Source organism: Emys orbicularis, chromosome 4 (assembly GCF_028017835.1).
Source record: "Emys orbicularis isolate rEmyOrb1 chromosome 4, rEmyOrb1.hap1, whole genome shotgun sequence".
Lineage (NCBI taxonomy): Eukaryota > Metazoa > Chordata > Testudines > Emydidae > Emys > Emys orbicularis.
Genome location: NC_088686.1, coordinates 150874576 through 150943791, shown reverse-complemented (window position 1 = coordinate 150943791; position 69216 = coordinate 150874576). Strand labels below are relative to the sequence as shown.

At 55.7% G+C, this 69216-nt stretch overlaps 3 protein-coding genes across 6 annotated transcripts; 2 read left to right on the top strand and 1 right to left on the bottom strand.

Moving 5' to 3' along the window:
* The first annotated feature begins 19207 nt into the window (after positions 1-19207).
* SLC43A3 (solute carrier family 43 member 3) lies at positions 19208-48680 on the top strand. 4 transcript variants are annotated; one of them, XM_065403112.1, is made up of 13 exons: positions 19208-19292; positions 29787-30025; positions 30566-30695; positions 33750-33796; positions 35097-35173; positions 40394-40486; positions 42257-42396; positions 43000-43145; positions 44246-44428; positions 45750-45869; positions 46214-46400; positions 46643-46766; positions 48074-48680. In XM_065403112.1, exons 2-13 carry the CDS (start codon positions 29836-29838, stop codon positions 48227-48229), a joined length of 1593 nt encoding a protein of 530 aa, XP_065259184.1. In that variant the 5' UTR covers positions 19208-19292; positions 29787-29835; the 3' UTR covers positions 48230-48680. The 4 variants fall into 4 exon arrangements, with proteins under 4 accessions (XP_065259184.1, XP_065259186.1, XP_065259185.1 ...); XM_065403114.1 differs by having other exon boundaries at positions 46195-46400; positions 48074-48160; XM_065403113.1 differs by having other exon boundaries at positions 48054-48120.
* Positions 48681-49534: 854 nt separating this feature from the next.
* LOC135877015 (bone marrow proteoglycan-like) lies at positions 49535-51934 on the bottom strand. The gene is made up of 5 exons (XM_065402340.1): positions 51880-51934; positions 51226-51401; positions 50624-50758; positions 49979-50090; positions 49535-49593 (listed from the first exon to the last, which is right to left on the bottom strand). The coding sequence occupies exons 1-5, from the start codon at positions 51932-51934 to the stop codon at positions 49535-49537; spliced, it is 537 nt and encodes a 178-aa protein (XP_065258412.1).
* A 10728-nt stretch (positions 51935-62662) lies between these two features.
* LOC135876996 (bone marrow proteoglycan-like) lies at positions 62663-67070 on the top strand. The gene is made up of 5 exons (XM_065402313.1): positions 62663-62723; positions 63212-63387; positions 65934-66068; positions 66611-66722; positions 67012-67070. Exons 1-5 carry the CDS (start codon positions 62663-62665, stop codon positions 67068-67070), a joined length of 543 nt encoding a protein of 180 aa, XP_065258385.1.
* Positions 67071-69216: the final 2146 nt, after the last annotated feature.

Here is a 69216-nt window from a genome sequence, read left to right as displayed (position 1 = left end):
GGCCGGGGGTGGGGTAAGAAAAAAACGGGGGGGGGGGGGCAAAATTGTTTCTGCTTGGGGCGGCAAAAATCCTAGAGCCGGCCCTGTCCAGAGTAGCTCCCTCTGTGTGGACTCCCCAGTCCAGAATAAAATAGACTTTGTTCAGGAAGAGGAGTAATTAATCCAGAATATTGATTCTGCAACAGAGAGTCCACAGGAGGCGCTATTCTGGAATGGTTTATCCTGCTTGGGCAATTTCCCCCTTTAGCCAGTGCCTAAATGGCACAGGGACTGCTTGACCTGACCATGTTTGCCTGGTTGGAGAACAGACAGCTCTCCGAGAGGAGAGTTTGGGCTAGTGGTTAGATCCGGGATCTCAGTGCTCTCTGGGATCTGCCGCTGACTTGCTGGCTGTTGTATGGGCATAGCTTTGCCTATACACCACGGAGGGGGAGGCTAAATGCGGTAATGTGGGCAAAGATGTCTGGGTGGAAGTGGCTAGAGAAGAGATGGGGGCGCTGCTACCCCAGAGAGCAAGATCTGTGTGGGAGATGCAGGCAGAGGTGGGGAGCTGGGCTCTTGACCCCCTAGAGGTGGGGGATCTCTGCGTGAGAGCCTGCTGATGGACAAGGCTCCAGGAGTTGGAGCACTAGAGAATTGAGAGCGCTCTCTACATGAGACCAGTAGTGCAATGACCCAGAAACATGAAACCCTAGAGCAAGGGAGATGCGTGTGGTGCCCAGACATCAAAGGGCTAATTGATAAACGAGGCATCCCAGCCAACAGCTCTGCTCTGGGCTCACAGCCCAGACAACAGCCGCTTGTTCTCATGATGTCACGCATGGAACTGAAAGAGAGTCTCAGCTGGTGTCAATTGCCCTCAGTGATCCCAATAGAGCTACTGCTGATTGACACCAGATGGGATCTGTCCCATTGACTCCAAAGGAGCTACGGCCAATTGACACCAGTTGGGGATCTGGCCCTTTGGCTCCAGTGGAGAGATTGAGTATACCAGTGCTTTGGTATTATTATGGTCACACACACACACACACACACACACACACAGACTCCTGCCTGCCTGCCCACCTGCCCCCTCTATTTGTTAATGACTCTTTGGAAGGGGCAGGTTGATTTTTGTGGGTGATTCTTTTTTGGGGTTGTGACAAGTTGTAAAAAAAAAAAAATGTGACCAATTTTCCCAGAGTGAATAAGAGTTAGCTGGTATAATCTCTTGACCCCCGCTACCACCAGCCTGTCAGACACTCCTCTAGTCCTCCACAAGGAATTCTGTCCCCATCACGACGTCCGCATAACCAGCTTAGGTTGGCATTGGGGAAGATGAAGGATTTGAGAAATAGCTTCAGCCTTAACTGTGGAGGGATTAATATCTATCTATCTATCTATCTATCTATCTATCTATCTATCTATCTATCTATCTATCTATCTATCTATCTGATTCCCACCCCCATAGTTCTGGCTGTGTGTTGTTAGTGGGTCAGTGGGCTTATCCCTGTCAATCCGTTTCAGAGCCCAGCCGTTCGGTGCTCCTCCGGGATGAGCCTGGCTGTCCATCCACCTGTCACTGTATGGACCTTGCATCCTTTCCCCAGACTGGCTCCACAAAGAGCCCAGAGCACGGGGGGCTGGAGGGAAGAAGACTGAAATCCTTGGTCTGGGATCAGGAGTGTGTGTGTGTGTGGGGGGGGGTGGGGGTGGCGGGAGGGCAGGCGGGATGGCTGGTGGCAGTAAGGTCCTGGCTGGGTGTTCGGGCTCTGCAGATTCCCAAGTGCCTGGCTAGGGAGTTCTGGACCTTTCTAGTGATGATTCATGGAATAACATGTGTGGGAAGGGATCAGGCCAGGAGACTGCAGTATTAGAGCTGATGGGACAAACATCACAATAAAGACAATGGGTTTCAAGAAGGCAGACTTTAGCAAACTCAGGGAGTTGGTAGGTAACATCCCATGGGAAGCAAGTCTAAAGGGAAAAACAATAGAAGACAGTTGGCAGTTTTTCAAAGAGACATTATTAAGGGCACAAGAGCAAACTATCCCACTGCGTAGGAAAGATAGGAAGTATGGCAAGAGACCACCCTGGCTTAACCAGGAGATCTTCAATGATCTACAACTCAAAAAAGAGTCCTACAAAAAGTGGAAACTTGGTCAAATGACAAGGGATGAATATAAACAAATAACACAAGTATGTAGGGACAAAATTAGAAAAGCCAAGGCACAACGCGAGATCAGACTAGCTAGGGACATAAAAGGAAACAAGAAAACATTCTACAAATACAAGCAAGAGGAAGACCAAGGACAGAGTAGGCCCGTTACTCAATGAGGGGGAAAGACAATAACAGAAAATGTGGAAATAGCAGAGGTTCTTAATGACTTCTTTGTTTCGGTTTTCACCAAGAAGGTTGGTGGTGATTGGACATCTAAAGTAGTGAATGCCAGTGAAAATGAGGTAAGATCAGAGTCTAAAATAGGGTAAGAACAAGTCAAAAATTACTTAGACAAGTTAGATGTCTTCAAATCACCAGGGCCTGATGAAATGCATCCTAGAATACTCAAGGAGCTGACTGAGGAGATATCTGAACCATTAGCAATTATCTTTGAAAAGTCATGGAAGACGGGAGACATTCCAGAAGACTGGAAAAGGGCAAATATAATGCCCATCTATAAAAAGGAAATAAGGACAACCCAGGGAATTACAGACCAGTCAGCTTAACTTCTGTAACCAGAAAGATAATGGAGCAAATAATTAAGCAATCAATTTGCAAACACCTAGAAGATAATAAAGTGATAAATAACAGTCAGCATGGATTTGTCAAGAACAAATTGTGTCAAACCAACCTGATAGCTTTCTTTGACAGGGTAACAAGCCTTGTGGATGGGGGGAAGCGGTAGACATGATATATCTTGACTTTAGTAAGGCTTTTGATACTGTCTCGCATGACCTTCTCATAAACAAACTAGGGAAATACAACCTAGATGGAGCTACTATAAGGTGGGTGCATAACTGGCTGGAAAATCATTCCCAGAGTAGTTATCAGTGGTTCACAGTCATGCTGGAAGGTCATAACGAGAGGGTCCCGCAGGGATTGGTTCTGGGTCCGGTTCTGTTCAATATCTTCATCAATGATTTAGATAATGGCATAGAGAGTACACTTATAAAGTTTGCAGACGATACCAAGCTGGGAGGGGTTGCAAGTGCTTTGGAGGATAGGATTAAAATTCAAAATGATCTGGACAAACTGGAGAAATAGTCTGAAGTAAATAGGATGAAATTCAATAAGGACAAATGCAAAGTACTCCACTTAGCAAGGAACAATCAGTTGCACACATACAAAATGGGAAATGACTGCCTAGGAAGGAGTACTGCGGAAAGGGATCTGGGGGTCATAGTGGATCACAACTAAATATGAGTCAACAGTGTAACACTGTTGCAAAAAAAGGAAACATCATTCTGGGATGTATTAGCAGGAGTGTTGTAAGCAAGACATGAGAAGTAATTCTTCCGCTCTACTCCGCGCTGATTAGGCCTCAACTGGGAGTATTGTGTCCAGTTCTGGGCGCCGCATTTCAGGAAAGATGTGGACAAATTGGAGAAAGTTCAGAGAAGAGCAACAAAAATGATTAAAGGTCGAGAAAACATGAAGGAAGGTTGAAAAAATTGGGTTTGTTTAGTCTGGAGAAGAAAAGACTGAGGGGGGAGATGATACCAGTTTTCAAGTACATAAAAGGTTGTTACAAGGAGGAGGGAGAAAATTTGTTCTTCTTAACCTCTGAGGATAGGACAAGAAGCAATGGGTTTAAATTGAAACAATGGCGGTTTAGAGTGGACATTAGGAAAAACTTCCTAACTGTCAGGGTGGTTAGGCACTGGAATAAATTGCCCAGGGAGGTGGTGGAATCTCCATCATTGGGGATTTTTAAGAGCAGGTTGGACAAACACCTGTCAGGGACGGTCTTGATAATATTTAGTCCTGCCTTGAGTGCAGGGGACTGGAATAGATGACCTCTTGAGGTCCCTTCCAGTTCTGTGATTCTATGAAACCATCCCTTATATCCCGACCAATATCAGGTGAGTTACCCCCAGGTAGGGTGACCAGATGTCCCGATTTTATAGGGACAGTCCCGATATTTGGGGCTTTTTTTTATATGGGCTCCTATTACCCCCCCCCCCCAGCCCCATCCCGATTTTTCACACTTGCTATCTGGTCACCCTACCCCCAGGATCAACTTGGCTTGGGAATTTCCCTCTGAAGGAGGGAAAATGATGCCATGTGACTCGATCACATCCTTCATTGTAGCCAAATCCATTACCTCAGAGCCCACGGGGTATATCTGGGCTGCAGCTGGGAGCAAACCTCCCAGCCCAAGTCAGGCATGCTAAAGCAAGCCGCACGGATGTTGTGGCACAGGCTTGCTGGATGAGCTCAGACCCTTAAAGGGGCTTGAGTCAATGCTCCCTTTCCAAGCATAATGCCTCCATCTCACTGCACTTTACAAAGCAGGTCAGTAGCATTATTCCTATTGTACAGCTGGGGAAACTGAGGCACGCAGCAAGAGGAAGTGACTCGCCCAGTGGCAGAACTATGAGCAGAGCCCCGGTCTTCTGAATCCTAGCCCAGCTCCCCATCTACTAGCCCATACTGCCACCTTTATTGCTAGTCTCTTTCTTCCTCCATAAACTTACCTCCTCGCGCCCCTAATCTCTCTCATATCCTGGGTCAAAATTACTTTCACCCAGCAGCTGGAAGCAGCTGCTGTCAGCCCAGCCTCCAGCCGGTGCCTCCATGTACCCTGCTGAGTTGTCTACAAATAGAGGGGACTGGCCCATGAGAAATAGAAGGCGTGAGGCTCCAGCCGTCTCGAAAGCTTGCGAGTTCTTGGCAGGCGTTCACGTTCGGCAGCTCCCAGCATCCCCGGGGATATAACTGTTTGGACATTTCAACCCCCTGAGATAAGGAGCCCTCGTTGAGGGTTGTTAATGGACAGAAATAAACATGGGCTAAGGTCCAAAGTCTTGCCCAGGATTTCAGCTTTCCCCTGTGGGAGGCCCCTAGTGGGGCGTGGGGCCGGGCACAGACCAGCAGCAGTGACCTGCGGGGAGAAGGGGATGGCTAGCTCATCCCGACCCGATGGGGAGCAGCGCAGCGCTGTGGAGTAGAAGTTGGCTTTGGTAAGTGCCAGCTGCCACATACAATGGGGGTGTGGGGGGGTTGTCTCATCTGAGAGGCTTGGAGCCTGGGAGAATCTGCTGGGGTGCAAGTGCTAGGGGCCGAGCTGCACAGGAGCTATAGCGAGGGGCACAGCATGGAAATGGAGCTAGGTGTGTGGGGACAGGCAGGGGGATTGTAACACTACCTAGCTCCTCTTTAGTGCTTTCCATCTGTAGACCTCAAAGTGCCTTCCAACGGTCACTATCATTATCCCCGCAGATGGGGAAACTGAGGCACGGGATGGGGGAGAGGCACAGTGACAGACGGCCCAGGTCGTGGGTGGGTGGCTGGAGGGGTGTGTATGGGGATGGATGGATGGAGAGGTCTCTATGGGGATGGATGGGTGGCTGGAGAGGTGTGGGGGGGATGGATGGGTGGCTGGAGAGGTGTGGGGGGGATGGATGGAAGGATGGGTGGCTGGAGGGGTGTGTATGGGGATGGAAGGATGGGTGGTGGGAGGGGAGTGTATGGGGATGGATGGATGGAGAGGTCTCTATGGGGATGGATGGGTGGCTGGAGAGGTGTGGGGGGGATGGATGGAAGGATGGGTGGCTGGAGGGGTGTGTATGGGGATGGAAGGATGGGTGGTGGGAGGGGAGTGTATGGGGATGGATGGATGGAGAGGTCTCTATGGGGATGGATGGGTGGCTGGAGAGGTGTGGGGGGGATGGATGGAAGGATGGGTGGCTGGAGGGGTGTGTATGGGGCTGGAGGGATGGGTATAGGGATGGAAGGATGGGTGACTGAAGGGGTGTGTATGGGGATGAATGGATGGGTGGCTGGTGGGGTATTTATGGGGATGGCGCTGTGTGTATGGGGATGGTGGGGGTAGCTGAAGGGGCGTGTATGGGGATGGAAGGAGGGGTGTGTTGGGATGGATGGACGGGTGGAGGGCTGTGTGTGTGGATGGAAGAATGGGTGGCTGGAGGGGTGTGTATGCTGATGGATGGATATGTGGATGGAGGGATGTGTACGGGGATGGATGGAAGGGTGGCTGGAGGAGTGTGTATGGCGAGGGATGGGTAGATGGAGGGGTGTGCATAGGGATGAATGGGTGGCAGGAGGGGTCTGTATATGGATGGATGGAAGGATGTGTGGCTGGAGGACTGTGTATGGGCATGAATGGGTGGATGGATGGATATGAGTCAACAGTGTGCCCTTGTTGCCAAGAAGGCTAACAGCATTTTGGGCTGTATAAGTAGGGGCATTGCCAGCAGATCGAGGGACGTGATCGTTCCCCTCTATTCGGCATTGGTGAGGCCTCACCTGGAGTACTGTGTCCAGTTTTGGGCCCCACACTACAAGAAGGATGTGGAAAAATTGGAAAGAGTCCAGCAGAGGGCAACAAAAATGATTAGGGGGCTGGAGCACATGACTTATGAGGAGAGGCTGAGGGAACTGGGATTGTTTAGTCTGCAGAAGAGAAGAATGAGGGGGGATTTGATAGCTGCTTTCAACTACCTGAAAGGGGGTTCCAAAGAGGATGGATCTAGACTGTTCCCAGTGGTACCAGAGGACAGAACAAGGAGCAATGGTCTCAAGTTGCAGTGGGGGAGGTCTAGGTTGGATATTAGGAAACACTATTTCACTAGGAGGGTGGTGAAGCACTGGAATGGGTTACATATGGAGGTGGTGGAATCTCCTTCCTTGGAGGTTTTAAAGGTCAGGCTTGACAAAGCCCTGGCTGGGATGATTTATTGGGGATTGGTCCTGCTTTGAGCAGGGGGTTGGACTAGATGACCTCCTGATGTCCCTTCCAACCCTGATATTCTATGATTCTATGATGGAGGGATGTGTATGGGGATGGATGGGTGGCTGGAGGGGTGTGTACGGGGATGGATGAATTGGTGTCTGGAGAGTTGTGTATGGTGATGGATGGATGGGTGGATGGAGGGGTTTGTATGGGGATGGAAGGATGGGTGGATAGAGGGGTGTTTATGGGGATGGGTGGGTGGATGGATGGGTGTGTACGGGGATGGAGGAGTGTGTATGAGATGGATGAGTGGCTGGAGGGGTTTTTATGGGGCTGGATGGGTGGTGGAGGGGTGTGTATGGGGATGGATAGATGGCTGAATGGAGGGCTGTATATGGGTGGCTTGTGGGGTGTGTATGGGGCTGGAGGGGTGGGGGGCTGGAGAGGTGTATATAGGGATGGATGGGTGGATGGAGGGATGTGTATTGGGATGGTTGGATGAGTGGCTGGAGGGCTGTGTATTGGTATGGATGGGTAGCTGGAGGGGCGTGTGTGGGGATGGAATAATAGGTGGAAGGAGGGGTGTGTTGCGGATGGATGGACGGGTGGAGGGCTGTGTGTGTGGACGGAAGAATGGGTGGCTGGAGGGGTATGTTGGGGAATGGAAGGATGGGTGGCTGGATTGTGTGTGTATGCTGATGGATGGATATGTGGATGGAGGGATGTGTATGGGGATGGAAGGTGGCTGTCTGTCTGTATATGGGTATGGATAGGTGGTTGGAGGGGTGTGTATGGGGATGGATGTGTGGCTGGAGGGGTGTGCATAGGGATGGAAGAATGGGTGGCTGGAGCGGTGTGTATGGCAATGGATGGGTGGCGGGAGGGGTGCGTATATGGGTGGATGGAAGGATGTGTAGCTGGCGGGGTGTGTATGGTGATAAGTGGATGGAGGGGTGTGGAGGGGAAGGATGGATGGGTGGCTGGCTGGAGGGGTGTGTATGGGGACGGATGGGTGGTGGGAGGGGTGTGTATGGGGATGGATGGATGAGTGGCTGGAGGGGTGTGTATGGGATGGGTGGGTGACTAGAGGGGTGTGTTCCTGTGCTTTTTCAGGGAGTTTCTTGAGCATATGTAGTTTCTTTTGGTAACTCTCAGTGGGATCAGAGGGTAATGGCCTGTAGAATGTGGTGTTAGAGAGCTGCCTAGCAGCCTCTCGTTCATATGGCGACCTATTCATGATGACGACAGCACCTCCTTCGTCAGCCTTTTTGATTATGATGTCAGAGTTGTTTCTGAGGCTGTGGATGGCGTTGTGTTCTGCATGGCTGAGGTTATGGGGCAAGTGATGCTGCTTTTCCACAATTTCAGCCCGTGCACGTCGGCGGAAGCACTCTATGTAGAAGTCCAGTCTGTTGTTTCGACCTTCAGGAGGAGTCCACACAGAATCCTTCCTTTTGTAGTGTTGGTAGGGAGGTTTCTGTGGATTAGTGTGCTGTTCAGAGGTGTGTTGGAAATATTCCTTGAGTCGGAGACGTTGAAAGTAGGATTCCAGGTCACCGCAGAACTGTATCATGTTCATGGGGATGGAGGGGCAGAAGGAGAGGCCCCAAGATAGGACAGACTCTTCTGCTGGGCTAAGAGTATAGCTGGAAAGATTAACAATATTGTTGGGTGAGTTAAGGGAACCACTGTTGTGGCCCCTGGTGGCATGTAGTAGTTTAGATAGTTTAGTGTCCTTTTTCCTTTGTAGAGAAGCAAAGTGTGTGTTGTAAAGGGCTTGTCTCGTTTTTGTAAAGTCCAGCCACGAGGAAGTTTGTGTGGAAGGTTGTTTTTTTATGAGAGTATCCAGTTTTGAGAGCTCATTCTTAATCTTTCCCTGTTTGCTGTATAGGATGTTGATCAGGTGGTTCCGCAGTTTCTTTGAGAGTGTGTGACACAGTCTCTCAGCATAGTCTGTGTGATATGTAGATTGTAATGGATTTTTTACCTTTAGTCCTTTTGGTATGATGTCCATCTGTTTGCATTTGGAAAGGAAGATGATGTCTGTCTGTATCTGTACGAGTTTTTTCATGAAGTTGATGGATTTCCACTTCATACGGCTAAATTCAGTGCCTTGCATGGTGACAGGTTTCAGAGTGGTAGCCATGTTAGTCTGTATCAGCAAAAAGAACGAGGAGTCCTTGTGGCACCTTAGGTTATGTCTACACTACGAAATTAGGTCGATTTTATAGAAGTTGGTTTTTAGAAATCGATTTTATACAGTTGATTGCGTATGTCCACACTAAGCGCATTAAGTCGGCGGAGTGCATTCTCACTACCGTGGCTAGCATTGACTTACGGAGCGGTGCACTGTGGGTAGCTATCCCACAGTTCCCGCAGTCTCCGCCGCCCATTGGAATTCTAGGTTAATCTCCCAATGCCTGATGGGGCAAAAACATTGTCGTGGGTGATTTTGGGTACATGTTGTCAGTCTCCCCTCCCTCCGTGAAAGCAACGGCAGACAATTGTTTCGCCCCAGACACCAGGGCAATTAGAAGAGCACAGCAAGGCGCGCTGCGCATCAGAGAGGCTTTGTAAACCAGTTTCATGACTGGCCAGGCTTCGGTGTGACAGCTGTGTGTGTTTCTCCTTGATGCAAACCCACCCCCTTAGTTGATTTAATTCCCTGTAAGCCAACCCCCCTTCAAAATAAAGTAACTATTGTTTTGAAACCATGCATTCTTTCTTTATTAATTACAAATAAAATGAGATAATGGACAAGGTAGCCCGGGTGGGGTGGGGGAAGAGGGAAGGACAAGGCCACATTGCTTATTGTAGCCACACTAAAAATCAAACTGTTTGAATGACAGCCTTCTGTTGCTTGGACCATACTCTAGAGTGGAGTGGCTGGGTGCCTGGAGCCTCCCCCTCCCACGTTCTTGGGCGTCTGGGTGAGGAGGCTATGGAACATGGGGAGGAGGGTAGGCAGTTATACAGTGGATGCAGCAGGGGTCTGTGCTCTTGTTGGCTTTCCTGCAGCTCCAACAGATGCTTCATCATGTCCGTTTGCTCCCCCAACAGATGCTTCATCATGTCCGTTTGCTCCTCCATTGGTCTCAGCATCGCGTCCTGCCTCCGCTCTTCGCGCTCACTTAATTCTTTCCTGGCCTCTGCCACTGAATGCCTTCATGCATTAAGCTGTGCCCTATCAGTGCGGGAGGACTGCATGAGCTCGGAAAACATGTCATCGCGAGTGCGGTTTTTTTGCCTTCTAATCTGCGATAACCTCAGGGACAGAGATGATAGGGGGAGCGTAGAAACGTTCTACGCTCTACGATTTGGGGGGGACTGCATGGTCACCTGTGCTGCTGAGTTCGCCACGCTGACCAAACAGGAAATGAAATTCAAAAGTTCCCGAGGCTTTTCCTGTGTACCTGGCTAGTGCATCGGAGTTCAAAGTGCTGTCCAGAGCTGTCACAATGGAGCACTCTGGGATAGCTCCTGGAGGCCAATACTGTCGATTTGCATCCGCACTACCCCAAATTCAACCCAGCAAAGTCAATTTTAGCACTACTCCTCTCGCAGGGGAGGAGTACAGAAGTCGATTTTAATAGCCCTTTAGGTTGACGGAACGGGGTTGGTTGTGTGGACGCATTCATTTTTAAATTGACCTAACGCAGCTAAATTCGACCTAATCCCGTAGTGTAGACCAGGCCTTAGAGACTAACAAATTTATCTGGGCATAAGCTTTCGTGGGCTAAAACCCACTTCATTGGATGCATGCAGTGGAAAATACAGTAGGAAGATATATATACACAGAGAACATGAAAAAATGTGTGTTGCCATACCAACTATAACGAGCCTCTCTCCTCAGGCCCTACGCTACCAGCACTCCTAGCTATCTTCGAGACACCACTGACTTCCTGAGGAAACTACAATCCATCGGTGATCTTCCAGAAAACACCATCCTGGCCACTATGGATGTAGAGTGTACACCAACATTCCACACAAAGATGAACTACAAGCCGCCAGGAACAGAATCCCCGATAACGTCACGGCAAACCTGGTGGCTGAACTTTGTGACTTTGTCCTCACCCACAACTATTTCACATTTGGGGACAATGTATACCTTCAAATCAGAGGCACTGCTATGGGTACCCGCATGGCCCCACGGTATGCCAACATTTTTATGGCTGACTTAGAACAACGCTTCCTCAGTTCTTGTCCCCTAATGTCCCTACTCTACTTGCGCTATATTGATGACATCTTCATCATCTGGACCCATGGAAAAGAAGCCCTTGAGGAATTCCACCATGATTTCAACAATTTCCATCCCACCATCAACCTCAGCCTGGACCAGTCCACACAAGAGATCCACTTCCTGGACACTACAGTGCTAATAAGCGATGGTCACATAAAGCACCACCTTATACCGGAAACCTACTGACCGCTATACTTACCTACATGCCTCCAGCTTTCATCCAGACCACATCACACGATCCATTGTCTACAGCCAAGCTCTAAGATACAACCGCATTTGCTCCAATCCTTCAGACAGAGACAAACACCTACAAGATCTCTATCAAGTGTTCTTAAAACTACAATACCCACCTGCTGAAGTGAAGAAACAGATTGACAGAGCCAGAAGAATACCCAGAAGTCATCTACTCCAGGACAGGCCCAACAAAGAAAGTAACAGAACGCCACTAGCCGTCACCTTCAGCCCCCAACTAAAACCTCTCCAGCGCATCATCAAGGATCTACAACCTATTCTGAAGGATGATCCCTCACTCTCACAGATCTTGGGAGACAGGCCAGTCCTCGCTTACAGACAGCCCCCCTGAAGCAAATACTCACTAGCAACCACACATCACACAACAAAAACACTAACCCAGGAACCTATCCTTGCAACAAAGCCCGTTGCCAATTCTGTCCACATATCTATTCAAGGAACACCATCATAGGACGTAATCACAACAGCCACACCATCAGAGGCTCGTTCACCTGCACATCTACCAATGTGATATATGCCATCATGTGCCAGCAATGCCCCTCTGCCATTGACATTGGCCAAACCGGACAGTCTCTATGAAAAAGAATAAATGGACACAAATCAGACGTCAAGAATTATAACATTCAAAAACCAATTGGAGAACACTTCAACCTCCCTGGTCACTCAATTACAGACCTAAAAGTCGCAATACTCCAACAAAAAAACTTCAAAAACAGACTCCAACGAGAAACTGCAGAATTGGAATTAATTTGCAAACTGGACACCATTACATTAGGCTTGAATAAAGACTGGGAGTGGATGGGTCATTACACAAAGTAAAAACTATTTCCCCATGCTAATTCCCCCCCCCCCCACTGTTACTTACACCTTCTTGTCAACTGTTGGAAATGGGCCATCCTGATTATCACTACAAACGTTTTTTTTCTCCTGCTGCTAATAGCCCACCTTAATTGATTAGTCTCGTTATAGTTGGTAAGGCAACACCCATTTTTCCATGTTCTCTGTATATATATCTTCCTACTGTATTTTCCACTGCATGCATCCAATGAAGTGGGTTTTAGCCCACGAAAGCTTATGCCCAAATAAATTTGTTAGTCTCTAAGGTGCCACAAGTACTCCTGTTCTTTTTGCTGATACAGACTAACACGGCTACCACTCTGAAGAACAGGATTAGCATTTATTGTGGCATTTGAGGTTGATGATTTTGGGCTGCCCTTCAGGGTTGGGCAATCTGGTCTCATGTGGCCAAGCACACCACAGTGATAGCATGTAACCTGTTTATTCTTAAGGTGAGAATTCCTACCCTCTGGACAGAGCCAGCTCCAGGCGCCAGCCGAGCAAGCTCGTGCTTGGGGCAGCAGATTCTAAGGGGCGGCATTTCGTCCAATCTTTTTTTTTTTTTTTTTTTAAATGGAGATATCCTATCTCCTAGAACTGGAAGGGACCTTGAAAGGTCATCGAGTCCAGCCCCCTGCCTTCACTAGCAGGACCAAGTACTGATGTTGCTCCAGATCCCTAAGTGGCCCCCTCAAGGATTGAACTCACAACCCTGGGTTTAACAGACCAATGCTCAAACCACTGAGCGGGGAGGGATAGCTCAAATCCCTGGGGGGAGGGATAGCTCTTAGGGCGGCACGGCTGCCCTATTTTTTTTTTTTTTTTTGCTTTGCCACTCTGGCCACCCTGCGCCCAGGGTTTTTTGTTTCTTTGTTTGTTTTTTTGCCTTGCCTCTGGGTCCGGCCACCCTGCGCCTTGGGGGGTTGGGGTTTTTTTTTTGCCTTGCCTCTGGGTCCGGCCGCCCTGCGCCCCGGGGGGTTTTGGGTTTTTTTTTTTGCCTTGCCTCTGGGTCCGGCCGCCCTGCACCTGGGGGGTTTTGGGGGTTTTTTTTGCTTTGCCTCTGGGTCCGGCCACCCTGCGCCTTGGGGGGTTGGGTTTTTTTTTTTGCCTTGCCTCTGGGTCCGGCCGCCCTGCGCCCGGGGGTTTTTTGGGTTTTTTTTTGCTTTGCCTCTGGGTCCGGCCACCCTGCGCCTTGGGGGGTTGGGTTTTTTTTTTTGCCTTGCCTCTGGGTCCGGCCACCCTGCGCCTTGGGGGGTTGGGTTTGTTTTTTTTGCCTTGCCTCTGGGTCCGGCCGCCCTGCGCCCGGGGGGTTTTGGGGTTTTTTTTGCTTTGCCTCTGGGTCCGGCCGCCCTGTGCCCTGGGGGGGTTGTGGGTTTGTTTTTTGCTTTGCCTCCGGGTCCGGCCGCCCTGCGCCCGGGGTTTTTTTTTTGTTTTTTGTTTTGTTTTTTGCTTTGCCTCCGCCTGCGCCCTGGGTTTTTTGTTTTGCTTGGGGTGGCAAAAAAGTCAGAGCCGGCCCTGCCTCTCGGCCCCCATGAGCTCCTTTATAAGAGTCAGGGCCAGGTTTACTTTTAAATCCTTCCCTCCTCTTGAACTGGGGAGAATGGTGATTAATTTCCCCCTAGTGTTTATACCCTTCCCGAGCTCTGTTTTGGGTATGGGCATCTGCAAATTCCGCAGCCTGTAGGACTGACTCAGGGTCCCTATCACACACAGCTGCTCTTATATGGTCAGGAACAATGTCCGAGAACTGTTCCAAAGTTATTAAATCCAGCTGTTTTTCAAAACTCCCATGCGCCTTTGCTCCCACAACCCACTTTTTAACAAAATCCATCAGCTTATGAGCACATTCTACAAATTTAACCCTGTAAGACTCAGGAGCAACCTTGAATCTCCTTAACACAGAATTTTTAAACAGCACATGATCTAAGGCTTCTTGTTCCCTCAATTCATTGAATACTTCCCTGGCTTTTCCAGTCAATTTGGTCAGCAGGACAGGCATACGCTGCTCAGCTGGGATCCCACGCAGAGCACATGGACGTTCAAAGGTAGATAAAAACTCCTCTATGTCTTCAGTATCTTTGTAAATGGGACAGATCCTTTCCCACTTTCTTTCGTTAGGGCGGGGATGTGGAGTACCAGGCGACGATGACTTTCTCTGCTCTTCCAATACTTGGAGCTGAAGTCTGGCCGTCTGCTGTTGCATCTTGTGAGTCTCCTTCTCTAATTCAGCATTTTTTTGCTTTTCCAGCAATCGAGTTTCTGCTCATGCTCAAGCTGCAGTGTATTTGCTGCCTTTTGCATTCTTCTAATGGCTTCTGCAGCTTCTGTAGCCTCAGGTCAGGGCTGTGCTCCTGCCTCCTGATCACTGGCCATTAGCAGATCTCTCAGTTCTTGATTTGTAGCTTTCTTTTTAAAGCTTATCCCCTTTTCTGAACACAAACCTTCCAGGGCTTTTTTGTCAAGGCCCTCATACGCTTTTTGCTCACCCATTGCAACTGCTCTTTAACCAGCCAAATTCTCAATACCAAAATTCAGATTTGGGCAGCGTGGGGTTCTGACCCAAAGCTTAATTGACCTGGTTCTGTGGATCCAAGCACAACTACGCCACTGTAACGATGCTGCCTCTGGCGGGACCCAACTGAGAGTACTAATTTAGGACAAATTCCTTAAAGCAGGGCAGTTACAGCCCAAGGATGGGGTTCCCAAAGCAAAGCAAACCAACCAAACAGAGAAGACTTTGGTTTTACCCCACTGGCTAACCACAAGTCACACAAGCAATTCCCTCAGACACTCCAGTTTCTCAGTATCACCACCAGTGCCACTCGTTATGGGGATGAATGGTTATGAAAACCAATATCCCAGTAAAAGAAAAAAGAGGTTCTCCCGATCCCAAAGGACCAAGCCCCAGACCCAGGTCAATATACAAGTTAGATCTTACCCACAAATCACGCGGTTGTCAATCCTTTAGAATCTAAAATCTAAAGGTTTATTCATAAAAAGAAAGAAATATAGATGAGAGCTAGAATTGGTTAAATGGAATCAGTTACATACAGTAATGGCAAAGTTCTTGGTTCAGGCTTGAAGCAGTGATGGAATAAATTGCAGGTTCAAATCAAGTCTCTGGAACATCCGCAGCTGGGCTGGGTCATCAGCCCTTTGTTCAGAGCTTCAGTTTGTAGCAAAGTCCCTCCAGAGGCAAGAAGCAGGATTGAAGACAAGATGGAGGAGCTGCAGCAGCCTTTTATAGTCTCTTGTCATGTGGCCTTTCTTTCTTTGTCCCAAAGACAAGCTATCCAGCACAGGGCATGAAAAAATCGTAGAGTTCTGTCCATAGGCATGTCCCTGCATGCCTTGCTGAGTCACAAGGTGTATCTGCCTTCTTTCAATGAGTCAGTTGTATAGCTGATGGTCTTTAATGGGCCATTAAGCAGGCTAGGCAGTGCTGATGTCAAACTGTCTGGGGTGTCACCCAGAAGCATAGCAGAAGTTTGAAATATAGACACTATAGAGCCAATACTTATAACTTGAAATACAAAATTGATACACACATATAGACAGCATAATCATAACCAGCAAACCATAATCTTGTCTTAGACACCTTATTTGACCCCCTTTCTACAAGATTTGGTACCACTACAGGACCTTGGTTACACCTATGATCTATAGGGTCCCAGTTCACATCAATAACGTCACACTATGAAGTCCAGTTGCATTAATGAGAGACCTGCATGTACCATGTTAACCCCTGGAAGGCCCAAGAGGGTTTGTTGATTGCCCCCTACCCCTCCGAACCAGAATTGGCACCAATAACATTAGGCTCATCTGATCCGACTCCCGTGTCAATCATACGTGATCTCAGTGGAGAGCAGCAGCAGTAGATGCGACAGCTGGTCCAATCCTTTCCAGCCATGCTATCGTCCTGCCCTGGATGCACGAACCTAACATACCATCCCACAGCCACCAGCCCAGGGCAGAGGGTCGAAGACCATCATCAGCCAATACACAAGAAGATGTGGGTAGTCATCCAAGAGGAGCCCTGGGGGTTATAGAAGAGTCTTGAAGGGAGTGGCGGAGCCCCACTGTATTTGGGTCAATGAGATTCTGCATCGACTTTCGGAAAGTTGGTGCTGTCTTGCACTTCGATGCTTACCCAATGCCCCAAGCTGCTCAGACCCCCAGGGACTTTATATCCATGCTGAACTGGACCATGGGATACTGGCAAATTCTCCTGACCCCAACATCACGGGAAAAAACAGCCTTTGCCACTCCTTTTCCAGTTTATAACCACGCTGTTCGGACTCCATGGGACCGCAGCGACCTTCCAATAGCTAACGGACCAGCTGCTGCAACCTCATAGCCAGTACACAGCAGCTTATGTTGCTGATATCGTGATTTACAGTACCAGCTGGGAAGATCATCTGTGACACCTCACCGCAGTGCTGCAAACACTCGGGGAAGCCAGGCTAACTGCGAACCCAGCTAAATGTCACCTAGGGCAAAGGGAGATGACATACCTAGGGTACATGGTGGGACGGGGTCAGTTACATCTGCTTGTGGATAAGATCCAAGTCCTGAGAGACTGCCCATGACCACGAGGCAGGTGAGGCGGTTCCTCTGGCTGACTGGCTACTACAGGCACTTTGTGCCCGAGTTCGCCACCCTAGCTGCGCCCCTTACAGATATGATGAAAAACTCCCGGCCATGAAAAGTACAGTGGTTAAAGGAGTGTGAACAGGCCTTCCAGGTCCTAAAGGGCCAGTTGAGTCAGGAACCAATCCTGTTCCATCCCAGTAGCGGATGGGGAGGCCCACCCCATACTTTACTTAAGCAGGAAGTTAGTCCCCCGTGAAACAAAATATTCTACAATTGAAAAATAGGCCCTGGCAGTCAAGCGGGCAGTTGAAGCCCTATGGTATGACCTGCTGGGGAGCCCTTTCCAACTCATCACCGGCCATGCACCCTTTGTTGCATTCACTCCACAAAGGACACCAACGCCAAGGTTATGAGGTGGTACCTCTCCCTCCAGCCCTACGAGTTCTAGGTCCTTCATCGTCTGGGTAGGGCTCATGTGAATGCTGACTTCTTCTCCTGAGTGAGAGGGGGTGACACTGGGCCCTAACTTGAGGGGGAGGATGTGCGACAGGGTGTATAAACCCAGCACTGGTCAGTAACAAATCACTTTGGGCAGAGGAGGCCACACTTCTCATCCCTGCTGCGCGTGCTCCTGGTGGAGGGAACAAATAAAAGGCAACTGGTCAGTTCAGGGGGGGCTGGCTGAGGAGAAGGATGGACATGCCGCAGGCTCCTGCTGAAGAACTGTCAGCTCTCCAGACTGCCGAGGGGGATATCCCAGACTACCCCTCAGAGGATCCACCAGCTATGGAGCCCGATGGAGACGCCAAGCCGCTGCCCAGGGAAGACAAACCTGTGGGAGGCTCAAGGGTAAGAAGTGACCCAGAGAATGCATTGGGAGCTGACACGTGAATACTTAATAAGGAGGTTACAGGACCCTCAGTCGGAACCAGTGCTTAATTTGTAATTAAAGAGGTGCTGGGGCTTAAGCAATTAGATGCCGGGGCTCAAGCAATTTTTGTACTTTCATAACTGCCACGGCAAGCCCAGAGGTGCCGGGGCTGCGGAGTGCCAAGCCCAGAGGTGCCAGGGCTGCGGAGTGCCAAGCCCAGAGGTGCCGGGGCTGCGAAGTGCCAGGCCCAGAGGTGCCGGGGCTGCGAACTGCCAAGTCCAGAGGTGCCAGGGCTGCGGAGTGCCAAGCCCAGAGGTGCCGGGGCTGTGAAGTGCCAAGCCCAGAGGTGCCGGGCTGCGAAGTGCCAAGCCCAGAGGTGCCGGGGCTGCGAACTGCCAAGTCCAGAGGTGCCGGGGCTGCGAACTGCCAAGTCCAGAGGTGCCGGGCTGCGAAGTGCCAAGCCCAGAGGTGCCGGGGCTGCGAAGTGCCAGGCCCAGAGGTGCCGGGGCTGCGAACTGCCAAGTCCAGAGGTGCCGGGCTGCGAAGTGCCAAGCCCAGAGGTGCCGGGGCTGTGAAGTGCCAGGCCCAGAGGTGCCGGGGCTGCGAAGTGCCAAGCCCAGAGGTGCCGGGCTGTGAAGTGCCAAGCCCAGAGGTGCCGGGGCTGCGAAGTGCCAGGCCCAGAGGTGCCAGGGCTGTGAACTGCCAAGCCCAGAGGTTCCGGGGCTGCGAACTGCCAAGCCCAGAGGTGCCGGGCTGCGAAGTGCCAGGCCCAGAGGTGCCGGGGCTGCAAAGTGCCAAGCCCAGATGTTCTAGGGCTGTGAAGTGCCAACCCCAGAGGTGCTGGGTCTCAGCACTGCTAAGCCCTGGCACAAATGAAGCCCTGGTCAGGATCCAGTGGATCCGGGTGGATCCGGGTTCCCCTACCCTCACCCCATGCTTGCCACTAGGCTTTACAGCCGGGGATCTTTGCTATAGACTGTTCTGCCCTGCCCAGCCTGCTATTGTCAGCCCTAGCCAGGGGGCTAAGGGCTATAAACTGGCCCCTCCAAAGGTACAGCAGGCGAACGAGGGCGGTGCTGAGGACTTGTTGACACCTGATGGCCAGGCAAGAAGAGGCAGCTAAGGGCCGTGACTGATACAATGTCATGACATGCAAAAGGGACAACCCCTGTGCCAGCCCCTGAGAGCAACTGGGCATTGGTGGTGAAGGTGGGGGTGGGGATTGCAGGGATCTGCAACAGTGTGTGTGTGTGTGTGCGTGTGTGTGTGTGAGCGCGTGTGCATGCAGCATGTATGTGCGTGTGTGTGCATGGATGAGTGGCATGTACGCGTGTACATGCTGGGTGTATGTATGTGTGTGCTGTGTGTGCGCATACAAATGTGTGTGTGCGTGCTGTGTGTGCATGTTGTGTGCATGCATGAGCATGTGTGCGTGTGAGCAGTGAGTGCTCATTCCAACGTCTGTTTCCTGGAAGGGGGGGCAGAGGCAGGGGTGGAGCTGGGGAGAGGGACAGAGCGGGGAGGAAGGAGAGGGCGTGCCCTGGAGTTTCTTGGTTGCGCTCTCATGCTGTTGATAGCCCCGCTCCTGAGCTGGTGACCCACGGTGAGTCTCCCCATCCACCTGCTCTGTGAGGGGCCCACCCCCCCTACTGAGCCTGCCAGAGATTTGCGGGAGGAGGGGCAAGAGCAGAGGAGGGGGCTGCTGGTTGTGCAGGGGTCAGGTAGGCTGTGTCCCTCTGGCACTGCTGCCCCCCTGCCATCTGCTGCCCCATTGCCTGACACCCTCCACCCCAGATCGCTCAAGTGCCCAGCCAGGCACCTGGGGCGCAACACAGGGCTGGGTGGATGCGGGGAGGGGCAGGAGTGTGGGGGGCTTTGGAAATACGTAGCTGGTGACGTGGCTCAGGCTATGTCTACACTACGGATCTTCCCGCGGCACCGCTATACCGCAGCAGCTGCGCCACGTAACGTCTGCCATGTAGCCGCTCTATGCCCGTTGGAGAGAGTCTCCTGCCGGCATAATTAAACCAATGCCAACAAGCGTCGGTAGCTATGTCCCGCCGACACAATGCTGTCCACACCAGTGCTTTTGCCGGTGAAACGTATGTCGGTCAGGGGGGTGTTTTTTCACACCCCTGAGTGACAAAGTTTTACGGACAAAAGTGCTAGTGTAGACATAGCCTAAGAGAAAACAGATGCATCGTGAGCGATGTAGGGGGAGGGGTGGGTGGCTCTGGCTGCTGTTAAGGACGAGTGACTCAGACAGTGGGGGAAGGGCATGGGGAGATAAAGGGGGAGAGACGGGGAGGCATTACTGCTCAGGAGGTTCCCAGATAAGAAAGAAAGAAAGAAAGAAAGAAAGAAAGAAAGAAAGAAAGAAAGAAAGAAAAGGGTGTGCATGAGATAGATAGATAGATAGGGTGTATGCAGATAGATTGATAGAGATATCTGCCGATAGATAGATGGGTGCATGCAGATAGTTCGATAGAGGGGTGTATGCAGATAGATATGTGTGTATGCGGATGGATGGATGGGTAGATGGGGTGTTGCAGATGGATGGGTAGATGGGTAGATGGGGTGTTGCAGAAGGATGGATAGATGGGGTTTGCGGATGGATGGATGGATAGCTGGGGTGTTGCAGATGGATGGATAGCTGGGGTGTTGCGGATGGATAGCTGGGGTGTTGCGGATGGATGGATGGGTAGATGGGATGTTGCAGAAGTATGGATAGATGGGGTGTTGCGGATGGATAGCTGGATAGCTGGGGTGTTGTGGGTGGATGGATGGATGGATAGATGGGGTGTTGCGGATGGATAGCTGGATAGCTGGGGTGTTGTGGGTGGATGGATGGATGGATAGATGGGGTTTGCGGATGGATGGATGGATGGATGGATGGATGGATGGATGGATGGATGGGGTTTGCGGATGGATGGATGGGTAGTTGGGGTGTTGCGGATGGATGGATGGATGGATGGGGTTTGCGGATGGATAGCTGGGGTGTTGCAGATGGATGGATGGATAGCTGGGGTGTTGTGGATGGATGGATGGATGGATGGGGTGTTGCGGATGGGTAGATGGGGTGTTGCAGATGGATGGATGGATAGCTGGGGTGTTGTGGATGGATGGATGGATGGATAGCTGGGGTGTTGCAGATGGGTAGATGGGGTGTTGCAGATGGATGGATAGCTGGGGTGTTGCGGATGGATAGTTGGGGTGTTGCAGATGGATGGATAGATGGGGTGTTGCGGATGGAAAGATGGATAGCTGGGGTGTTGTGGGTGGATGGATGGATGGATAGATGGGGTGTTGCGGATGGGTAGATGGGGTGTTGCAGATGGATGGATGGATGGATGGAGTGTTGTGGGTGGATGGATGTCTGGGTGGATGGATAGATGGGGTGTTGCAGATGGATGGATAGCTGGAGGGGTATGTATGGAGTTGGTAGGTGAGCAGGTAAGTGGGAGAGACACCAAGGGAGGGCTGGGTTGCAGGTGGAGCAGGGCAGCCAGGCCACTGGCCTTGGTCAGTGCCTTGGTGCCATCACCCTCCCAGCCCCCACCCCTGGGCTGCTTGCTGACCCTGTGCCCCAGCCAGGGCAGATGGGGACGGGGCAGTTGGTTGTGTCCCTGCCCCATGTGTGGGAACTCAGACTCCCTGGGAAGTGGGGAGGACGCCCCTGTCTAGCTCAGAGCATGTGCAAGGGCAGAGAGCAGTGATGCCTAGTGACCCACATAGGGAATGGGGGGTTGGCAGCCAGCTGGTCCCGACACTGCCATTCCTCCCCCAGGGCAATGCATGCTGTGTCTCTTGGGCTGTGCCAGGGCGGAGGGCTGCTCCTTGCAGGGGAAGCTGGGGGCTGCAAGTTGGGTGGGCATTCACCCTGGTGCAAAGCAGGGCCCCTGGTGGTGACAGCAAGCGAAGAATCCCGGGCGCACATGCTGCAGAGAGGTCGGGTTACACAAGCGACATGTCACACGTATGCTGCATGGGTTGGTGTCAGGCACTGTATGTGGCTGCTGTGTTACACACACAGATTCCAAAGCCAGACAGGACCGTTGTGATCATCTAGTCTGACCTGGATTACACAGGCCAGAGACCTGCACCGAAATCATTAGAAACCAGCCCCTCTGGATTGAAAAATTGTCAGTGATGGAGAATCCACCCTGACCCTTGATAGATAGGATCTATCTATCTATCTATCTATCTATCTATCTATCTATCTATCTATCTCCACACACTTTGCACAGCTGTTGTGTCACACACAGGCTGCACAGTTGTCATGTTACACATGCGTGTGACATTGCACATACACATTTCATAGGGTTGTATTGCACATACTGCAAGGGGGTATGTCACACACACTGCCTGGTTGTCATGTCACACACATCCATGTGACATGTCGCACACACACTGCACAGCTGTTGTGTCGCACACATGCTACATAGGGTCTCATTGCACATGTGTGACACCTCACACACACACTGCATGTCAGTCGTATCACACACATGTGACATCTCACATGCTGCACGGCAGTCATGTGTGACACCTGACAGGCACTGCATGGCATGCGTGTCTGACACTTGCATGACACCACACACCCACTACATGGCAGTTGTATCACACACATATAGACTCATAGACTCATAGACTCATAGACTTTAAGGTCAGAAGGGACCATTATGATCATCTAGTCTGACCTCCCGCATGATGCAGGCCACAAAAGCTGACCCACCCATTCCTGGAATAATTCTCTCCCTTGACTCAGCTGTTGAAGTCCCCAAATCATGATTTAAAGACTTCAAGTCGCAGAGAATCCTCCAGCAAGTGACATCTCACACAGGCTGCATGGCAGTTGTGTCACACATATGCATGACAACTCACACAGGGTGCATGGGGGTCAGGGCTGAGGGGAATCTGGCCTTCACTCCAGGGTGTGTAGCCTGGAGTGAGACAGCCTTTGGTTGTGCCTCAGTTTCCCCTTCGGGGAGTTGGGGAGCAGGCACATCCCCAGGGGATGTGGCTCCGTGCATGGGGGAGGGGGGAGCGCCTGGCGAGTGGCATGTGGCGCTGCCGTAGAAATGCAGATGATTATTTATAACATTTCCCACCACCCACAGCTGAGAGGAACAGGCTTCAGTAGAGCAACGTGCCATTAGTGAGTCACCCGTGCACGCCCAGTCTAGAGGCCAGAGCTGGGGAAGGCTGTCACCTAGGGGCTGGGACATCTATCTATCTATCTATCTATCTATCTATCTATCTATCTATCTATCTATCTATCTATCTATCTATCTATCTATCTATCTATCTATCTATCTAAAGAATACACCTGCCTTTTCCTACCCCCGGTGTATATACTGTGGTCAGACAGTGTGGTGATGAGCCTCATATGAAGGGAGGGAGATAGATGGGAAGAAAGAGGGGGTGTATGGGGCTGGATGGATAGACAGAGGGTGAGTACGGGACAGGTGCAGAGTGTGGGGTTGGAAGGTGCGGATGCAGTAGACGAACAGAAGGGTGGAAGGCTAGTGGGTGCATATGGGATAGATAGAGGGCGAGGCGATGGGTGGGTGGGTAACAGGGCATCCCGTGACCCCTCTCCCTGGCACTACGGAAGCACATTCCAGCCCCGCCCTGCTCCTGGTCCCTTTGAGTCCCTTTACACAGCCCAGGGGCTCTGCTGGCACTAACAGCTGGTTTCCAGATGGGCCCCGTCCTCATGGCGCTGGCGATCGCTGTGTTCGTGCCGCGTCGCTACGTCACATGAGCTCCCAAGCGGGGATCACAAACTGCACTGTGTGGGTGGCCCTGCCTGGATTCTCACCAGCCTCCTGGTCACAGCCCTGCAGACGGATCCCCGTGACTGGGGCTGATGGAAATGCTCAGAGTAAACGATTCAGTGGGAACAATTTGTTGGGCTCTGAGGGCATCCGCCGCTTGGCTGCTGTTTCTATTTCAGTAGCACGCAGAGATCAGAGTCCCATTGTGCCAGGTGCTGCCCAGACACACAGCGAGAGAGAGGCCCTGCCCCAGCTGAGATCAGGGCCCTGTTGTGCCAGGCGCTGCACAGACACAGTGAGAGTCAGGCCCTGCCCCAAAGAGCTCACACTCCAAATAGCCAAGGCAGATGGGGAAACCGAGGCACAGAGCAGGGCAGTGACTTGCCCACAGTCACCCAGCAGAGGCAGGACTAGATCCCAGTCTCCTGAGCAGCAGGCTAGTGATATAGACCCTGGGTCGTTCTGCCTCTAACCCCCAGCTCTGTCTCTACAATCCCACCGGGGTTCTGGAGTGCTGAGTCCGGGTCACCCTGCCAAGGGGCTCCAGGCCTGCAGCGCCCCGTGGGAACTGGTCCCTTGGGGATGCCATAAATCACTGCCCGTGGCCCTGTCCCCGAGTGACCCCCTGCGTCCTTCCTAGCTCAGCATTAAAATCCTGCTGAGAGGATTGTCCTTGCCAGTACCCGAAGCGCTGGCTCCCGCGCCCGGCCAGCCCCGGCCTGGCCCTTATTGTCCCCAGAGCACAGCCTGCCTAGGGTGAGGAGCTGATTCTCGGCACTGGGGGGCAGGGAGTAACCCGACGGGCTCCCCCTCAGCCTGGGCACAGTGCCAGAGCCCCCAACATAGCCCAGGCTGGGCAAAGAAGCACAGAGAGAAGGAGGGGGGAGGAGCATGGGAGATGGAGGGGGAGGCTTTTATTGGTTCCCTGGTCCATGTCCCACATTTGCCCCACCCCAGAGGTGGCTGCGCTGAGCTCAGCACGTGTCCCCTACTGAACCCCGCTCCAGCCCTGGCTCTGTGCAGGTGGCAGCTAATGCAGACGTCCCTGCCGGGGAAGTGACACTCGCTCTGACCCCCCCAGGCCGCCCACTAAATGGAGGGAGGTCTGGGATGGGGACTGGGAGAAACCCAAATGGTTCGGTAGGGGGCGCACTTCCCTCAGAGTCAGTGCAGACCTGAGCACTAGGGGGCGCTGTGCTTCAGGGAGCAGGGCAGGGTCTCACTGTCCCAGCACAGTCAGTGCTGACACCAGTGCCGCAGTGCGGTGCTAGGGGGCGCTGTGCTGCAGGGAGCGGGGCTCAGGGGCTCAGTGGGGGGTGCTGTCCTCACACAGTCTGTGCTGACCCCAATGCCCTAGTGTGGCAGTAGGGGGCGCTGTGCTGCAGGGAGCGGGTCAGGGGCTCAGTGGGGGGTGCTGTCCTCACACAGTCTGTGCTGACCCCAATGCCCTAGTGTGGCAGTAGGGGGCGCTGTGCTGCAGGGAGCGGGTCAGGGGCTCAGTGGGGGGTGCTGTCCTCACACAGTGCTAATCCCAATGCTACCAAGGTCTCCTGAACTTTCCAAGGGCATGGAGGATCCAGTGGCATTTTTCACAAGACCTCCCCCCATGCACTGGCCTGTTTCCCACAGGGTTAATTCTAATTTGCCACACTCCGTTTCCCTGTGGTTCCAGCTGGATACATCCAGCCTTCAGCTCTTGTGCGCTGTTTCAGTGCAGCTTCTGCATCCCACCCCAGAGGCAGCCGCACCGCTGCACTGGGGAAGGAACCCCTGCATAAACAGCTGCTGTACCCCACCCCAGGCGTGGTCTCCCTGCAGTGATGGGTAAAGGATCTCTGTATAAGCAGCTGCTACACCCCACTCCAGAGGTGGCTGCTTTGCAGTGCTCAGGGAGCGATCCCTGCGTGGTGATGTGGTGTGGCTGGTAAACAGCCCATAGACAGCCATATCTCAGCACTGGTCGAGAGAGTCATCTACAAATAGCTGCTACACTCCACCCCAGTGGTAGCAGCATCTCAGTGTTGGGTGGTGGATCCATCTGTAAACAGCTGCTACGCTCCATAAGAACATAAGAGCTGACACACTGGGTCAGACCATGGTCCGTATTGCCAGTGTCCTGTCTCTGACAGTGGCCCATGCCAGAGCTGCAGGGGGATTGTACAGAAAGGAGCAAAGACTGAGTGATCCACCCCTGTCTTCCACATCTAGCTTCTGGCAGTCAGAAGTTTAGGGACACCAAGAGCTGGTGTTCCTGACCATCTTGGCTAATAGCCATTGATGGATCTATCCTCTGTGAACTTAGCCATTCTTTTCGGAAGGCAGGTATACTTTTGGCCTTCACTGCATCCCACAGGTTAGTTGTGTATTGCATGAAAAGGTCCTGCCTCTTGTTTTTATTAAACCTGTTTGTGACATTCCCCTCTGGTGTTATCTGGACCGGTGATCTGCTAGGTCACTCCAATCCTTGACTCTGGGAGCCAGCCTTACCCTGCTCCGCTGTGAGAACCCCCACTCCTGGGCTGTTCACACACAGCCTCTGGCATGTAAGCTGCTTGGATTGTGCAACCAAATGACACTAGCCAATATCTCTGGTCCCAGACACAACCCTAGGAACCTCCGTCTTGCAGTGTCCAGTTATGCCCGCTGGACGCTGCAAGCTTATATGAGTTCATCAATTTAACAAAGAAATTGATATGTCCCAGGCTTGTTATCCCAAGGGGAGTCTCTGAGACACTTCAAACCAAACGCACTGCTTCCGGTAGAATAAACAGACAGATTTATTAACTATAAAGATAAATTTTAAGTGATTATAAATCAAAACATAACAAGTCAGATTTGGTCAAATGAAATAAAAGCAAAACGCATTCTAAGCTGATCTTAACACTTTCAATGCCCTTACAAACTTAGATGCTTCTCACCACAGGCTGGCTGGTTGCTCTTCAGCCAGGCTCTCTCCTTTGATCAGCGCTTCAATCGCTTGGTGTGACCTGTAGATGTAGGTGGAAGAGAGAGAGAGAGCACGGCAAATGTCTCTCCCTTTTATCATGTTCTTTCTTCCCTCTTGGCTTTCCCCCCCCCTTCAGAGTCAGGTGAGCATTACCTCATCGCAGTCCCAAACTGGCCAAAGGAAGGGGGGCGATTTACTCAAGAGTCCAACAGATTCTTTTGTTGCTGCCTAGGCCAGCGTCCTTTGTTCCCATGAGGCTGGGCTGGGTTTGTCCCATACCTGCCCTGATGAGGTGTGAACTGCCTCTCTGTTCTTGGAGAGTTTTTGCCTGGGCTTGCTTTAAGCCATGAGGACACATTTTCAGCCTTATAACTATATACATGAAATTATAACCTATAACATTACTGTAACATTACTGTAACAATTACTATAACATCACTATAATGACCATGCTCAGTGCATCATGAGCCTTTCGAAGACACTCAACATAACAAACTTTGCATTGGATACCACACAATCATTTTATAAAGATGAACATGGGGGTGTAGGGTGTTCCCTTGAGGTACAGAGTCACACTGTTGCCTAATAATTTCACTGGGTGACCCCGGTTTTTGTATGTGTGAAGGGGTAATTAACACTTCTCTGTTCACTTTATCTGCACCATTCATGATTTTATAGACCTCTCTCATATCCCCTCTGAGTCGTCTCTTCTAAGCTGAACAGCCCCCGTCTTTTTAGGCTCTCCTTGTATGGAAGCTGTTCCAGACCCTCAATCACTTTTGTTGCCCTTCTCTGTACTTTTTCCAATGTTAATATATCTTTTTTTGAGATGGGGCGACCACAACTGCATGCAGTATTCGAGGTGTGAGCACACCATGGATTTATATAGCGGCAATATGATATTTTCTGTCTTATTATCTATCCCTTTCCTAAGAGTTCCTAACATTCTGTTCGCCTTTTTGATCCTTGCTGTGCACTGAGTGGACATTTTCAGAGAACTATCCATGATGACTCCAAGATCTCTTTCTTGGGTGGTAACAGCGAATTTAGACCCCATCATGTTGTACGTATATGTGGGATTACATTTTCCAATGTGCATTACTTTGCACTTATCAACGTTGAATTTCATCTGCTATTTTGTTGTCCAGTCACCCAGTTTTGTGAGATCCCTTTGTAACTCTTCACAGTCAGTGTTGGATGGAACTATCTTGAATAATTTTGTAGCATCTGCAAACTTTGCCACTTCACTGTTCACCCCCTTTCCAGAGCATTTATGAATATGTTGAACAGAACTGGTCCCAGTGAAGACCTTTGGGGGACCCTGCTATTTACCTCTGTCCATTGTCAAAACTGCCCATTTATTTGTCCCCTTTGTTTCCTATCTATAAACCAGTTATTGATCCCTGAGGGGACCTTCCCTCTTAGTCCCAGGTTACCTTATCAAAGGTTATCTGAAAATCCACATACACTATATTGCCTGGGTCACCCTTCCCCACGTTTTTGCTGACCCCCTCAAATGATTGTAATACATTGGTGAGCCATGATTTCCCTTTACAAAAGCCATGTTGACTCTTCCCCAACAAATTGTGTTCATCTCTGTGTCTGGTAATTCTGTTCTTTACTAAAGTTTCAACCAATTACCCTGGTACTGAAGTTAGGCGTAGTGGCCTGTAATTGCCAGGATCGCCTCTGGAGCCCTTTTTAAAAATCAGTATTACATTAGCTCTCCTCCAGTGATCTGGTACCGAGGACGATTTAAGCAGTGGGTTACATACCACAGTTAGGAGTTCTGCAGTTTCATATTTACGCTCCTTCAGAACTCTTGGGTGAATCCCATCTGGTCCCGGGGCCATTACTTTTTAATGTATCAATTTGTTCCAAAACCTTCTCTATTGACATCTCAATTTGGGGCAGTTCCTCAGATTTGTCACCTAAAAAGCATGGCCCAGGTGAGGGAATCTCCCTCACATCCCCTGCAGTGAAGACTGATGCAGAGAATTCGTTTAGCTTCTCTGCAATGGCCTTGTCTTCCTTGAGTGCTCCTTGAACACTTCTGTTGTCCAGTGGCCCCACTGATTGTTTGGCAGGCTTCCTGCTTCCGGTGGACTTAAAACGTTTTACTGTTAGTTGTTGCATCTATAGCAAGTTGCTTCTTAAATCCTTTTTTGGCCCATCTTGTTAGACTTTCACATTTTATTTGCCAAAGTTTATGCTCCTTACTTTTGCCTCTAGAAGTTTCCATTACTCCGCTGTTTAGCCCTCCTGCCATCTTTGCGGAGGTGGGGGGTGCATTTTGTCTGAGCCTCTAGGATGGCGTTTGCAAATATCTCCATGTTGCTTGCAGGCGTTTTACCCTTGGTGCTGCTCTTTATAATTTCCATCTAACTACCATCCTCATTTTTCTAGTTCCCCTTTGTAAAGTTACGTATGAGTGTGGTGGGTTTTTTGGTATTTTTCCCCCCTACAAGGCTGCTAAATTTAACCACGTTATGGTCGCTCTTACCAAGTGGTTCAGCTGTATTCACCCCTGAGGTCAGATTCTGTGTGCCACTGAGGACTAAATCAAGATTCCTCTTTCCCCTTGTGGGTTCCAGGACTAGCTGCTCCAAGAAGCTGTCATTTATGGTGTCTATAAATTTATCTCTGCATCCTGTCCTGGGTGACATGTACCCAGTCAATATGGGGAAAGTTGAAATCCCCCGTTATTATTGGGTTTTCTGTTATTTTAGCCTCCCTGATGTCCCAGAGCATTTCACAGTCATATGGTCGGTATTATATCCCTACTGCTGTACTCTCATTGTTCAAGCACGGAGATTCTATCCATAGAGATTCTATAGAACTGTTTGATTCGTTTAAGATTTTCACTTTATTTGACTTGGTGCTTTCTTTCCCATACAGTGCTACTCCCATACCAGCACGACCGGCTCTCTCATTCCTGTATATTTCGTACCCTGGTATTTCTGTGTCCCATTGATTATCCTCATTCCATCGAGTTTCTGTGCTGCCTGTTACATCAATATCCTCCTTTAATGCCAGGCACTCAGGTTCACCCAGCTTAGTATTTAGATGTCTAGCATCTGTGTATAAGCACTTGTGCATGTTGTCTATACGCAGTTGCTTGCCTCCATGTGTTGTGTTTAAATGGGATGCTTACATTTGACTGTTCCTCGCCTGTACTTTACCAACTTCTTTCCTAGCCTCCATATTAGGATATAGGTTTCCCCCCGAGGCAGCTGCATCTCAGTGTTGGGTGGGGGAACCCTGTATTAATATCTGGTCCACCCCCTTCCCCAGAAGCAGCTGCATCTCAGCACCGGGCATGGGCTCTCTCTGCAAAGCGTTGACCTCCGGGAGTGTCTCTTTGTGGTTCCAGGCTCAGACAGGGACCCTCCCAGGAGCAGAAGGGAAGCGGGCAGGGCGCCATGGAGGAGCAGGGCGCGGGACTGGCCAAGCGGCTGGGCACACTGCTCTCCGGCCTGCTGGAATGCATGTGCTTTGCCGGCGTCATCTTCGGCTGGGCCTCGTTGGTGTACGTGCTCAAGGACATGCGCTACTTCGAGGAGCTGTGTGTGCCGGCGGCTAACGGCACGGGAAATGGCACGCAGGGCCTAGGTACGGCGGGGGCAGCACTAGAGTGGCAGTGGGGAGCGCTGCAGGGGAGTGGGCGGTGCTGGAGGGAGAAGGAGCAGCGAGGCAGGGGCCGGGGGGATGGGGTATGTCCCCATCTCAGGTGCTGCACCAGGGCCAGAAGGCTGACGGGGATATGCAAATAATGCGGCACCCTTATTTGCATATTCAGGACTATGCATTGTCTCATTTGCATATCCTTAAATTAAGGTTCCTTCCCTTTTTGGTTCCCGACCTTGAGCTCTCTCCCCCCCCCCCGGCCCAGTGCCACCCATTTCCCCTAGACACCCTTGGGCCGTGGGTGGGGTGAGGAGAGGGTATAGGGGCTGGGGGCCATGTGTATGGGAGGGGATGGGGTGTCAGGGCAGGGGGTCTGTGTCTGGGGGTGAATCCGTGTTGGGGTCCCGTATGGGTGTTGGGATCCAGGTGGGGGGGGTCTGTGGGGGTGTCAGAGTCCGTGAGGGGCATGTGGGAGCTGTGGGGGTGGGTTGGTCAGTTCAGTGTCTCAGGCCATGCTCTCCCCAGACTGCCGGGCGCAGGACGAGCAGCTGTCACTCGTCTTCACCGTCGGCTCCTTCATGAACAACTTCATGACCTTCCCCACCGGCTACATCTTTGACCGCTTTGGCACCGTGCCAGCCCGCTTGCTGGCCATGTGAGTGTGGGGGCGGGGGGGTCCCAGGGATCCACCCCGTGGGCCCCTCCCGCTGGGCCCCTGCCCCACCCCCACTGCGACCCTTACCCCCCTCCACTGAGACCCTCCTCTTGGATCCCTCCCCTGAACTGCATCCCCTCCACGACCCCTCCCCTAGGATCCCTGGGGACCCGGGGGTGGGGGATGGGACGCTCTCCCCCCTGGAGCCAGGCCTCATCTCCATGGGTCTGGCTAGTGTGTGTGTGTGGGATAAACCCCATGGAGTCGCGGGGAGGGGAGAAGGTCCCCCGGGACAGGATCCCCCATCCCTCCCCACTCTTTCTTTCTTTGGTTGTTTCTCTTCCTCACTCTCCCCACAATGCGGTGAAAATCAGGGACGCCAAGCAGGGACCACGCCTGGCCCAAGTTATCCAGTGAGCCCATCTGCCTCCCCCTGGCACCGCCCTGCCTGGGCCCACGGATCAGTGCCTGTAGCAGCCAGCCCCTCAGACCACACCCCCCAGCACAACCCCCCCCCTTTTCACAGGGCCAGCCCCCCCAGCACAGCCTCCCCCCCTAAGCTGGGACCGGTGGTTGCCAGCTGTCCCTTGTCCTTAGGGCTCCAGGGCACATTTCTCCTTGGCTGAGTTAGTATCTGTTAACTGGCCAGGGACTAAGTCAGCAGCTCCTGTTTGCGGATGGGCCCGGGGGCGCTGGGGCAGCTGGCTCCGGGCTAACTCCCCTGCACCCCAGAGCGTGACCAGCAGGCTACTGCTGCGGTTGCACAAGCGCCGGGAAGGAAGTGCTCGCTGCTTGCTTCCCACAAGCTGTTCCCTCACCCGCTCTGCAGCTCCAGTACCTCCCGCTCAGCTGAGCTCCCTCCCCAGGACGCCGGGGGCCAGCCCCACAGCCCATGGCCGTCAAAGCAAAGGCCTGATGCCTGGGCTGGGGAGGGGGCTCGGGCTATGGGGTGGGGGATACTGGCACTAACTGGACCCACTGGCCTCCACGCAAAAGGCTCCAACTGCCACCTGCCCCCACCAGGGCTCATCCACTCCCCCTGTGCTTGGCAGCGTTCAGCCAGCCCCTTCCTCAGGATCCGGCCCCAGCCACAGGGCTAAGGTTAGCCACCCACTGCTTGGGCCTCTGACATGTGCCTTTGCCCACCCGAGGTCTTGATCCGCGCCGAGAGGTGAAAGAATGCAGGCAGCTATCTGTCTATCCATCTCTCTATTGACATACACTCCATCCATCCATCCATCGACATACCCTCCATCCATCCATCGACATATCCTCCATCGATCCATCTACATACACCCCATCCCTCCCTCCCTCCATCCACATACACCCAATCCATCCATCCATCGACATACCCTCCATTGATTGATCGATCGATCTACATACACCCCATCCATCCATCCATCCATCCATCCACATACCCTCCATCGATCCATCTACATACACCCCATCCCTCCCTCCCTCCATCCACATACACCCAATCCATCCATCCATCCATCGACATACCCTCCATTGATTGATCGATCGATCTACATACACCCCATCCATCCATCCATCCATCCATCCATCCATCCACATACACCCCATCCATCCATCCATCCATCCATCCATCCATCCATCCATCCATCCATCGACTTACCCTCCATCGATTGATCGATCGATCTACATACACCCCTCCATCCATCCATCCATCAACATACACCCCATCCATCCATCCATCCATCCATCCATCCATCCATCCATCCATCCATCCATCATCGACTTACCCTCCATTGATTGATCGATCGATCTACATACACCCCATCCATCCATCCATCCACCCATATACACCCCAGCCATCCATCTATCCATCCATCTGCATACACCCAATCCATCCATCTATTGACATACACCCCACCCATCCATCCATCCATCCATCCACCCACATACACCCCAGCCATCCATCTATCCATCCATCCACATACACCCAATCCATCCATCCATCCATCGACATACCCTCCATCGATTGATCGATCGATCTACCTACACCCCATCCATCCATCCATCCATCCATCCATCCATCCATCCATATACACCCCAGCCATCCATCTATCCATCCATCCATCCACATACACCCAATCCATCCATCCATCCATCCATCCATCCATCCATCCATCCATCGACATAGCCTCCATTGATCGATCGATCTACATACACCCCATCCATCCATCCATCCATCTGTCTACATGCACCCCATCCATCTATCTATCCCATCCAGGAAGGGCACTAACTGAGGGCAGGTCTGCCCAGGTGTATAAACCAGTCAGGCTATACCATTCTAATCCTGGTGCTGTCTTTAGACCGGGGTAACTCCCTGGGGGACCCGGTTCTTCACTCTTTAGAGCGGTGCAGTACTGGGGTCAGTCTCCCAGTGCAGACAAGCTGGCTGGCCCGAGCCCCAGTGTCCAGGGCCATGTTGTGCCCATTTGTGCCCTGGCTGCCAACACCCACCAGTAGCCCCCTGCCTCCAACCCAGCTCTGCCCCATCCGCCATGCAGTGTCGCCTGTTCCATCCCTTCCGCCAGCGTGCCTTGCCGTGCGCCCCCAACCCGCTCTTACTGCTCCCAGCATTCCCTGGGGTGCAACCAGTGTTTGCGGCATCCGGTCTGCAGCTCCTGGTCGGCTTGGGCCCTCCTCCCAGCCCTATCTCCTGCCCTCCACCACCTTGACAGTGGGGTTACATCCTGCCTCTGTCCCCCATCCTTCACTGCCCCCTCTCCTCCTCCCCCTCCCTCCCTGACTTCCCCTGCATCCATCCCCCACCATCACCCCCTCCCCATCCTCCTCCTTCCTTCCACTCCCCCTCCCTGCCCCCCTTGCTCCCCAAGTGTCTAGCTCCCCCACTGTCTACCCCAGCGCTGCCTTCAGCTAGCCCCTCCCTTGCTCCCCCCACCCCTGGAGCTGCGATGGGAGCTGCAGCTCCCCCACGTGGGACAGAAGCCACAGTGGGGAGGGGGTGTCCGCTGCCCCCCACCCTCGGTTGCTCCCCCAGCATGGCCCTGTGTCTGTGTGTTTCAGATCCCTCTACACTGGCGGCACGCTGCTTATTGCCTTCTCCACGGCAGGTGAGGCCTCTGCCTGTGGGCGCGATGGGGAAGGTCCCCTCCTGATGGCCCGAGCTGGGGTTGGGGCACGAAGCAGGGCTGGGCTCTGCCCCTCATGGCAGCACTGGGGGGACCCAGCCCTTCCGTGCAGAAGCGCCCCCACTGGGCTGGGAACTCTGCCTCCGCTTGTGACTGGGCGCAGCTCTGCCTCCTGCTGGGCAGAGAGAGCCAGTCCTGATCCACCATGGCTTGGAGACCCCTCTGGGCGAGTGTGGCTGGGCACCTACCCCTGTGTGTGTGTGTGTGTGTGTGTGACATTCACTGGGGCTTGTTACAAGGCCCCACAGGGTGTGTGTGTGTGTGTGTGTGTGTGAGAGAGAGAGAGAGAGAGAGAGAGAGAGACTTGCTGGGGCTTGTTACAGGGCCCAACAGGGTGTGTGTGTGTGTGTGTGTGTGTGTGTGTGTGAGAGAGACATTCGCTGGGGCTTGTTACAAGGCCCCATAAGGGGTGTGTGTGTGTGTGTGTGTGTGTGTGTGTGTGTGTGTGTGTGTGAGACACTCGCTGGGGCTTGTTACAAGGCCCCACAGGGTGTGTGTGTGTGTGACACTTGCTGGGGCTTGTTACAGGGCCCAACAGGGTGTGTGTGTGTGTGTGTGTGTGTGTGTGTGTGTGTGTGTGTGTGTGTGTGTGTGTGTGTGACACTCGCTGAGGCTTGTTACAAGGCCTGACAGGTGTATCTCTGTGTGTGTGTGACATTCGCTGGGGCTTGTTACAAGGCCCCACAGGGTGTATGTGTGTGTGTGTGTGTGACACTTGCTGGGGCTTGTTACAGGGCCCAACAGGGTGTGTGTGTGTGTGTGTGACACTCACTGGGGCTTGTTATGAGGCCCAATTTTGTGTGCGTGTGACACTTGCTGGGGCTTGTTATGAGGCCTGACAGGGTGTGTTTGTGTGTAACACTCTCTGGGGCTTCTTATGAGGCCTAATTTTGTGTGTGTGCGTGTGTGTTACGCTGCATCTTTTTATGAGACCTGACTCTGTGTGTGTGTGTGTACATTCACTGGGGTTTGTTATGAGGCCGGATGGGTGTGTGTGTGCTACATTCACTAGGAATTGTTATGTCTCATGATTGTGCGTGTGTGTGTGTTACACACACTGGGGCTTGTTAAGCAGCCTGATAATGTATGTCCCTGTGTGTGTGTGTGTGTGTGTGTGTGTGTGTGTGTTGCACTCGCTGTCTATGTGCATGCCCAGTGCCTTGGCGTGTGTGGTGTCTGTGGTGTGCCGCTCCCTGACATGCGGTGCTTGTGTCCCCTGCAGCTACGGCGCTGATCCTCTTCCCGGCTATGTGTCTGCTCTCCATTGGCGGGATCCTCCTCATCCTCACCAACATGCAGGTCTGACCCTCCCACCCCCTCCGTCTGGGCTCTCCCAGGGGTGCCAGGCAATGGCTGAGTGATCTCTAGCTGGGCACTGAGGAAGGGGCCTACTGAGAGGGGGCGGGTTTGCTGCCTCCTATTGGTCCCCCTGGGGAGAGCAAGGCTGGATTGATGAGATTGGAGGCCCAGGGCTAACGGTTTTTGGAGGCAATCAACAAGTCCTGTACATGACTGAATAAGGGCTGGATGGGACATGCCCCCACCCCGATCTGGGCAAGGTTCAGGAGCTCTTCTGGCCTCAGATGCTATTGGATCGGCCCCCCCAGCTGCAGGGCCCGAGGCAGCAAGGTTAGAAGGGGAGCTTGGCACAGACGCGGCGGCAGCCAAGAGGAAAGGTAGCTTTCTCTTGCTACAGAGCGGAGAGAGGGAACAGCTGACAAGCTTCTGCTGCCCACATGGACGTAGGAAATCCAGGGTAAGCTCATCACCACAGGACACCCAGGGTCTATTAATCAGACCTTTATAAGGAGCCTCAGAGACTGAACGTCCCCTGAAGTGGGAGACCCCCACAGCAGAGAACCCAGGAAAGCTGGAGTACGGTTCCCAAGTGGGGAGAGAACTTTGGAAAAGGAGGGGACACTGAGACGGCCCCGGAGAAAAGCCCACCCGGTCGCGACACAGAAAGAAAAGCGAAGATGCTGAGCAGGGTACGTATCACCTGGATAAACATAGAACAGTGCGAGTCAAATGAAAGGCCGAACGTTTCAACTGGCATCTTGCGAGCTTGAAGTGCCGCAAAATTCAGCGATTGTACCCTCAACCGGCAGCATGCGAAATACATCCCATTCCGCTGCCACCGCAGCAAGAGTTCTGGGCTTTGCTTCTGCCATCGTTGGCGGAAGACGATTTTCTATTAAGGCGAGCTCGAGAACGCTCGCTCTGGAACGCTCGCTCGAGAACGCTCGCTCTGCTCCGCAGCTGGCAATGGGCACAGCCCAATACAGCCTCAACATGATGCAAACCGTCGGGAAGACGTTACTCAGGCCTTGGTCGTGCAAAAATGTGACGATTTCAGGAGCATACTCATCCTGCACATCACAGTATCTTACAAACGCTGAAAACTGCTCCATTTCGGGGACAAGCTAAGGTTCTAGATCGGGGTAAGCAACCTATGGCACGTGTGCCGAAGGTGGCACGCAAGCTGATTTTCAGTGGCACTCACACTGCCCGGGTCCTGGCCACCGGTCCGGGGGGCTCTGCATTTTAAATGAAGCTTCTTAAACATTTTAAAAACCTTATTTACTTTACATACAACAATAGTTTAGTTATATATTATAGACTTATAGAAAGAGACTTTCTAAAAATGTTAAAATGTATGACTGGCACGCGAAACCTTAAATTAGAGTGATTAAATGAAGACTCGGCACACCACTTCTGAAAGGTTGCCAACCCCTGTTCTAGATCATTTGGGGAAGCGTCAAGCAGTGCTGGCATGCATGACAGTTCAGCATAACATTCACTTCTTCTTTTCAGTTCCCAGCTTAGCTTGTGGAGGAGAGGAGAGGAGAAAAGCACTCCGCTTCCGATTTCCTCCGTCCTCACTTTTGCCATCTGGAAGTATTTGCGTTACAGTGCATTTGTGGTTTTCATGAAGGACTCATCACCTTCACTTCCCAATTCTTTTTGCTTGCATTGCAAAATAGTTAAACTGAGATCGGAAGCTTGTGGCGAATTCTTGCAAGGAAGGCAGCAAATGAACAGCAGTGACAAGACCCAGGCCTGGCTTTTGAATCTTTAGGCTAGTTTTGTCCAACCTTTCTAATATCCCATTCCATAGGGTACTCATAAGGTGCAGATGGTTGCGCTTCCCTTTGAGTGCCACTGTTTTCCTCAGCGTTGTCCATTGTTCTTTGAAACAACATTGAATGTCCTCCCGGTTCACTACACTGCTTTACAAGATTCAGTCTGACAGGACCAGTTCGTATCTGGCAGGGTTTTCAGGACAAGGAGAGTTACTTGGTCAGCTTCTTGCACAGACGCTGCCATCGCCTGGGCGATGCTGCAAAAAACCCAACATTTAGTTTCTGAACAAAACAGAGAAAGTTTATGGCTTCCATGCAAGCATCAATGCTACACGTCCCAACTACGTTCAGAGAATGAGCAGGGTGTGGCACGTACCAAACTAGTGGGATTAGTCTTTTGATCTGAGCTTGAAGACCTTCATACTTTCCATAATGTAATTTGCATTATCATTGGATTGACCTCTGCAGTTTTCAATAGCGGTGTTGTTTGTGTCCAATAAAGACTCCACGGGCTGGAAGCGTGACTTTGCCGTGTGGCTTTTGATGGGTATAAACCCAACAAGACGTTCATATCTGGCACCGTGTAAGCTGTATCAGAAAATGACAGATAACCGTTCAATGTGAGTGATAGCAGGAGTTGAACCTGTGATCAAAGAGTAGTATTTGGCTTCTTTGACTTCACTTACAATGAATTCCAAAACCTTACATCCCATGGGCTCAATGAACTCATCACAGATTGTTTTCAACAAGTGGGATGTTTCCATAGCATTTAACTCACTCATGTAGACACGGATCATATTTGGGCGAAAGCTTCAAGAATACCTCGATACTTTCCATTTTCAGGAGAGCCGATAATGTCCCTCTTTCCTCTAAATGCTAAACCACGTTCAGCGAGAAGCTTAATTGTCACAACAAGCCTTAAAACTTCCCTCCAGGATGCAGTTCAAAAACAGAGCCGACCTTCCTCCATACACTGCGTGCAAAACTCCTCCGTTAGCAAAGGCCATTTATCCAGATCTTCGTTTATCTTAATGGCCACTTTATCCTTCTTATCACGACTCGTCTCTCCGCCTTCTGTTCGGACAGGTGGTAGGAAAAGTGGGTCTTCTCTTTCATCATGACATTTGTCCTGGATTTCAGGACCGCTTGCCTTTTCCTTTGCCCTCTCCTGAGGGAACAAGTTCATAGCCATAGCTTCACTGTGAAGATCATTTTTGGAGCAAGCTGGTCCGGCATCTTTGGAAGCTGATTTAGAAGCCGTACTAGCAGCGCAATAGTTTTGTTCTCTCTTTCAAACTTAGCGTTCCTTCTCAAACGTGACATCCCGTTGAAGGGCGGTTCAAACAATACTAATAAAGCACTGTGCATTGCTACCATTAGCAGCCGGAAACTGGCGATTAGTGCCACCAATTCACACCCCGGTCTCCAGCAACTGAAAGTCTGAAAAAAATGAATTAAACTTGAAGTGTGAAAGCTTCAGAAATGGGAACAAAATCAGTGTCAGCAGGGGCCACAAATAATTGTTTTGTTCTTTTTTGTGTTAGCACGAATCCGTTTAAAATCCCACGTATATCTAGTGTATAGAATCAGAGCCCCCCGCAGAAAAGCAGAGAGCTGGGGGTGAGGGCATCCTCATGGGAGCAGATGCCCCAGCTCCAGCTGCCCTGCCAGAACTGCTGCCAGTTGAGTAATGGAGGCAGAGAACAGGCCCTCCTTTAGCCCGGCTCCCTAGAGACCCCAGCCCCCATCGCACCCCCAGCCTGGCTCCCTGGGGGATCTCCAACCCCACAGCACCCCTCTCAGCCCAACTCCGCAGGGACACTGTTGTCAGATGCTACCGGTGTGGTGCTTCTGCTTTCTCCTGTTGATATCACTCGGCTGCGTGCGTGTGTTCCCTCTGTGTGCTGCCCCAGCTCTGCGCAGATAGCTGACACAGCAGACCCGAAGAGAACCCCCCAATAACCACAGAGTCTAGTAAGGTACGAAGGCACCTCGGCCAGGTTTATTGCGACCCTGACACAATTGCAGTTCCCCGTAGATTACTTAGTCTACCGGGCATACTACGAGAAAGTGCCTCTTGGCAATGGACTCAGCTCAGTCAGTGGCGGGACTTTCCACTGCCCCCTCGGCTGGACAAAGACACCACCCCAGGGATACATTTTTATACACAGGTACCAACAAGTTATACATCACTCCTGACATATTGAGGTGCAACCCCTCTACGTAGCAAGGTACAACCCCTCTACGTAGTAAGGTGCCGCCTCTCACCTTGTACATGTTGGTTCGATCAAAACAACTCTATCCATCATTTTACCCTTTTGCCCCTGTCATTGGGATAGGTCGGCCTGTTCCATGTTATCTGTGGAATGTTCCAGTATAGTGTATATTCTGATATCTGGTGTCCAGTACCTGTTAGGTATGTCTCTTTTTGCAGCATCAGCCCTTTCCTTGCCAGCTTCTGTGAGCAGGGCCTGCCTTTGGCTCACAGCTTAACTTTGCTTTATGTTAGCAAAGTCTTGACCATTTCTTTAGTTCAGGCCTCAGGCCTCATACTGGGCCTTTATCAGGGCCTTCACTTACTACAGACACCATACTCCATAGTGCCACTCCCACATCCCAGCCTCCTGGGAGAAACCAGGCAACCCAGGCCACATGGTGCCACCCTCCCCCATCCACCTCCCTGTGGGTCCCAGACCCCATAGTGCTCAATCAGCCCCCATCCCGTGCTCCCCATGGCCCGGCAGGATTGGGGTGCCCTGGGCGGTGTTGATGATATGGGTCGACAGTGTGCCCTTGTTGCCAAGAAGGCTAACGACATTTTGGGCTGTATAAGTAGGGGCATTGCCAGCAGATTGAGGGATGTGATCATTCACCTCTATTCGACATTGGTGAGGCCTCATCTGGAGTACTGTGTCCAGTTTTGGGCCCCACACTACAAGAAGGATGTGGAAAAATTGGAAAGAGTCCAGCGGAGGGCAACAAAAATGATTAGGGGGCTGGAGCACGTGACTTATGAGGAGAGGCTGAGGAAACTGGGATTGTTTAGTCTGCAGAAGAGAAGAATGAGGGGGGATTTGATAGCTGCTTTCAACTACCTGAAGGGGGGCTCCAAAGAGGACGGATCTAGACTGTTCTCAGTGATAGCAGATGACAGAACAAGGAGTAATGGTCTCAAGTTGCAGTTGGGGAGGTTTAGGTTGGATATTAGGAAAAACTTTTTCACTAGGAGGGTGGTGAAGCACTGGAATGGGTTACCTAGGGAGGTGGTGGAATCTCCTTCCTTAGAGGTTTTTAAGGTCAGGCTTGACAAAGCCCTGGCTGGGATGATTTAGTTGGGGATTGGTCCTGCTTTGAGCAGGGGGTGGGACTAGATGACCTCCTGAGGTCCCTTCCATGATTCTATGATGATTGGGTGTGGGGGGTATCGTTCCTCCAGGTGGGGAACCTGTTTGGGAAGCACCGCTCGACCATCATCACCCTCTACAATGGGGCCTTCGACTCGTCCTCCGCTGTCTTCCTTGTGGTCAAGGTGAGCCCCTGGGCCCTAGCTCCGGGGGCCGGGGGGAGAGGAGGTGGCTGGAGGAGACAGCAATAGGGAGGGTGGGAAGGGTGGGGCAGACCACCTCCTGGAAACCCCAGCTCTGCTTCATGGGGGCCGAGGGCAGGGTTAAAGGTGCAAATTTGGGGTCCATTAAGGAAGGACTTCCTGAGATACAGCCACCTCCTAAACCTTGTGACATGCAAATGTTCAGGTTCTTTTCCCCCTTCCTGCATGCCCCTGGGGTTCGCACTGCATTCCGATCCCCCCCAGACTGGCCTCACCTGGGCAGGATTGAGCTCAGCCAGCGCCCAGCCCCAGCTGGCCCTCTGGGGGAGCAACATTGGGCAGCAAGTCAGCTCTAGCCCAACAGGGGCGCCAGAGAAAACCACTGGTGTGTGTGCAGCAGGACTGGGGCTGTCCACAGCCAGGGGAGTAGAAAGACAGTGTGGCCCAGTGGAGAGAGCACTGAGCTGGGCCTCAGGACACCTGGCTTCTATCTCCTGCTCTGACCTTGGGCCAGTCCCACCCCCTGTCGGTGCCTCAGTTTCCCCTCCTGCCCTTTGTCCATGTAGATGGTGTTGGCTCCCCGGGGCGGGAACTGTCTCCCTCTGGATTACAGCACCTAGCGCAGGGTGGCCCTGATCTCCATAGAGCCCTTGAGGTGCTACTGTAACCCGCACATAGTACTGGGCCTCTTGCCTGTGCTCTGCCCCAGGTGGTACATTTTTAGTGTGCTGGGTGCACCACACCAGGCCAGGTGGCCCCTATGCCGCCGAGTCCTCAGGCTCCAGTACCCCGTTTCTCTGCTGCGAGTGCAGCTGGGATCAGCTTCCTGAGAAAGGCTTTACCGGCTTAGGGTGCCCCGCACCCCATGCACATCTGCAGCCATCCCAGGCAGCCGTTTTGAAGCCAGGTGCAGCATATTGTCCACTTACTGCCTCCTGTGCGCCCCCTCATGGTCAGAGGTGCCTCTGCGGCACCCCACCCCTGCGGTCTCCTTCACAGGGCGCCCTTTGCCAACAACTCCACACAGGCCAGAGGAAAATTGAAATGTTTCCCCCTCCATTTCTTCAGTCCCTTGGTACACTCCAGCCCTCCAGGCCCCAACGCAAGGACAGCATCTCCCTCCCCTTAGCTAGGGGGTTCCCGGCCCTTGTTCCCAGACCTGGGCTGCGTCTCCAAGGGAGCCAGGCTTGCTGCTTCAAGCCAGCCACAGCGTCTCGGATTTGTGTCTCTGGCTCAGCCTGAGCATCTCCTCTCTGTCACCCCCTCATGCTGGGAGCAGCGGAAGCCCTGCTTCCTCCCAGACGGGGCCCATTCTGTAAGGGGCCGGCTTAGCCCCGGTTCTCCAGCCCATGGGCAAGCCACCCCGTGCCACGAGAGCACATAGAGTAGCTCCTGGAACGCAGCTGAGATCAGGGCCCCGTTGTGCCAGGTGCTGCCCAGACACACAGGGAGAGACAGGCAGGGCCGGCTCTAGGCACCAGCAAACCAAGCACATTCCTGGCCTTGTCACTGACACACAAGGGCGGGGAGGTTGAGTCAGTTTCCCTCTCCGTACCCCAGTTTCCTCTTATCTGTTGAGACTGTGAGTTTTTCAAGGCATGGGATGTCCCTTGCTATGAGTCTGCGTCGGGCCTGGCACAACGGGGGCCCCTATCCTGGCTGCAGCCTCTGGGAGCCATCCTAAGAACAATACAGGTCACTGAGTCTAGGTTGGCCCCGTATGCACCCGCTGACAACTTCCTTCACCCCCAGCTGCTGTACGAGCAAGGCCTGACCCTGCGAGCCATGTTCCTCTTCCTCTCAGCCTGCAGTGCCTGGCACCTGACCCGCACCTTCTTCCTGATGCCTAGGTGGCACATCCCCTACCCGCTGCCCCCAGGATACACATACGGGTGAGTCACGCTCCGCCCCCACCCTCCGCTCCCCATGGGTCCCTCCACCCCCCATCTGCCTCCCGTGGGCCCCTCTGTCTCCCATGGGTCCCCTACCCCCCATGGGTCCCTCCATCCCCCATCTGCCTCCTGTGGGGCCCTCTGCTCCCCATGGGCCCCATCACCCCTCATCTGCCTCCAATAGAGGTCTTTGCCCTGTCCATCCCCCATCTGTGTCCCATGCGCCTCTTTGTTCCCACATCTGCCTCTTGTGGACCTCTCCTTCCCCCGTTTGGGCTCTCTGCCCCCCCCCCATCTGCTTCCCATGGATGCTGCCATCACAGTCTGTCTTGTCACCCCACTGCACCCTCACTGCCCTCTCTCAGGGAACAGGCTCTGCTGGGTAAATGGGGCTCAGCCCCATGGCAGCTCCAGTGCCGGACCCCTGGGAGTGATTCTCCCCTGGCCCCCAGGCCCTGCTGCCTTGGGGCTGATCCTGTGCAGCAGGGGAGCACTGTGGGTGCTGGGGAACCTCGGCTCTTGCATGGGGGTCACTGGTCCTAGTGGTGGGCCTGGGTGGGTGCTGGGCTGTGGCGGGTGGTGATTGGCTCGCTGTGTCCACAGGCTGAGGTGCCGGAGGCAGGGGTGCTCTTACCGTACCCATGAGGAGCAGCGGCCAGGCCTGGGCGATGGAGCCCATGAGCCCAGCGACCCATGCTCAGAGCCAGGCCTGGGAGATGCTGATGCCAGCAAGGCCCCCATTGGCAAAGGTAGGGCTGGACAAGTCCCTGCACCGAATTCCTCCTCTGCCTCCCGGGACCCCACCCAGGAAACCCCCCCAAAACCCCCTCCGCCCCTGCAGCACCCATGGCTCCCAGCAAGCCCCCCAAATCACCCTCTACCCCTGCAGCACCCATGACCTCCAGTGAGCCCCCTCAAATTCTCCTCCACCCTTGAATCACCCCATGACTTCCAGTGAGCCCCCCCAATGCCCCTCCACCTCCAAAGTGCCCCATGGCCTCCAGTGAGCCCCCCACAGATCCACAGGTCTGGTGCTCTGGGACAGTCCCTGGAGGACCCCCCTTTTAGGCTCTCACTCTGTCACTGGGGTAAGCCACTCAGCTCCACTGCCTCCGGGGCGCAAACCTCAGCGCCTCCAGCACCCCTGCTGCAGGCCACGAGCTTCCTTCGGCGACTCCGCCTGAGGTGGGGGCAAGGAGAGCCTTGTGCCCCCAAAGGGAGCAGGGCAGCCCCCCCCAGCCAGCGCTGCGACAGCTGGAGAGAACGGAACGTTAAAGCAGGGGCCAGCTTGGGCAGCCCCGAGCCCTCCGACCCCGCTTTTGGCCCGGTCCAGGAGAGACTCCAGCTCCCAGCAGCCCACATTTAACCCACCACCCGCCTGACCTCCACCTCAGCCCTTTGTTCTTGTTCCCAGGCAGACACTGTCCCCCGGAGGTGCCCCCCAGCACAGGGCTGTGTCCAGGGCAGCAGAGCCACAACCCAGACTCGGGCACAGGCGCCTTGCTGGGCTCCTTGGGGTCGGCCCTGTCCTAGGCAGGCCCCTCTGAGCACAGGAGCCCGCAGGGGAGGTTGGGGGATGGTTTGTGGAGGATCCCAGGATGGACAGCCACCGCCACCTGGGCTGGGGTGGGGTGAACCAGCAGGGCTGGGAGCTGATCCCTCCTCTCCCTCCTCATTCTCTCTCCAGCCTTCACAGCCTGGGGTCACTTGCTCCCCTCAGGCCCCCTGCAGCGTCCCTGTCTCTCTGGATCGCCTAGGCACAGGCCCCCACTCTGAAACTACACCTCCCCCTCCCCCAACCGCCCTCCAGACCTAGGGCTAATCCTGAGTGCGCTGTGTCCATCCCCAGGAGAGTCGGGGGCCGGGCCGGGCCACAGAGAGCCCCCTGGCATGTCTTTCCGTGCCTGTGTCTTCTCCAAGCTCTTCTTCTGGCACCTCATGTGGCTGTCGGTGATGCAGCTGCGGCACTACCTCTTCATCGGCACCCTCAACCCCATGCTGGAGCACCTGGCTGCCGGCGACACCACGCTAGGTATGGGGCACCCAGCCTGCCACAGCTGGGGGTACGGGGGAAGGGGGAGAACGGAACAATGGGGCAGGCAGAGAGGGGAAGAGAGATGGTCTAGGGAAGGACGGAGGGAATGGAGCAGGCGGGGATGGAGAGAGATGATGGAGGGAAGAACAGGAGAATGGAGCAGGCGGGGATGGAGAGAGATGATTGAGGGAAGGACGGAGGGAATGGAACAGGTGGATATGGAGAGAGATGATCGAGGGAAGGATTGGGGGAATGGAGCAGGTGGGATGGAGAGAGATGATGGAGGGAAGGACGGAAGGGATGGAGCAGGCGGGATGGAGAGAGATGATGGAGAGAAGGACGAAGGGAGTGGAGCAGGCAGGATGGAGAGAGATGATGGAGGGAATGGAGCAGGTGGGATGGAGAGAAATGATGGAGGGAAGAACGGGAATGGAGTAGGCGGGGATGAAGAGAGATGATGGAGGGAAGGATGGACGGAAGGAAGCAGGCGGGGATGGAGAGAGATGATGGAGGGAAGGATGGAGGGTATGGAGCAGGCAGGGACGGAGAGAGATGATGGAGGGAAGGACGGAGGGAATGGAGCAGGCGGGATGGAGAGAAATGATGGAGGGAAGAACAGGAATGGAGCAGGCGGGGATGAAGAGAGATGATCGAGGGAAGGATGGACGGAAGGAAGCAGGCGGGGATGGAGAGAGATGATCGAGGGAAGGTCAGAGGGAATAGAACAGGTGGGGATGGAGAGAGATGATGGAGGGAAGGACGGAGGGAATGGAGCAGGCAGGGATGGAGAGAGATGATGGAGGGAAGGACGGAGGGAATGGAGCAGGCAGGGATGGAGAGAGATGATGGAGGGAAGGACGGAGGGAATGGAGCAGGCAGGGATGGAGAGAGATTTTGTAGGTAAAGTTGGGGGTGGGGCGGTGTTGGAGTAGGCAGAGGTGTCTTTGAGCTGGGCAGCGTTGCCCCCTGCTGTCTGATGAATGGATTGTACTTATTGGTATGGATGGAGTGAGGAGAACTGAAGGGGGGAATGGGGCAGGCTCCAGAGCAGGGGAGGGAGGCTGGAATAAGTACAAACCCTTGGCCCTTCCTGCCCAGCGTCTCGAGTGACCTGACAAGGTTGGTACTATTGTCACCCATGGGAAACTGAGGCAGGGGGAGGCACAGTAGCTTGGCCAAGGTCACCCAGGACTGGGTGCGGGACCCAGGAGTGCCTGGCCAATACAGGCCCCCCTCCCGTCCAGTGGATCAGGAAGTGAACAGGGCATGTGGGGTGAAGTCTAAAGCATTATGCCTTGCTGCCTGTCTCTGTTCCCAGTAAGCACCTACACCAATGCCTTCGCCTTCACCCAGCTCTGCGGCGTCCTGTGCGCCCCCTGGAATGGGCTCATCTTAGACCGGCACAAGCGTGGGAGGAGCAAGGATGGCAGTGCCAAAGGTAATCACCCCGTCCGTCGCCAGCTGCTGGACCCAGCTCTGCCCACTGCTGCTCCTCCCACTGCTGCGAGCTTCCCCACAGCAGTGCCCATCTGGGACCCCGCTGCTGCGAGCTTCCCCACAGCAGTGCCCATCCGGGACCCCGGTGCTGAAAGCTTCCCCACAGCAGTGCCTGTCTGGGACCCCAGTGCTGCGAGCTTCCCCACAGCAGTGCCCATCTGGGACCCTGGCACTGCAGGATTCCCTGCAGCCTATGCCCATCTGGGACCCCAGAGTGCGAGCTTCCCCGCAGCAGTGCCCCATGCCTCTCCCTTGCCTCTTGCCAGTGTCTCTCCTGTCTGTCAGGTGGCTCGGACTCCCTGGCGGACCTGCACTCCTGCGTCCTGTCGCTGGCTGTGACGGTGCTGCAGTGTGTGGCCTTCTCCGTCTGTGCCTCCGTGCCAGTGCTGCCCGTGCAGTACGCCACCTTCGTCCTGCAGGTGCTGAGCCGCTCCTTCCTGTACGGGGGCAACGCCGCCTTCCTGGCCATCGCGTGAGTCACCCGGGGGGCACGGGTTGGGGGAGGGGAGATCCTAGACATGGAGGGGGCAGGGGGCTACCAATGGGGCAGGGGGGCAGGGATGGGGTGGAGGAAATGGAGGGGAGGGCTGACAGGGCAAGGAGATGCCCTGCAATGGACAGTGGGGCAGGGTATGCCTCTGGCCTGTCTCACAGCAGTGCCCCACACATCTGTAATACCGTCCTCCTTCCCACGGCTGGGTCATCTCTCCACAGGTTCCCGCTGGAACATTTCGGGAAGCTATATGGGCTGGTGATGGGCCTGTCGGCCTTGGTGTCACTCCTCCAGTACCCCTGCTTCGCACTCATCAAGGGACCGCTCAGCGATGACCCCTTCTATGTGAGTGTCCTTGTAGATAAATCTCTGATAATTTTCATATGACTTTACATTGTGCCTGTTCATATAACCTTGTAGTGGGTCTACCCACGTGTGACCTTTGTTTTCATGAGACTTTGTATCAAGGCCTAATATAGAAACCTTGTACTGATGAGCCTTGGTATATGGAAACTTTGTATCAAAGCCTCATGTAGAAACTTTGCATTGCCTTTGGTATAATGTTATAGCCCCTAAGGATAGAATAAGATAGAAGAAAAATGTCTTTTTGCTAGCAGTAGAACAAGATCTCTCCCCCACACACACACACACTCTTAATCAATTGTCCTACTGAATGAACGAGGTGTGAATGAGAAAGGCGTGGAAGGCAGCACCTCCAAACAGCTGCAACAGTTGGAGAGAGGCTGGGAGCCAGACCCAAGGATGATAAAACGTGTCAAGTGGGCTCACTAAAGAAGATCAGACATACTGACGGCCTCGGGGGTTAGAAGGGAGCACCTTCTTTTGGAAACACCCTCTTTGCAGCATTGGGACAACCCCCAGAAGGAAGCAGCAAAAAGGCCCAATGGACACAGACACAGATTTTGAATCTGGTACAGATTTGCATGAGAGGGAAGCTGCTATAAAAGTGAGGTGTCTTGCAGAGGACCCAGGGTCTCGTCTTGTCAACATGGGAGCATCAATCCGGATCGGCAGAAGCCCGGCTTCACCCCCTCCCCCATCTAACTCACCTGGCCAGTGCAGTTAAGGGGAGCAACTAATTGGTAACAACAACAAGACGGAGCATGCTTGTGTGTGTGTATGTGAGTGCATTAGTGTATATGTATATATCTCATATGCATATGATACAGTATTAACAAATACATGTATTACTAATAAATGTGGCGTTTTGCCTTATTCCCCCTGAAAAGATCCTGTGCAGTACTTTAAGTACAACATCCTGTCCCATCTGGGGCCTGGGGAACTTCGACACCCTGCAGTGAGAGATGGGGGGTGCCCCTTACAGGGCCGGGGGGGAACTTTATTGACACCCCACAGTGAGAGATAGGGGGTGCCCCGTCTGGGGGGAGGGAGAACTTTATTGACAACCCGCAGTGAGAGACAGGGCGTGCCCCTTACAGGGCCTGGGGCGGGGGGGGGGAGAGGAACTTTATTAACATCCAGCAGTGACAGACAGGGAGTGCCCCATGTTGGGCCTGGAGAACTTTATTGACATCCTGCAGTGAGAGACAGGGGATGCCCCATACCGGACCTGGGGGAACTTTATTGACCCCCACTTTCTGTATTGTTCAGAACCTGATTTTCCCATCCAGGTGAACATTGGCCTCATCATCGTCATCCTCCTGGCCTTCGTCAGTCCGCTGGTGGTGCTGCGGGAGTACCAGCGCCGGGAGAGGGAGCAGGAAAAGCAACATGTTGACTCACCCCCCCTGACCCTGGCCAAGGCCGGTGGGGAGTCCTCCATCTGACCTCCCCAGCAGGGATCTTCAGGGGCTGCTCCCCCTCAAAAGGGAATGAGGAAAGGGAATTAGGAGTGCAGGCTGAGCCCCAGCCAATCCCCAGCTGTGTCCCTCCAGCCCAGCATTGTCATCATCAGCTCCAGCCAGGCAGGCACTCCTCTTCAGCAGCAGGGTGGTGGGTCACGATGGGTTATTTTTACAGATACTTGATTTTCTAGGTTTTTATATAGCCCGGTCGGTATAAATCCGGCCTTTCCCTCTCCCTGCACCCAGGGTGCGCGGCGGGGTGTGTGTGTGTATTATAGTTCCCCTTATCGGCAGGGTGTATTTCAATCCCCCTATTTTCTTCTCTTTTACTACAGAGATTTTATTTCTGTGCTTCTTTGTAAAAGCGAGGGAACGGGACGCCCTGGCGCCTTCCTCCCTGAAATCACATAAATGCTAACGAGAAACTAACCCAGCTCTGCACTTAGTCTTCTCCAGAGGTCACTGGAGGCCCCTGGTCCACTCTGCCCGGCTTGTGCCCATCTTGTCTGACTGCCTGACCCTCCCCCAGCACCCCCCCAGCGGCTCCAGCATGATGCATTGTCTGAGACAGGCGTCCGGTTTTCATTGGGTGCCCCCAGGCACTGGAGAACCCACCAGCCCAGGGGAAGAGGATCCTCCATGTTAAAAACATGCCCCCTGTTCCTGGTCTGAATTTGGTGCAGGCCTGTGCCCAGCCCCTGCCGGACTGAAGAGCCTCTGCTGTGAGAAATCTCCTCCCCACGATGGGGTGCGCAGACCGGGCGCAAGTCCCCCCAAAGCTGGCACTTCCTGCTGGCGCGGCCTGTGGCAGGGCTGCAGTCCTCAGCTCCGTTCTTGTTGGGCGTTTCTGAGCCCTTTGCTTGCTGGGAATGTCCCGGGGGCCGGGGGTACCCCTGAACTGGACGCAGTTCCCACTAGTGGGCTCCCTAATGCCTGGTACAGCAGTAACTCCCCCTCCCGACTCCATCCCTGGGTGGGGGTAATCCCCAGCCCCTCTCCCCCCCGGGCCACCTCTTGCCCTCCCCCTGCCCTGGTCCAGCCCCAGGGAGGGCCCTGGGTGTCCCGGGGCAGGAAGGAGCGACACCCGGGGGTGATGAGTGCAGCACTGTTTTATTGCAGGGAGTCACAGGCAATGAGCGAGGGGGGGCTGCCCCCCCGGGGAGCTGGGGCAAGGCTGGGAGCAGAGCCGAGTCCAGGGAGCAGGGGCGCCTCCAGCAGGGCAGAGTAGGGAGTTCCAGGCCAGCAGAGCGGTGGGGGCAGCGGGATCCCGTGGGGGGAGCAGCCCCCTCAGTACTCGCAGATAAAGGGCAGGCGAGTCCCGCAGCTGACGCTTCTCCATTGACCACCTGGCAGAGAGAGAGGGGTTAGTGCCCTCCCAGCTGGCACCTGGCACCCAGCCCACAGCAAACCCCAGATCCCTTGCCCCAGACCTCCATAGTACCACTAACCCCAGATCCCCTGCCCCAAACCCCTGGCGCCACCTACCCTCAGATCCCCTGCCCCACGGCCCCGCCTACCCTTGGATTCCCTGTCCCACACCCTAAAGCCCCACCTCCCCTACACCCCATGACCCCACCTACCCTCATATCTCCTGCCCCACACCCCACAGCCCCACCTACCCTCGGACCCCTGTCCCACAGATCTGCGGTTCCCCTGCCCAAGGGCTCTTGTTCCCACAAGCAGTGACTAGATCCCCATCTCCGCCCTATCCTACCCCAGGGGGCTCCTCACCTACAGGGCACATGGCGACACACGATTTCCAAAACCGCCAGGGGTTCCCTCTGGCCCAGTTGGAGTAGTTCCAGGCACTGCGGTCAACCCAGCGGGGGTACACACGCAAGATCTGTGGGGAAGGGGCTGGGGTAGGATCAGTGCTGTCCCATCTGCAGGGTGCCCCAGGAAATCCCCTCCCCTCCAGCCCCCAAGGGGCCAGGGCCATCGGTTGGGCTGGGGCAGGAGCTGCTCCTGCATTGGGGCCAGCCGGGGGCCACAGTGAGGGGCTCTGGATTTGCTGGGAAGTACCTGAGACTTGCTGGCACCAGACTCTGCCATGGCACCTCATGGGCAACCCAGGTCAGTGGGCCCCAAGGAGTCTGCCAGCCATCTGGGGGTCAGCTGGGACCCACACCTGAGCTACCCAGGCCCACCTCCCAGGGGGCAAGCAGGGGGTGGTCTGGGGCAGCCCTGAGCAGGGTCCCGGCTGGGGACACACTGAGCCGCAGTGGGGAATGGATCCCCCTGTCTGCTCTGCACTGGAGGGGAGGCCAGCCTCAGAGCTGGCAGGGCCCTGATGAGGGAGTCGGGGGTGGCGGGGTGTTCTGGGCCAGGCCCAGGCAGTGTGGGAATGGGGACAGCAGGGCCAGACACTCTCCTTACCCAGCGGGAGGTGTAGCCCCCGATCCACACCTGGCCCCGGTTGGTGCGGGCACGCGCCGTGCAGCTCAGGCGCTGGTTGGTTGCATAGTTGTGGATGGAGGCCAGGTGGCCGTGGTAGCAGCGGGCACACACTTTCTGTGGGGAGAGGGGAAGGGGGACATGGGGCAGTCAGGGCCCAGGCACAGAGTCACATCCACCCGCCACGCCCCCATGCACCATCCACTGCCCCTATGCCCCCCCATGTCACCCCTTCAACCCCTCCACTGCCCCCACGCCTCCTCCACTGCCTCCATGGGCCCCACATCACCCTTATGCCACCCCTTCAACACCCCATGCCCCCTTCACCACCCCCATGCCTTCTCCACTGCCTCCATGGGTCCCCCTGCGCCCCTATGCTACCCCTTCAACACCCCATGCCCCCTCCACCACCTCCACACCTCGACTGCATCCATGGTCCCCCCATTGCACCTACACCACCCCTCCACCGCCTCATGCCCCCTCCACTGCCCCCATGGGCCATTCACCAGCTCCATGGGCTTCTCACCCCACTTCCTGACCTATCTGCGAGTCCTCCCCACCACCTGTGCCCCTGACCCACTCACCTGGGCTCTCCAAAATGTCTGGCAATTGTTCACAACCACATAGCGACAGGTGTGGCCCCCCTGGCCAGGTACGATCACCCTGAAGCTCTCGCTCTCTGTGGGGCACGGTGGCTCCGGCTCCCCAGGCTCCTCCTCGGCCTGCTCGGCTGGTACCTCCTGCTCCGGGGCGCCCTCATCTGAGGGTGAGTGCGAGAGACACCAATTGGCCCTTCCAGCTGCAAGACGCAGCCCAGATCCCAAACAATCCTTGGAGGTGGGAGTAGATCTAGCGGCCGGGGACACAGGTGTCCGGGATAGAGGGTCAGGGTGTCACTGGGGGGTTAGCGAACCCTGGTGTCTGGGACGAAGAGGCTCAGAGGGTCATTGCGGGGCCAGGGGACCCTGGTGTCCGGGCTGCAGTGAGGCAGAAGGTTATTGGGGGCAGGGGCCCCAGGTGGCTGGAACAGAGTGGGGCTGGGGTCAGTGAGAGCACAGGTCTGGGGTAACGGAGCCCTGTACTGTGCTTGCTGGGGTCTGACCCAAGCCCATGGGGTCCATGCAGTGTCTGCTGGGGGTGGTGGTGGAGGTTCCCATTGGGGGCAGTGTCTGTGGGTCAGGCTCCCCACAGGGTGGGGGAGGGGCTGTAGCCATGGTGACTTGGACCCCAGGACTTACGGAGCTGGTGAGCAGAGACGGCCCCCAGGAGGGCAAGCAGCAGGGACAGCTTCATCTCGGGCAGATCTGGGGGGGCAGACAGCTGTGAGACAGAGACAGATTGACTCCCCCACCAAGCCCCCCCAATCACTGAGCCCAGACTAACCTCCCTGCCTAGAGTCCACCCCTTCCCTCCACTTAGCTCAGACTGACCCCCATCTAGGGACCCCCCAATCACTGAGCCGTAACCTACCACCAAGCTCCCCTGGGTTGATGACCACCCCACAACCAAGGCAGCCTTTCCCAACTAAGGTAGGGCTGGGCCAACCAAGGAGGACGGAGGGAACCCGGGGCCTTGCCTCAATATGGGAGCAGAGGGGCTTTCACTCACAAGGACAAGGGGGTACATGCACACATTGGCTATGGGCAGAAGCAGTTAGGAAAATTCTAGCATGTGCTGTTAGCCTGTGGAACACCTTTCCACAGGATACAAGGGGCCGAGAGCGCTGAGCAGTGCCAGGCCTTTCTGGGCATCACCGCAGGTTCGGGGGCCAACAGTGAGGCATCATGACCTAAGGCTCCAGGGCAGGAGCTGAACAGCCCCTGGGGTCAGGCAGGGATCTGCCCCTGCCACAGAGAGGTGAGTAATGGCAGGCACCTCCCCAAGGCAACTAGCACTGGCTGTTGTAAGAGCCAGGCCCCGACCGAGTGATCCCACTCTGGAGCAGGTCCCCATTACCCCCCCTATCCCCTGGGGTCAACCAAAGACCCCCCGCCACCTTTGTGATGGCTGTGGGTCCTCAGTGAGCTCCGACAGCTCCAGCCATCCCAGCCCCTTATGTTGGTCTGGAATAGGAAGCTGGGGATGGCGAAAGAGTCACTATCAGCTCCCAGCCCCTTGTGCTCCCCCCTCCCCCCCGCACCCCACAGCTTGCGACATCCCCACACCCAGCCTGGGCTCTGACCTATGAGCTGCCCCATGTTGCCACCTAGGGGCCATTGGCAGAGTTTATAAACGAGCTGTCTACAAAGTGCTCCCAACTCCCCATAGACCATAGAGGGTCTTGGGTTCAACCCCTGCTGATGGTAGCAGAGAACTGGGCTCCCAGCCCCTCGGGACCCACTTTAGCGAGACCCAGGATATAAGGTTGGGCTAGCATGTGCTGTGGGTCAGGAGAGAGGGGCACCGGCAGAGGGGAGCCAGTGCTGGGCAAGCAGGGGCTGTGGGTTGGGCTTGAGAAGTGCCAGGTCTCCACCCCATCCCCATCACTGCCCTGCTCTCAGGCCACATTGGCTCAGGGCGTCCCTGCAGATAAGCATCTCCCTGCCGCGCTGGGCAGGTTTCACAAGGGCATTTCACACAGTAACGGCCATGCTGGGACCCCGCATCTGGGCCGTCCTGATAACCCCGGAGCTGTTTCACCACAGGCCACAGCGCTGGGTGCCCGGCCACAGGGAACGGGGCAGCAGCCAACAGTCTAGTGCCATCTACTCCCTGAGTGCCAGTGTTGGGGTTCCCTCCCCTGCCAGCACTCCCTGGGGGGCAGCCCCTCAGAGCCAAGGACCCTCCCCACTGCCATGGGATGGTGCACAATGGGGCGGGGACTGGAGTGGGGTGATCACCCAGAGCCTGGCACATGGCCCTTCCCTCCCTGCGGTGAGCAGGGGCACTGGGACCCCAGAGCCTGGGGGTGACTGGCCAGTGCTGAGCCCTGCGGCACAAATGTGCTTCATCCACTTCCCATAGTGCTCCCCGCTCACACACAGCTGGCACTGATGCCCGCTTCCAACCGCCTGGAGAATGTGGGGGACCCCAGGTGGGAGCTGAGCGGGGGGCTCTGCCATGGAGCTGCCTTTAGTCCCAGCAGAGCTTCCTAGACTCCAAGAGCGGGCAGCCCATTGTGCCGTCTGTCTGCGCTCCTGTATCACACCGGGCACCGGCCCTGCCCAGGGGCTCCTGCGTCCCACCCCGACGGAGCCAGAGCGCAGCCTCTGGAGAGAGACCCCAGCCTGGATTGAAAGACTCTGAGTGACGGAGCATCTGCCACCGCCTGGGCGAGTTGTCCCCAGGGAGAATCCCCATCACTGTTCAAACCTGCCCCTTAGGTTTGCCCTGAATCTCTCTAGCTTCCATCTTCGGCTATCGGGTCTCACTTGGGCTTTGGCCACTGCAGCCTGGAGCCCTCTTGTCTCAGAAATCCGCTCCCATGGGACGGGGTTGGCTCACTGTCCCCCCCCCCTGCCCAGGCTGTGGGCCGTGCTCCAGCCTGTGATCTGTCTCTCTTGGAGCACCCCTGATGCTGACGAGCCCCTCAGCTTCGCTCTTTACGCACCTCCGAGACAGGCCCTCCTGCCTTTAGCTCTCCCCGTGTCTCAGCAGCATGTCCAGCTGGCTCCTGACCCCCAGGGCAGAGGCGTTGCCCCGTCAGGGAGACACGGCGGGCAGGGAGGTCCTGCAGTAACACAGCAGGGCCCTTTCCACGCATGGCAGCATGGACTGGATCAGCGGAGAGGCCTCTGTCATTGGCCGGGCAATGCCAAGCTCAGGGCAGATGCGACTGTGGGCAGAAGTAACTGCCCCAAGACCCCCGGCTCAGATGGATGTATCCCGGCTCCCTCTGCCTCTACGTCTTCGTCCTCTGTGTCAGAGCTCAGTCCTTCCTCATCCCCTGGCCTGGGTGCAGCCTCCGGAGAGGGCTCGGCGGCCTCTGCCTAGTGCACGCCCTGTTCGCCCTCAGCCCCAAGCCACTCCGCTGACAGGCTCAGCCGGCCGCCCCAGCCGGGATACGGAGCAGAGCGTCTGTCTCCCATGGAGGCAACCTCTTTTGGGCAGGGCAGAGGCCTCTCTGGGTTACCCCCAGCTCTCAGCGCCTCTCAGGCAGGGGGCCTGCTCCATTCGACCTCCCCGGCAGGTGCAGGAAGCCAGCAGGGCTTTCCCTCTGGGCAGTGCTTGGCACAGCACGCTGACGATCTCAGTTCGTGTCTGAACAGCAGCTGGCACAATGGGGCAGGCCTGCCGACGGGTCGGGGGGTGAAGGGGGCAATCACCTGGGCGGGCTGCAGGGCTCCTAGGCACGTGCGGGGTGGTACCGGCGGCGGCGAAGGCAGCCAGGCGGGCATGCGAAAGCCCTGGCCGTGCCAGAAGAGTGCGCCCAGCAGCGCGGCCGGCAGCAGCCAGTGGCAGACGCAGCACCGCTCACATGTCAGGCGGACGGCATCCACGCGGGCGCGGCTTGTGTGTGTGTGCACCAGCCGCTGCACGTGGTCTAGCTCCGTGCCCATGTGGCGACGCCACGCCGGGCCATCCCTTTCTAGGGGGCCCATTGGCCGTTCTGCCCAGGGGCCCAGAATTGCTGCCGGCAGGCCTGCAACGAGGGCCCTGATCTTGGTGGGGGTCTGTGCAGTGCCTGGCACAATGCGGGCCCTGATCTCAGTTGGGGTCTCTGAAGTGTCTGGCACAATGGGACCCCGATCTCAGTAACTGATATGTGAGAACCCAGGGCTGGGAGGAGACGAGCCTCCAGCTCGAGTTCCTGCTCCAGGGCGCGTGGGGCTGGGAGAGTTGAGTGGCTGGACACCAGCTCCTGTTGCCATGACAGTGCCTACGGCCTTTGCCTCTGAGTCAAAGACCTCGTGGGGTCTCAGCCCTCCATGTGATTCCTGGGGCTCCCTGTGACTCCTTGTGGGTGAGAGCAGCTGCGCCCCACTCCAGCTGCCCCTGAGCTGGGGGGAGCATCTGTGGCTGGGCTCCATGGGCTGGTTGGGAGCTGGCGGGGGCCCAGTGAGATGGGCTGGCAGGACACTGCTGGCTAGAGAGCTCTGGGCAGGATCCCCAAGGGACAATCTGGGGAGGGGCGCGGGTGGGAACAGGGGCTGAGGCCTGGGGCCATCTCTGGGGGAGACACCCCTGCTGGAGGGGGCTGGGCAGGGTAACACCCTGGACACCCACAGGGGGCCACTGAGGGTGTTCAGCAGCTTGTGGGTCTAAGGATGCTACTAAAACTAACCAGGCTCCCACCACGGCTGACCCACTCCCCCCACTCCCCCCCGCAGCCCTGCGTGGGACTGTCCCTTCATTCTCCATAATGGGCCAGTCCCACCGCCCCCCCAGCCCTGCGTGGGACTGTCCCCCCATCCTCCACCATGACTGGCCCCACTGCCCCCCCAGCCCTGCGTGGGACTGTCCCCCCATCCTCCACCATGGCTGGCCCCACTGCCCCCCCAGCCCTGCGTGGGACTGTCCCCCCATCCCCCACAATGGCCAGCCCCACTGCCCCCCCAGCCCTGCATGGGACCATTCCCCATCCCCCACAATGGCCAGCCCCACTGCCCCCCCAGCCCTGCGTGGGACTGTCCCCCCATCCTCCACCATGGCTGGCCCCACTGCCCCCCCCCCCCAGCCCTGCGTGGGACTGTCCCCTCATTCCCCCCACAATGGCCAGCCCCACTGCCCCCTCAGCCCTGCGTGGGACTGTCCCCCCATCCCATAGGATGGGCCCCAGGCCCTGGTCTCTGCTTGCCCCAGTTCTCACAGCTCCTCTGCGCCAGGCTAGAGCCAGGGAGGAGGGTGGGGACCAGGGCAGACACAGGGGCCTGGACAGGTTGTGGCCATGGCTGGGGAAGGCTGGCGCTGGCAGCGGTGGGAATGCACAGGACGGGGTCAGGCCAGGCCAGGTCACAGCACAATCCACAGCCTGGTCTGGGCACTGATAACAGCATTGAACAGGGCTGGTGCCAGGGTGCTGAGCAGTTCCACCCCGGGTCCGCCAGCATCTGCAGGGGCATGTTTACGGCTCCCGAGTCCCAGCCCCACTGGGCAGGGTCCCCATGGCAATGGGGGGGGGGGGGTCCCTGGCTCTGAGGGGGCCGCCCCCAGGGAGTAGGGTTGCCAATTTTGGTTGGATGAATTCCTAGAGATTTCATCACATGACATAATCTTTAATTAACAATTAATCTTTAATTCCTGGGGACTCCAGGACAACCCTGGAGGGTTGGCAATACTACCAGGGAGGGCTGGCAGGAGAGGGGAGGGGAGGGGACTCTAATGCTGACACTCAGGGGGCACTGTGGCCGGGCGCTCAGCGCTTTGGCCTGCGGTGAAACGGCCCCGGGGTTATCAGGACGGTCCAGACGCAGGGTCCCAGTGCGGCCGTTACTGTGTGAAATGCCCTTGTGAAACCTGCCCAGCGTGGCGGCGGGGAGATGCTTATCGGCAGGGACGCCCTGAGCCAGTGCGCCCCGAGAGCAGGGCAGCGATGGGGGTGGGGTGGGGGGCTGTGACTGACAGCAGTGCACCTCAGTCCCAACCTGCAGCCCCTGCTAGCCCATCCCTAGGCACACGCCCAGCTCTGCTGGTGCCCCTCAAACCCAACCCGCACACCCCAGCCCTGGGCTCCCTGGCATGGATTCACAGGGTATAGGTTATGCCCCGTCCCCGGTCTCCTGGGTCTGCCTCTTCCTGCCCAGCTCCTGCAAGGGGTCACGCTTTTCCCCACGGACAGGCCACACGGCTCCAGCCTCCAGCCCTCCTGCTTCTCCCGCTAGCGCCACCCAGTGCAGAGGCTTTTCCCCTTGGCCGGGGCACCGTGTCCTGTGTTCGCATCAGCACCGGGCAGCCTTCCCCCAAGCGGGCCAGCTTCGCTTGGCACAGAGACCGAGTTCAGCCTGGCAGCAGCCAGGGCTCCAGCTACGTCCCTTTGCCAGTCAGGCCTGGTCTACGCTTAAAACACTGGCACAGCTACGTCAGGGAACCCGGCGCAGCTGTGCTGGCACAACCCCCAGAGTGGACTCAGCTACGTCGATGGACGGGTGTTGCCGTTGGCCCAGCGAATGCCGTTCAGGGAGATGGCATCCCTACAGCAGCAGGAAAAGCTCCTCCACCGGCCTGCGCTGTGTCTACCCCGGGAGCTGTGCTGGCACAGATTGGGTAGTGTAGACACAGCCTCTGTCCCAAGCCGAGCTCCTGTGTGTCTGGGAACCTTGTCCTGATAATGCTGGTTCCTGACCCCTCCTGTCCAGGGTCCCCTGCTGTGCTCACCCAGGCCTACACCCCAAATTTAGATCCACCTAGCTACGCCACTCTGTGTGTGTGTGTGTGTGTGTGTGTGTGTGTGTGAGAAAAGCACACCCCCCCCGAGCGCCACAGCTAGGCCGACCTAACCGCCAGTGTAGACGCGGCTAGGGAGACAGAAGAAAGATTCCACCCATCTAGGTACAGTCGCCGGAAGCAGTGACGGTGTTTGTCCCGGGAGGCTCCAACAGCAACTCCAGGGCCCCTGCCAGTGAGCTCCCACATATGATACCTGCCAGGTCACACTGTACGGAGGACAGTGAGCAGGACGGAGCAGCTGATGCCAGGCGAGCCAGATCTGGCTTTCAGGGGACCTCTCGCTGCCTTGGTCCCCTCTGCGATTGCCTGGATCATAGCCATAGGCACTTGGGTTTTACACCCATTCCACCTGCTGGGGCCGCTGGCTGGTACAGTCAGTCATTGGCTTGGCCATTGTCTCCTCTCTTGGCACGTGATAGTTGCAGCCAGCTCCTCATGGCATATTCTTACCACCCCAGCCAGCTACCGTCCCAAAGGCCTTGTGACTATGGCTCTGTGACAGGAGGAGAATGAGAACCCCTTGGCACCCAGCGGGTGGCCATGCCAAGGCCAATGGGGGAATGGAGATGCCTGCTCCCGAGAAAAGTATTACAGACAATTCTCACTTTTGACACGCTCCCTCGCACACCCAGCCCTGCAGCCTTCCCTCAAACCCAACCCACGGACCCTGCATGCTCCGAGGACACAGTGCTGAGGAGCTGAGACTGGACATGCTTGCTGCATAGCACAGGCTCTGCAGCCCTGGGCCAGAAGGATGGGAACACCTGCTAACATGCAGGGAGCAGCTGAGACCTCTGCAAGCTATTGTTTCAGGCTGTTTTCATCTCCACAGGGCATTCTTCAGCTGAGAGTGTCCCATTGGGAGATGGGCCCCATTCATAGAATATCAGGGTTGGACAGGACCTCATCTAGTCCAACCCCCTGCTTAAAGCAGGACCAATCCCCAGACAGATTTTTACCCCAGTTCCCTAAATGGCCCCCTCAAGGATTGAACTCACAACCTTGGATTTAGCAGGCCAATGCTCAAACCACTGAGCGATCCCTCCCCCCATTCTGATCTTGCAGTACTGCAGAGAGCTGTGTACAGCCCCTTCAGCGCTCCTGTCAGCCTGGTGCCAGACAGGCTGTAGTTTGCGGCAGGACGCCTTTGCCAGTTAAAGGCCGACTCTGTGAGTCTTCTCAGAACTCCAAAATCCACCCGGAGCCATGGATTGGCTTGAAATGTGCCGGGTCTTATAGGCACATAGGGCAGGGCGAGCAACCCAAATTTGGCGGCGTTGGCCTGAGGGGTTGCTGAGATACAGCTCCCCCCTCCCCCCGAAAAAAGCCAGCATTTCATAAAGTTCACAGGTTCAGGCAACTCTGAAACGGGCCCTGGGCAAGACTCTGCCAGCGAGGCGGAGCCGAGTGGGGAAAAGCCGCCTCCATCCAGGGTGTGGGGTTTGGCCTCTCACTGGGATGTGAGCAGGGCAGATCAGCCAGAATGGGTGGAAACTATTTTGGAAGAGAAGCTAAATGACACGTGGGAATGCTCACGGGGTGCTAGCAGGGGCGAGAGGGTTGTGACTGCGGCGAGAGGTGGGGTATTATGGGGAGGGGTGCATGGGTGGTAGGGGAGGAAAGGGGCTCAGGTGAGGGGTGAGGATGGGAGGGGCTCTGAGAGGCTCTGTCCGTCTGCGGGTACCTGAGCCCCTCATCCCTGCCCCCCATGTGAGCTGGGATAGGGGACGGGAGGGGGAAACTGAGGGGCTCAGGAACGTCTGAAAAGCAGGAAATGGCCCATTCGGACACATACCACCCCTGTGGGAGGTGGGGGGCCAGCTGGAGTGGGGGGGAGAGGGGCCGGGTTTGGAGGAGGGGCCTGGGCTGGGGCAGCGTGGTTGCAGCAGGGGCAGGCGCCCCACCGAGGGTGGAGAGCGAAGTGGGGGCCCCACACCCTGTGCAGCTCGGGCGGCAGCGGGTGGCCCCGAAATGAGCAGCTGCCTGTGACAGGTGCACGCAGCAGCCGAGAGCAGGAGACAGCCGAGGCCACCGCTTTCGTGTTCAGGGCCTCTGCAGAGCCAGCGAATGGCGTCCTGGGCTGGGCAGGGGAGAGGTGTGGGCAAGGTTGGGGGGCTTCCTGTGGCGGGGCAGGGGGTGGAGAAGGCGAGAGACCCCCTCCCCACACACACACTTTCACAGCTGCAGTGACAACCGGGTCATCAAACTGCCACGGTTCGGGGCCAGCCGTGTGCCAGGTGCTGCACATACAACCATCAAGAGACAGCCCCTACCCGAAAGAGTTCACAGTCTGAATAGAGAAGGGTGGGGAGGGGAAACTGAGGCATGGGGCTGGGATGTGACTGGTCCATGGTCACATGACAGGTGGGTGCAAAGCCAGGTGAAGGACCCTGGTGTCCTGATTCCCACCTGCTGTCCTGCCCACTGAGCCAGCTAAGCCCCTCTTAACCTCCCCACTTAACAATTCTCCCAGGATGCACCAGGCCAAGGCCCAGCCTGACCCGGCTGCTCTCTGGGCAGGTGCCAGGAGGTGCAGGGGTAACCCCGGTGCTCATAGCCCTGGGGACAACTCGCCTGCGGGGGGAGGGGGGGCGCAGATGTTCCATCATTCGGAGTCTTTCAGTCCAGCCTCTCTCCAGAGGCTGCGCTCTGGCTCCGTCGGGGCGGGAGGCAGGAGCCCCAGGGCAGGGCCGGTGCCCGGTGTGACACAGGAGCGCAGACAGACGGCACAATGGGCTGTCGGCTCTTGGAGTCTAGGAAGCTCTGCTGGGACTAAAGGCAGCTCGTGGCAGAGCCCCCAGCTCAGCCCCCACTAGGGGCCCTCAGATTCTCCAGGGGGGTGGAAGCGGGGTTCATGGGGCCCAATGAACTCTGCAAGGGGCATCAGTGTGTGGGGGGGCACTATAGAAAGTGGGGGGAGCCCATTTGTGCCCCAGGGCTCAGCACTGGCCAGTCCCACTCCAGACTCAGGGGTCCCAACGCCCCTGCTCACCGCAGGAAGGGAAGGGCCACGCGCCAGGCTCTGGGTGATCACCCCACTCCAGTCCCAGCCAACACTGGGCAGGGTCCCATGGCAGGGGAGGGCGTCCATGGCTCTGAGGGGCTGCCCCCCAGGGAGTGCCGGCCGGGGAGGGGAGGGAACCCCAATGCTGGCACTCACGGGATAGATGGCACCAGCCCGTTGGCTGCTAGGGTGACCACACACAAGTGTGAAAAATCGGGACGGGGGTGCGGGGTAATAGGTGTCTAAATAAGACAAAGCCCCAAATATCAGGACTGTCCCTATAAAATCGGGACATCTGGTCACCCAATTGGCTGCTGCCCCATTCCCTGTGGCCGGGCACCCAGTGCTGTGGCCTGCGGTGAAACGGCCCCAGGGGTTATTGAGACAGCCCAGATGTGGGGTCCCAGCGCGGCCGTTGCTGTGTGAAATCCTCTTGTGAAACCTGCCCAGCACCTGTGGGGAGATGCTTATCTGCAGGGATGCCCTGAGCCAGTGCAGCCTGAGAGTGGGCTGGTGATGGGGGGGGGGGGGGAGGGGCTGACAGCAGCGTTCCTCAATCCCGACCCACAGCTCCTGCTAGCCCAGCCTTACAGTCAGGGTCTTCCTAAAGCGGGTCCCCGAGTGGCTGGGAGCCCAGCTCTCTGCTACCATCAGCAGGGGGCTGAATCCAGGACCCCCTATGGTCTATGGGGAGTTGGGGGAACTTTGTAGACCGCTCGTTTGTAAACTCCTCCGATGGCCCCTAGAGGGTGACATGGGGCAGCTGGTGGGTCAGAGCCCAGGCTGGGTGTGGGGATGTCGCAAGCTGTGGGGTGCGGGGGGGGAGGGGGAGAATAAGGGGCTGGGAGCTGATAGTGGCTCTTTCCACATCCCCACCCTCCTGTTCCAGAGCTATATAAGGGGCTGGGATGGCTGGAGCCGTTGGAGCTCGCTGAGGACCCACAGCCATCACAGAGGTGAGGGGGTTCTCTGGTGACCCCAGGGGCTATGGGTGGTGATGGGGAGCCGCTCCAGAGTGGGGTCACTCGGTCGGGGCCTGGCTCTTACAGCAGCCAGTGCTGGATGCCTTGGGAAAGTGACTGCCATAATTCACCTTTCTGTGGCAGGGGCAGATCCCTGCCTGACCCTGGGGGCTGCTCAGCTCCTGCCCTGTAGCCTGAGGTCATGAGGCCTCACTGTTGGCCCCCGAACCTGCGGTGATGCCCAGAAAGGCCTGGCACTGCTCAGTGCTCTCGGCCCCTTGTATCCTGTGGCAGGGAGTTCCACAGACTAACAGCACATGCTGGGTTCTCTCTGCCACCTTCTGTCCATAGTCAATGGATGCCCATAGCCCGTTGTCCCTGTGTTACAGGGCAGGTGAGTGACAGCTCACCTGTCTCCCCCCAGCTGAGCCAAGGCCCTGGGCTCTCTTCTTCAGCCTTGCTTGGCCCAGCCCTACCTTTGCTGGGAAAGGCTGCATTGGTTGGAGGGTGGTCATCAGCCCAGGGGAGTTTGGTGGTAGGTCAGGGTGCAGTGGCAGGAGGTCCCTAGGTGCGGGGCGGGGGGTCAGTTCGAGCTAAATGGAAGGAGGGGGATGGGCTCTAGGCAGGAGGGTCGGTATGGGCTCAGTGACTGGGGGGGGGGGGGGGTTGGATGGGGGGTGTCAATCTGTCTCTGTCTCACAGTGGTTTGCCACGCCAGGTCTGCCCGAGATGAAGCTGTTCCTGGTCCTGGCACTTGCCCTCCTGGGGGCCGTCTCTGCTCGCCAGCTCCGTAAGTCCCGGGGCCCAAGTCCCCATGGCTAAAGCCCCTCCCCCACCCTGTGGGGATCCTGACCCACAGGCCACTGCCCCCAATGGGAACCTCCACCACCACCCCCAGCAGACACTGTATGGGCCCCATGGGCTTGGGTCAGACCCCAGCAAGCACAATACAGGGCTCCGTTACCCCAGACCTGTGCTCTCACTAGCCCCCAGCCCTACTCTGTTCTGGCCACCTGGGTCCCCTGCCCCCAATAACCTTCCACCTCACTGCAGCCCGGACACCAGGGTCCCCTAGCCCCCCAATAATCCTATGACCCTCTCCATCCAGGACACCCAGGTCCCCTGACCCCCCAGTGACACCCTGACCCTCTCTATCCCGGACACCTGTGTCCCCGGCCACTAGATCTGCTCCATATCCCTCTTCCATGGATTGTTTGGGATCTGGGCTGCGTCTTGCAGCTGGAAGGGCCAATTGGTGTCTCTCGCACCCATCCTCAGCTGAGGGCGCCCCGGAGCAGGAGGTACCAGCCGAGCAGGCCGAGGAGGAGCCCGGGGAGCCGGAGCCACCGTGCCCCACAGAGAGCGAGAGCTTCAGGGTGATCGTGCCTGGCCAGGGGGGCTGCTTCTCTCGGTTTGTGGTTGTGAACAATTGCCAGACATTTTCGAGCGCCCAGGTGAGTGGGTCAGGGGCACAGGTGGTGGGGAGGACTCGCAGATGGGTCAGGAAGTGGGGTGGGAGACCCATGGGGTTAGAGAATGGCACATGGGGGCAGTGGAGAGGGCACACAGTGTGATGGGGGGCCATGGGAACAGTGGAGGAGGAGTGGGGGCAGTAGAGGGCTGTAAGGGCAGTGGATGGCACGTGGGGGCAGTGGAGGGGGCATGGGGCAGTGGAGGGGGTATGGAGGTGTTGGAGGAATGGAATAGGGGCGATGGGGGGGCCCATGGAGGCAGTGGAGGAGACATGGGGGTGGTGGAGGGGTGGCATGGGGTGATGAGGGACCCATGGAGGCAGTGGAGGGGCCATGGGGTGGTGGAGGGTTGGCATAGGGGTGATGGGGGGCCCATGGAGGCAGTGAAGGAGGCATGGGGGTGGTGGAGGGGGCATGGGGCAGTGGAGGGGTGGCATAGGGGTGATGGGCAGGGCCGGCTCTAGGTTTTTTGCTGCCCCAAGCCAAAAAAAATTTGGCTGCCCCCCCCGCACCCTCCTGCCGCCCCAGCCCTGGGTCACTGGTAACTCGCTCCCAGGGCGAGTCATTCAGCAGAAATTTTGGATGTGCACAAAACACAGACAGGATTGGTTCCCATATGGTTACAGAACTGCAGTAAAGTGAAACAATTTTCAGCTTGTGTGATTGGAGGATATCTGGATGCATATTATAAGACTGTCCTACATAAATGAGGAAAAGTTGAGGTGCCTTTATTATTCTTTTGTTCCATTCTTTGTTTCTATGGGGAATTTGCCAATGCAATCACTGTCTTCCTTTTAAACAAATAAAACTAAAACTTAAAAATAATAATAATAATAATAAAAAAAAGCAAGGGCTGTTAAAAATAGCAATTCCAGTCCTAATAACCACTGGGAAGCATTACTTGCTCAATTTATTTTACTTTTTCCTACAGCAAGTTACAGTGGATCAGTATATTTGATTTGGGAGAAATGAAGTAACAGCTGCCCAAATTGAGCTTGAGCACTCCTGAATTTTGAGGGTGTTCAAATCTGGAAGGCAGGTGCTAGATTCCCTTTCTGAATATTAGCTAAATCTGGAAAAGAAAAGTCAATTTCTGCTTCCATGGCTCAGAAGTGGAAATCCTCCTACGTGCCTGGTACTGTATCTAAAGCTGCCCAGTCTAGTAGAGCTTCCCCTCCCTTACTTTTCATTTTAAATTCTAGTGGGATCCATGTACCTCCCTTGCTAGGCTTCAGATAGAGAGGGGCAATGTCCATTTAGTCCACCCAATTCTTTCTTTGGGGGAGAGCCCAGGGCTCGGGCGGCAGGGGGTGCGGGTGCGGGGAGGGGGGGAGAAGAGCCCAGGGCTGGGGTGGCAGGAGATGCGGGGGGGGGGGAGGGGAAGAGCCCAGGACTGGGGTGGCAGGGGGTGCGGGTGGGGGGAGAGCCCAGGGCTGGGGTGGCAGGAGATGTGGGTGGGGGGAGAGCCCAGGGCTGGGGCAGCAGGAGGTGCGGGTGGGGGCCAGAGCTGGGGCGGCAAGGGGTCGGGTGCGGGGGGGGGGAGAGAAGAGCCCAGGGCTGGGGTGGCAGGAGATGTGGGTGGGGGGGAAGAGCCCAGGGCTGGGGTGGCAGGAGGTGCGGAGGGGTGGGGGGGGAGAAGAGCCCAGGGCTGGGGTGGCAGGAGGTGCGGGGGGGGTGGGAGAGCCCAGGGCTGGGGCAGCAGGAGGTGCGGGTGGGGGCCAGAGCTGGGGCGGCAGGGGGTGCGGGTGCGGGGGGGGGGGGGGGAAGAGAAGAGCCCAGGGCTGGGGTGGCAGGAGATGTGGGTGGGGGGGAAGAGCCCAGGGCTGGGGTGGCAGGAGGTGCGGGTGGGGGGAAGAGCCCAGGGCTGGGGTGGCAGGGGGTGCGGGTGGGGGGAAGAGCCCAGGGCTGGGGTGGCAGGGGGTGCGGGTGGGGGGAGAACCCAGGGCTGGGGGTGCAGGTGGGGGCCAGAGCTGGGGCAGCAGGGGGTGTGGGCGGGGGAGAGTCCAGGGCTGGGGCAACACAGGGGTGCGGGGGGGAGCCCAGGGCTGAGGTGGGGGGTGGCAAAAAACCTAGAGCTGGCTCTGTCCCTACCATTCACAGCAAGCTGTAGCAGGAGGTTTCAGTTCTACACTCCTTCCCCCTCCCTTTCCTGTTACTAACGGCCGAGGGAATGCTGGGAAATGTAGTTCTTTCCCTGCTCCAGGGCTGGCTCTATAGGCAGGGAGCTAACCAAGGAACTACAGCTCCCAGGGCTCCCTGTTGGTTCTCAGCTCTCATGCTGGATTCTTGCGCCCCTGCAAATTTGCCGCCCCAAGCACCTGCTTGCTTTGCTGGTGCCTAGAGCCGGTCCTGGTGATGGGGGGCCCATGGAGGCAGTGGAGGGGATGTGGGGGCGGTGGAGGGGCAGTAGATGGCGGTAGGGTGGTGGAGGCAGCATAAGGGCAGTGGAGGGGCTGAAGGGGGCATAGAGGCAGTGGATGGCGCATGGGGTGATAGTTGGTGGATGCCCCATGTCCCCCTCCCCACAGAACGTGTGTGTCCGCTGCTACCGCGGCCGCCTGGCCTCCATCCACGGCAGCGTGATCAACCAGCACCTGAGCCGCATGGCGCGTGCCCGCACCAACCGGAGCCAGGTGTGGATCGGGGGCATCACCTCCGGCAGGGTAAGGAGAGTGTCTGGCCCTGCTGTCCCCATTCCCCCACTGCCTGGGCCTGGCCCAGAACCCCCCCCTCCCCCGACTCCCTCATCAGGGCCCTGCCAGCTCTCAGGCTGGCCTCCCCTCCAGTGCAGAGCGGATGGGGGATCCATCCCCCGCTGCGGCTCAGTGTGTCCCCAGCCGGGACCCTGCTCAGGGCTGCCCCAGACCACCCCCCCGCTTGCCCCCTGGGAGGTGGGCCTGGTAGCTCAGGCGGCTCAGGCGTGGGTCCAGCTGACCCCAGATGGCTGGGAGGCTTCTTGGGGCCTGGTGCCAGGGCAGAGGCTGGTGCCAGCAGGTGTTGGGTACATCCTGCCCTAGGGCCTGACCCCCATCCCAGCGAATCCAGAGCCCCTTGCTATGACCCCCAGCGACCACCCGACTCCAGTGCACGAACGGCTCCTGGCCCCAGCCCAAGCGATGGCCCCTCAGAGGTGGGGGTGGGAGGTTCCCCGCGGCCCCCTGCAGATGGGACAGCACTGATCCTAACCCAGCCCCTTCCCTCACAGAACTGGTGTCTTCGCTCCCACTGGGTCGACCACAGTTCCTGGAACTACTCCAACTGGGCCAGAGGGAACCCCTGCCGCACTGGGCAAACGTGTGTCGCCATGTGCCCTGCAGGTGAGGAGCCGGGGTGGGGGGGGGGAGAGCAGGGCGGAGATGGGGATCTATTCACTGCTTGAGGGAACAAGAGCCCTGGAGCAGGGGAACCGGGGATCTGTGGGCAGGGGATCTGGGGTTCATGGGGCCCTGGAACAGGGGATCCAAGAGCAGGTGGGCCTGTGGGGTGTGGGACAGGGGATCTGGTGTTAGTGGGGATACAGGGGTCTGGGGCAAGGGATCCGGGGTTTCCTGGGGGCTGCATTCCAGGTGCCAGTCAGGAGGGCACTAACCCCTCTCTCTCTGCCAGGTGGTCAATGGAGAAGTGTGGGGTGCGGGGCTAGCATGCCCTTTATCTGTGAGTACTGAGGGGGCTGCTCCCCCCACGGGGCCCCGCTGCCCGCACCGCTCTGCTGGCCTGAGACTCCCCGCTCCGCCCTGCCGGGGGCGCCCCTGCTTCCTGGACTCGACTCTGCTCCTGGCCCTGCTCCAGCTCCCAGGAGGGGAAGCCCGCCCATCACTCATTGCCTGTGACTCCCTGCAATAAAAAGTGCTTCACTCATCACCCCCGGGTGTCGCTCCTTCCTGCCCCAGGACACTGAGGGCCCTGCACGCTCCATTGGGCTGGGCCGGTGGCGGGCGGGGAGAGGATGGACAAAAGGTGGCCGGGGGGGAGGGGGCTGGGGGTTACCCCCACTCAGGGATGGAGTCAGGAGGGGGAGTTGATGCTATTACAGAGCCCACTAGCGGGGACCATGTCCAGTTCTGGGGTTCCCCTGCCCCTGGGACATTCCCAGCAAGCTAAGGGCTAAGAAACGCCCAACCAGAACGGAGCTGAGAGCTGCAGCCTCCCTGTAACGATGCTGCCTTTGGTGGGACACTACTGAGAGTATCAATTCAGGACAAATTGCTTAGAGCAGGGCAGTGTCAGACCCAGGCTGGTGGTTCTCCACCTCTAAGCACCAAACCAGCCAAACAGAGAGGATCTCACCCCACGGGCTAACCAGAAGTCACACAAGCAATTCCCTTCGACACTCCAGTTTCCCACTATCACCACCAGTGCCACTCGTTATGGGGACAAATGGTTATGAAAACCAGTGCCTGAGTAAAAGAAAAAAGTTTCTCTCGATCCCACAGGACCAAGCCCCAGACCCAGTCAATATACTAATCAGACCTTACCCACAAATCACGCTGTTGTCAATCCTTTAGAATCTAAAATCTAAAGATTTATTCATAAAAAGAAAGAAATATAAATGAGAGTTAGAATTGGTTAAATGGAATCAGTTACATACAGTCATGGCAAAGTTCTTGGTTCAGGCTTGTGGCAGTGATGGACTAAACTGCAGGTTCCAATCAAGTCTCTGGAACATCCGCAGCTGGGATGGGTCCTCAGCCCTTTGTTCAGAGCTTCCGTTTGTAGCAAAGTCCCTCCAGAGGTCACAAGCAGGACTGAAGACAAGATGGAGGAGCTGTAGCAGCCTTTTATAGTCTCTTGTCATGTGGCCTCTGCTTTCTTTGATTCAAAGACAAGCTCTCCAGCACAGGGCATGGAAACCTTAGATGAGAGTTCTGTCCATAGGCATGTCCCTGCATGCCTTGCTGAGCCACAAGGTGTATCTGCAGTCTCTCAATGGGTCAGTTGTACAGCTGATGGTCCTTAACGGGCCATCAAGCAGGCTAGGCAGTGCTGATGCCAAATTGTCTGGGGGTCACCCAGAAGCATAGCACAAGTTTGAAATTACAGACCGTATAGAGCCAATACTTATAAGTTTAAATACAAAAATGATACATGCACACAGACAGCATAATCATAACCAGCAAACCATACCCTTTTCTTAGACACCTCACACGACAACCTTTGTACAATATTTGCTGCCAATATATAACAGTGGTTGCAACAATGATCTCTATGGTCACAGTTTATATCAATAACGTCACACCCCTGCCACAGGCCGCACCGTCAGGAAGCGCCAGCCATTTCGCTCAGCTAAGAGCAGCTTTGCGGGGACTTGCCCCTGGTCTGTGCGCCTTGTTGGGGAGAGGAGATTTCTCACAGCAGAGGCTCTTCAGTTTAGCATCCCTTTGTACAGACCCTGATACTCACGATGCCATCTGTCACTTACCTTCTGTGACAGGTTGTCACCCCGGGTGCAGTCTGGAAGCTGTGGGAACCGCTGCACCTCTGTAAGACACCCAGCTGGGCTGGCCCTTTTCTCACACTGCTTAGTTCAGGGGTTCTCAAACTGGGGGTCAGGACCCCTCGGGGGGTCACGAGGTTACTACATGGGGGAGTCGTGAGCTGTCAACCTCCACCTCAAAACCCACTTTGCCTGCAGCATTTATAATAGTGTTAAATATATAAACAAGTGTTTTTAATTTATAAGGGGTGTCGCACTCAGAGGCTTGCTATGTGAAAGGGGTCACCGGTACAAAAGTTTGAGAGCCGCAGATCTATACAGCTCTGTGGGCTGGTTGGGAGCTGGCGGGGGCCCAGTGAGATGGGCTAGCAGGACAC

Bases quoted from the DNA above. Each gene is read 5' to 3' on its own strand.
- SLC43A3 (XM_065403112.1), top strand. From the start codon at position 29,836: ATGGAGGAGCAGGGCGCGGGACTGGCCAAGCGGCTGGGCACACTGCTC. The intron at 43,146-44,245 runs GTAGGGCTGGAC...GTCCATCCCCAG, and splicing joins CAAGGCCCCCATTGGCAAAG to GAGAGTCGGGGGCCGGGCCG. The intron at 44,429-45,749 runs GTATGGGGCACC...CTCTGTTCCCAG, and splicing joins TGCCGGCGACACCACGCTAG to TAAGCACCTACACCAATGCC.
- LOC135877015 (XM_065402340.1), bottom strand. From the start codon at position 51,934: ATGAAGCTGTCCCTGCTGCTTGCCCTCCTGGGGGCCGTCTCTGCTCAC. The intron at 50,759-51,225 runs GTGAGTGGGTCA...CTCTCCCCACAG, and splicing joins AGACATTTTGGAGAGCCCAG to AAAGTGTGTGCCCGCTGCTA. The intron at 49,594-49,978 runs GTGAGGAGCCCC...TCTCTCTGCCAG, and splicing joins TGTCGCCATGTGCCCTGTAG to GTGGTCAATGGAGAAGCGTC.
- LOC135876996 (XM_065402313.1), top strand. From the start codon at position 62,663: ATGAAGCTGTTCCTGGTCCTGGCACTTGCCCTCCTGGGGGCCGTCTCT. The intron at 63,388-65,933 runs GTGAGTGGGTCA...CCCTCCCCACAG, and splicing joins AGACATTTTCGAGCGCCCAG to AACGTGTGTGTCCGCTGCTA. The intron at 66,069-66,610 runs GTAAGGAGAGTG...CTTCCCTCACAG, and splicing joins GGGGCATCACCTCCGGCAGG to AACTGGTGTCTTCGCTCCCA.